This window comes from Rhodamnia argentea, chromosome 2 (assembly GCF_020921035.1).
Source record: "Rhodamnia argentea isolate NSW1041297 chromosome 2, ASM2092103v1, whole genome shotgun sequence".
NCBI lineage: Eukaryota > Viridiplantae > Streptophyta > Magnoliopsida > Myrtales > Myrtaceae > Rhodamnia > Rhodamnia argentea.
Window position 1 is genome coordinate 22,398,404 of NC_063151.1, and position 72,089 is coordinate 22,470,492.

At 39.6% G+C, this 72,089-nt stretch overlaps 2 protein-coding genes and 1 pseudogene across 3 annotated transcripts; all 3 read left to right on the forward strand.

Annotated features, from left to right (window-relative positions):
* Positions 1–11,749: 11,749 nt before the first annotated feature.
* On the forward strand, positions 11,750–13,859 carry LOC125313968 (annotated as a pseudogene).
* An 8,752-nt stretch (positions 13,860–22,611) lies between these two features.
* Positions 22,612–25,780, forward strand: LOC125313964 (wall-associated receptor kinase 2-like). Of its 2 annotated transcripts, XM_048275362.1 has the most exons (3): positions 22,612–23,531; positions 23,928–24,098; positions 24,336–25,780. In XM_048275362.1, the coding sequence occupies exons 1-3, from the start codon at positions 22,640–22,642 to the stop codon at positions 25,541–25,543; spliced, it is 2,271 nt and encodes a 756-aa protein (XP_048131319.1). In that variant the 5' UTR covers positions 22,612–22,639; the 3' UTR covers positions 25,544–25,780. The 2 variants fall into 2 exon arrangements, with proteins under 2 accessions (XP_048131319.1, XP_048131320.1); XM_048275363.1 differs by lacking the exon at positions 23,928–24,098.
* Positions 25,781–31,996: 6,216 nt separating this feature from the next.
* Positions 31,997–59,975, forward strand: LOC115731624 (putative wall-associated receptor kinase-like 16). The gene is given in 5 exon segments (XM_048275361.1): positions 31,997–32,885; positions 32,992–33,168; positions 34,383–35,158; positions 59,298–59,578; positions 59,580–59,975. Coding segments are annotated over 5 exon segments (2,289 nt in total). The 5' UTR covers positions 31,997–32,005; the 3' UTR covers positions 59,755–59,975.
* Positions 59,976–72,089: the final 12,114 nt, after the last annotated feature.

Genomic DNA, 72,089 nt, shown 5'->3' on the forward strand with positions numbered 1-72,089 from the left:
CGGCCCGTCTCCCTTCTGGATGGATCGCAATTATGAGAGGAACTCGCTTGCATGTCGGAAATGTTTCCGCATCCAAGCTAATTGATAGGGATGATAATGATAGTGTTCAGAGTCTACGTTTTCGGTGGTGCTGGTAGACACTTGGTTTAACGTTGTTTGAAAATGCTTCGCATTGTATCTTGGGAAGTCTGGATATGATCTGGCCAAAAAAGTCACGGTTCCTTAGAAAAAAAAAAATGCAAAAGTCTCATCTAATGCACCGGAACTCCTATTTATCCCTTTATTATCTTACCTACTATACAATTTATGAGCATTTTAAGGAATAGTTTTATAACAGCTAATACATTAAGCTATGTCTTGTTGTATTGGGCAGTCATAGTGGGTATACACATAATAGAATGGTGCAAATAAACTTAATCGCCGGGACTCATCCATGAAATGTGCGCTAACTCAACAAAAATTTGGATATGCTACACTTGCGAATCTAGATTATGGATATAATGCTAAGAAAGAAAAATCCGATAACGCATATGCACTAAACCACTTAATTTTGTTTGGGAGCACATGAGATTGTCATATAGTTAGGCCTATCCGTTGCACAGGTCCATATAATTTCACCATTTAATACTACATGCTTTTTAATGTCTTTAGCTCATCCAAGGAGAATCGACAAAGTAAATTGGACCATATATCTTTTGATCACGTGACAGCCATCTTACAAGTTTGGCGGTGCATATGTATATGCAAATCTTGACTCCATGAGACTTTATCGTCGGTAAATCAAAAACACTATCTTTGACTCTATAGATGGAATCCTCTTATATGAAATAAAGATGTGTACCCCAGAAACTTTAAAAACCTTTAAGCAAAGTACAATCGAATCCGAAAAATTATCCAAAAAATCAACCAAGTAGTTTTGTTGATCAAAACTTTAAACAACGTATTTTGTCCATTGAAAATGGCCGACATAATGGGAAGTAAATGACAATTCTTTTAAATAAATTTTAGGACTTGATTGCACCGCTTCAAATTTTTAATTAGTCTGTACTTATACGTGGTCCAGTTGCACTATATAAATTCTATACTAGTGATATAACAACATTTTGTAGCATTTCCATGTTTTCTTTTTCAGTTAAACAAATAAATCAAGACATTAATAGATGAAATACAAGACTAGTGTTGTACTGATTTGACTGCGAGATCAAGAAAAATTGATGTCAACTGTTGGACTAATCATGAGCTGTGTAAACTATAGTTTGGATTCTCAATGCGCAGCACACTGCTTATGGAAAGTTGGAAACTGATCTTACATCCATGTCGCAGAATTTAGAACTCCCCAGTTTACTTCAATTTCTTCGTGCACTTCTGTTTAACTATGATGAGTTACTCATGGATTTATTGCTAGGGTTACCCAACATCGATTATGAAAGGGGTTGGTGATCAATTTATAAGTATGAGAGAAAGGCATGTCCTTTGAACTAGCATAGTAAACATTTTTTGGAAGCATGCAGCACAAGCACGATACCTTCACCTGAGGAGATAATCAAGAGGAAGCTGTTCGCCAATGTGTCAATTATGATATATGAATTGCTCTATACCACATCAATTCTCCAATGTGGGATTTTTCTAGCACAACTTACACGTGCATCTGAACATTAGTAGCCTTAATTTTTTTAATCTTTTATTTTTGTTAAAGAGACTTAATTCCAAGAAGTTCCCAGAGAAGCCGTAGAAAGGATTTCTCGAACTTGGTACTTCTCTAGGTTCCAGCCTGTTCGACCTGGACTACAAAACTAGAAATGCGAAACAATGACATGGTTTCGCTGTGGAAAGGATGGCAAGAAATAATTGAGCATTACTCCATTGGTCATTTGCACATCAGAGTTCTCAAATATAAGAGGAACTCGTCTTTTTGTTTAATACTATTCAACGAGGGTACCTCGGAGATATTATAATGATGTACAATTGAACAAATATGCAATCACTAATTTAAACTAGGCAGGCAATGTAGTATCCCTTGGACACGAAATGGTGCTTCTTATAATTGCCATAGAAAACGTCTCGAGGTATCACGAATAATTTGATGGAATATCAGGATTCGGTGGAGTCCCTCATCCAAGGTGGCGAGGAATCATGCCCAAGCATGGTGTGATCCCATGCTAGTTTGTGTGAGAGAGAGGCCGGGCTTCAATGGGCTTTTCGACCTAACCTTCAGAATCGAAATGGGCCAAGGCTTTGCATGCATATTAGGGCTTAAAATTCTTGCATGAAATTTTGAGTCGGGTCTAATATCGATCAAGTTCACAAAATGCTGAGGTCCTATCTAAAAAAATCCCTAATTCCTAAATATGGAAGAATGCTTTTAAAGAATGAGAACGTAAGACTATTGAGTTCGGATGTTCTTGTTTAGTCATTACATTTTTTTGTTGGAAATTAGTCGTAACCTTTTCAAATTGTCATAATAAATAATACTGATTCACGAGTAAGTTGGCATTCTGATCATACAATTGTGGTTGGCAGAAAAACAATTTCAAACATTCCTGATGAACTGAGGTCTGTTTTTTTGTCTAAAAATGCGCGAAAATTTGAAAAATAATACATGAAAAGTTAAATCTTAATTTGAATTAATGGTCAACGTTAATTAGATATAAGGGTGTACATTAGCCCGAGTCTAATATGTCACTAGGAAGGACATTATCAAATTAAACATGGTCATTTTAAGTTTAATGTTTTTTGGTCGGAATTTTAAGTGTAATTGAGTGTCTCTTTAATTGTCAATTTAGAATTTTACGTTAATCTGAAATCTAAAGTGAATAAATGTAAACGTTTCCAATTGATTATGGCATTAGAAGAATAACATCAAACAACATATAATCTACGACACGAATGAAGTCTCTTTGGCAAATAGGAAAAACTTACCGGCAAAGCAATGAATCAAAAGGTGGAGGCCTGCCCAAAAAGCACGAAAGTGAATACTAAGAAAGGAAAAAGCAGAAAAAGGAGAAGGTAAAGCGCCCAGTCTTTAGTTTTGTTTTCCACGACATCCTTACAAAAAATGTGGTCAATTCCTCCCCTGTTGCAATCAGTTTCGCCACAGGACCGGTTGCTTTAGCTACTTGTCCACTAATTATTTCCAAGAAAGCAACCATGCATTATCACGAGAATCACATCCTTAAAGACGCAATCCTTTGAAAAAACATTAGATAGTGGGGTTTCCCACCCATCTCCCTCAAGATGCTTTATTGAGGAAAAAAAAAAAAGCTGAAAAAGTGAAACATCGATTATTCTTAAATGGCTTAGCACAAGGGGTATTTCACACAAAAACTTTGACCGGCTAGCGCTGACGTGATAATTTTAAATAATATCTTGATATTTGATCAAATTTTATATTTTATGTTTTATATTCTTTTTGTCTTTCCTTTTCTTAACATTAGAGATCTTAGTCTTTACTTTTGTTTTCCACAACATCCTTATTAACGTTATTATCACCAAAATTCCGTCATTAAAGATGCAATAATTTGAATAGACAATAGATAGTGGTGTCTCCCCTCTCCCTCTCAAGTCTATCTTTAATAAAGGTGCTTTCTAATAAAGCTAAAAGGACGAAAGCGTTGATTATTTACAAATGGCTTAGCATAAGGAGCATTACACGTAAGAGATTCTGTTTCGCCGTTGAAAAAATTATAGGTTGTGCGTCGGCAATTTTCATTTTTGCCGTTGAAATCAATTCTGTTTTGTTCTGTGCCTTTATTTTGTGGGGAGTTCGGCGTACTTGTGTAATAGTCTTGTTTCAGATGGGTCGTGTCACTTTGTTGGCAGTGCTGTTGGGGCTTGCTTCTGTTTGCTACTATATGTTAGTATTCGGGGCACAATCACAATGAAATTAAGCAAAAAGTGAAAAACAGAAATTGAAACACAGGATTTTATCCTAGTTCACCTCTTAAAGTAGGGCTTTGTCCAATAGAAAATTTCACTATAATTAGCATATCGCACCTCTCGTTACGTTACTCAATTACAAGCTAAAAAAACATTTATAGCGATAATAATTCATGAGTACAAGCCCAAACTACCAATGAAAAAAAAAGGATTTAAATAGTAAAAGCCCTCGACCACATGCGGGACCCATGTACTTTCCTGTCGAAGGGAAATATAAACCACACCCCAACACTATATACCGCTGACCCTTTCGTTTAAGTCGAACATTAGAGCTAAAGATTTGGTGATTTGGGGCTTTAGCCGCTCCAATGCCGTTTGTCTAAGAACAAACAACGTTGTAGCAGTAGTCCACGTTACACCATCCTTACACATAGGACAACGATGATGATTCGACAAATACATCAGATAAATTAGGGAAAACTTGATCGAGAGCGATTGATTACGTTTTCCATCAAAGAGTTAATTCTGTACAACATGTCTGATATTGATTGTGTAATTTTCCAGCAATACTATAACACCTGCACACTGAACTTTGATGAGAATAGACGATTCTCGTGCATGTCTCCATATTGGTCATGACAGAATCTTAACCTCGTACGTTTCATGATTTGTTGAGTAAATTGATAATTTGCTCCTGACAAATTTGATTGTCTTATTTTATCTACTCCCAAACTCTGTTTCCATATGTTAAATACGCCACGCTATTAAAATAGATGGATAAGTAGTATTTGGAAGATATTTGGGTTCACCGTGTATCATTTTAGTCTCAAGTGAAAATCACATGACAGAGTATGATCATTTGGGCTCTTGAGGATTGGGTTCATGCAATCAAAATACCATTTTCTTGCTTCAAAAAATTTGGCTCCGATAGCAACAAGGAAAATCCTTCACTCATGTGTGATGGATTTTCCTCGGACATGGTCATGGTCGAGGTCAAGCTGATCTTTTCTATTCGTATTATTTTTACAATCGTTTAAATTGAAATAGCTCATCTTTTTTGAGTACTCATATTTTTGAAGTTGTAATGTCATATCGGTCTAAAGTTTAGAGTAAGCTTGTGGCTGGCCCGACACCAATCAAGATAAAAGTTTTAAATTTGTTTACAAACATATCATTTGAACATTATCAACAATGGAGTAATACTACAACTATACGTATTTAATCATAAATTGATTTACAAAAGTAATGTGAAGAAGTTAGTCAATTATTCTTAATTAGTAGGATTCACTTAGGTGATGCGGCCATCTTACCGAGCTTAATTCATGAGTGGCATGTCTTCAAATTGGAAAGCTTACCTTAATTTAGTTTGTTTTTAAGTTTTGCTTTGTTTGCTGTAATCCCTTATACCTGTGGCTAAGACTTGAGATCATATTATGTACCCGATGTATAGTCTAACACCACAAATTGTGTGTGGTCTCATTATATTGTGGTCTTTCAAATTGAGTTAATATTATGTGTTGATGCCCCTCGTTTGGGCTCTTATTATACAAACTCTTAATTATTAGTAATGCAAGTTTGTTTTCGACAAAAAAAAAAAAAATCATACATTGATGGTTTAAATATGCATGAGGGCAGACAATTCTCTTTGCATTCTTATATTGAGGGAAATAATCAAATTGCAGCTTTTAGACATTCGGACAGATCGTGGACGGTCAAGTTAAGGATTCATCACATCTTGTTAACAAAAATGAAGATTAAATCACATTCGCTATGTTCTTAGCCATGTCCGAACTGCAATCAAAGAGTATGGTGGTGTCGCACATTGTTTTCTAAGCCATGTTTTTTCTCACATCGCTATCTGTTAACTAGTGTTTAATTAAATCACATATTTTACAAATGACAGGTACTATAAATATTTAACTTAATTGAATCTTCTAAGTCAATATAAAACAAGTGCCCTAGGCTGTCAGGTAGGTTGACTAGTCGAAAATTTGGATACCACACAATCTTGAAGAGGGGGAAAACACTATGCGGATATGTGGGTTTTAAAGAAGGTTATGTGTTGGTTGTTCGCTAATTAAGTTGGTGTTCTACAGATTTGCTCTAGGATTGGCATTGGTCAGCCCACTATAATTATTGTTGGGCGTACGCAGCAGAAATCCGATACCTTCACTCATGGAGATCGCCAAGAAGGAGCTTAAGTCTGTGCACTAATTTACTTAACTTTGTTTGGGAGCACACAAGATTTGTCATGTAGTAAGCCATATCAGTTACACCACATGTTTTGTGAAATTGATATAATTTCATAATTTAATGTAGTTAATGTCCATGTCGATTATTCCCTTCGACTAGTGATGGAGGAAAGTATTGTCCTTTGAAGATAAGTCAAAATTTGTGGCAACTAAACTAAGCACGTGTCTCTGACCAAAAAAAAAAAAAAAAGTAAGCAGGAGTCACGTACTTATCTAGTGGTGTCATTTAATTTTCCACATACGATGTTTTCCACATCGGGCAAACTCACGATACTTTTGCCATAAAGCAACAATAATTTGAATCAGCTGATGCTGGGGCTCCAAGTTGAGCTAATACACAACAGTGGGTATCACGTATAAGGCCAGAAAAGAATAAACGATTCTTTTTTGTGGTTCAGGAATAACATCAAACAGGTTGTATGCACAACTTGGATATTCTAGAATCCGAAAGAAGTGAAAGTGCTTCGCGGAATTGATTGAATCGAAAGGAGAAATATTATCGCTAAAAATGGATTCTTCACATCTAAGAAGATGGTTTTGCCTATGAGTTGACCATTCGAAGAGGATCCTCGTATCTGTCAAAAGAAGAAGAAGATGATGATCCTCGTACAATAGGTTAATATTACGAACTATATGATTCCATCAGAAGAAAATACAATCTTTCGAGTATAAACCCGTTCCACGTGGAAACACATTTCATGCATACAATCGCCAGCTCAAACCGGTCTGCTCCTGTTGATTTTCCTTCTTTCTCATTCTCCAGTTTTGGACTGTTTTGCTTGACTTCTCAAGTCCTGGCAATGAATTGAAAGCACCCTGCATTATTGATGCTCTCCTCTCTATTGACGAAGCAGTCATAGTTGGCGGGCAATGGCAAATCCTGATGCGACATATTGTGGTACATGAGAAATTGTCGTAGGAATCCAACTTCGCTGACTTAGCGTTTATGATCAGATCTCGGCCCATACCATAATTTCACTCTGAATTGGAAGGTGTAAATTTTGTTTCAGGATTATGTTTTCTATTTTGCAGATTTAGACTGCACATGGTAACCATTCTGATTTAGAAAACTGATTCTAATTAAAATGATTTTTTTTATTCTATTCCTGGATGAGTTTTAGAGAATCAGAATGTGTTTGATAAATGCATAAAATTTCTGTTTCAAAAAACTGCTTCTTTTTCTATTTTTGCATTTAAGTCAAATAACTATGTAGTTAATTTACAAAATTTCATCTTAAATTGAAGACTAATTTCTAATGCACACTAAAATAATTTAAAATACATTATTCTTTAGCATGTCATAAATGAAACACAAATGACTTCTGCTTATGTGTTTATTGTCCATAAGATCATTGGGCTTGAGTTATGTTTTCGTCGAATCAATCTTGTGATTATTTGAATTACAAGTATGAATATCATCCATATTTATTCCAACAAAGTTTTCATGTAGTTAATTGTCCATATTTGCAATCAAAATTCCCTTTAATTAGTGATGGAGGAAAATAAAGTCCCAAAGAAGATGCGTCATAATTTGCGGTAGCAATACGTAAGCCGGAGCCACATACTTATCTAATGGTAAGTATGTTAGATATAGTCAGAAATCTTAATTTTTGTGACGCAACTGGAAAGGTTTATATATTACCTCTTTGGAGCTACACGTTATGTTTTATCTCACGGTTATACTAGTTTGGAATTTTTTGCAATATTAACCTAAAAAATAATACAAAATTTTCGAGTATAAACTCGGTCCGTGAAACACGTTTCCTGCATGCAATCACTAGCCCAAACCAGTATGCTCCTGTTGATTTCTCATTCTCCAGTTTTGGACTGTTTTGCTTGACTTCGCAAGTCTTGGCAATGCATTGAAAGCACCCTGCATCATTGATACCCTTTATAGACAAAACAGTCAAAGTTTGCGGCAATGGCAAATCCTGATGAGATATATTGTCGGGGGAGTCCGACGACGTTGACTTAGCATTTACCTGGAGCTTCACGCGTCACCCTCAGAAATTTATGAAAAATCAATTTCGGACTCCTGAAGTCCTCTCCACTTTGCAATGATCAGAACTAGGGCCGTGTTCTGTGGCTTTACTCTGAACGGGAAGCTGTAATTTGGTTTGAAACTTCACATGTCACCCTCAGAAATTTCTGAAAAAATAAATTTCGGAATCCCAAAGTCCTTTCCACTTTGCGATGATCAGATCTCGGCCCATACCGTGGCTTTTACTCTGGACTGGAATCGAGGTTTCCTCGGGAGGGGAATGGTAAAACGGGGAATTTGCCGGGGCTGAAGTGATGGGGAGTTAGTTGAGGCGCTTAGGGCTAGATGTGGCCGGTTCCAATTCAGGAACCGGCGGTTCCGGTTCCTAAAAAAGGTGGAACCGCCGGTTCCGGGCCAGTTCCGGTTCGGAACCGCCAAATCCTAAGTCCAATAGCTCTTTTTCCCGAGCCTCCTCCTTTTTTTTAAATCGGGTCGGAATTGTGGGCCAGTTCCGGGCCCCGGTTCAATTTTGGCCATGTCTACTTGGGGCCATGTGACCTACTTACGTCGCTCAACGCATTGACGTGGTGGGTCCCACCACCTCCCCACCCCACCCCAAAAAAAAAAAAAAGAAAAAGAAAAGAAAAGGTAAGCGCTTCAATCGGCAACACAATACTACTACTCAATTTCCCATTAGATAATTTGAATGAAGAATGTGCATTTTCGCTCAAATCGACGTCTTGCAGAAGAATTATTAAGAAAGTCTTAAATTTATTGTAATTGTGTCGATTCAGTCAAAATTTTCTTTTTATCAATTCAGTCTATTAATTCAATTTTGATCAAAAATAGCTAATATGATGTGGTCGGTGTTGAAGTGGATAAATTGTAATGGTACTTTAATATTTTTCATTTTTTTTCAGTTGTTTTCTTTTCTTCCCTTTCTTCTTTGTCTAGCCGGTCGACGGGGCTAGAGGCGAGGGTCGGCCTCGACCTCTAGTGAAGCTCACACTAGCGAGGGCAAGCCTCATCAATGATTTAAGATCAAAATTGAACGGATAAACTGAATTAACATAAATGCAAAAAGGTTTATGACTGATTTGGCAACAACAACAAAAATTGAGAGTGAATTGACATAACTTCAATATATTCAGGACTTTATTGATAATTTTCTGGAAGTCTTCCATATGATGTCATAATTTATTTGCATACATAGCAATGCAACATGTATGCAACAAAACAAAGTTCTAAATCAACATATTTTGAAAGCCATACATTGCCCGTGCTGATAAGTAAAATTGCCAAAATCTAGTAAGAAGATTTGACATGAAAATTATCGAGAAGAGCATATTTTTTCTTTTCATGAAAGGAGAGGCCATGACATAGTCCCCTCTTATCGAGGAGAACTTGATTTTGATAGTAGGTTGAAATGTTTTGTGAAAATTCATGTCGACATCAATATTTAGGAAAATACAATAAATGTAGTCTTAGACCCATGCAGCATCTTACTAATTCAGTCAATAGTTGGAAGCTATGCGATTTATTGAGTTTAAAGCTGTTTTCAGCAAATAAGCCATTTTAAGGAATTTGGCGCGTCAACTTTAGTTTGAAAGGTTGGTGATTGTTATTAATTCTTGTCGGTCGACGATTGAGATTCGTTAAAAAAAGAAGGAATTGTCCTTTAACGACGGAGAGAAACGGCCTAATATTATGTTTTTGGAGTTGTCGTGTTATAGAGTTTACCAAGAAGTCTCTTTCTCCGTTAAAAAACGAAGGGTCATTAAGTCCTTCTTCTTTCCCTATCAACTTTTTAAGTTTTTGCCGCAAAAGTAACAGGACGTACCAATGCACGAACTACCATAAAATCGATTGGGACAGGAGAAGACCTAGACTTTTGCTTTCCTTGCCCTCTAGAATCGAACCCTAGGCATCCTTTCAGAGATTATTTGAAAAATGAGAGCAGCTCTTTTATTTTTATATTTTGACAAGAGCACTCCAGTATCTGGCTCACATTGGCTTTGTTCTTCTTTAAAATTCACCGCGAACTATTCTAAAAACTCAAATTATTAGATAAAAATGTGATTTGATATTTAATTACTCTGACACTCTCCTTCACGTTTAGTTTTATTTTTTTATCTCGTAATTGGCGTAAAAATATTTTCCTCTCGACTCAGGATCTCCTATTCTAATACCGTAAGAGATTTAGTGAGATCACTACGAACTATTCTAGAAGCTCAAGCCTTTAGATGAAGACGTAATTTTTACTGTGAGATTACTCTGAGAGAGTGAATTTGGAAAAATGTAACCTTGCACCGCACTTCACGGCACAAGACTTCGACGTTGCGAGTCGTCTCTTGCAAGTCTTCGGGACCAGCTGGTGTTAACTCCACAGCATGAACTAAGCCAATTACTATAGTTACTTGATCAGGAAAAAAAAAAAGGGAAAAAGAAAAAGACCGACCTTACTTCTCATTATATAAACCCCCGAACCCATCAAATTAAGGCTGCGCATGGAAACCATTTTGTTCCGGAAAACTGATTCTGATTAAAATAAATTTTTCTGATTTTATTCCTGGATGAGTTTTAGAGAATCAGAACGCGTTTGATAACTGCCCAAAATTTCTGTTCCTGGAATAGAAACGCATTTGATAACTTCACAAAATTTCTGTTTCAAAAAACTGTTTCTCTTCCTAATTTTTTTCATTTAAGTGAAATAACTATGTAATTATTTTGTAAAATTTCATTCTAAATTGAAAACTAATTTTCAATGCACACTAAAATAATTTAAAATACATTATTTTTTTAGCATGTTATAAATGAAATACAAATTTTAATACATTACGTTTGAAGTTCGATTGAAGCATGGGAAAGTTCCCATATTCGGAACTCATTTTTTCTTTAAATGTTGTGTTATCCAAAATACATACAAACATAGCAGCCGAATAATCAAATTATTCACTGACAAAAAAAAAATTATCCTCCTTGATACGAAGTACAAGTTCTTCACTATCATTTGGCAGCTTCTATCCTAAATCAAAGTAGGTGTTTAGCTTTAGCTCTACGTGCAAATGTTTACATTTTGTGACGCACGACTACGAGTATATATGTTATCATCCACATGTTGGATGCCATCATCTTCTGTGACATTTTTTGCGGAAGAGTGAAATTTAGGAAATTTAGGCCCAAATTTATGAAAATGAGGTCAAACTAGCCTAATATAAGCTTATTCTATTTTTAGGGATTTTCTAAATTTTTGGTGATTTTTTAAAAAATTTCCAATTTTTTTTTAAATTTTTTATTTTTTATTTTATTTTTATTAGGTTGAGAAAAAAGTAACGAGAGAACTGAAAGGGAAAAGTGAGAGATGTGAGACTTCATTTTATTTTGTGATTCTTAAAAGTGATTCTTTTTCCAAAACCAACTCTTTTTTTATTCTGGATTTTGCTTTAAAACTGATTCTGATTTTCTAAAACTGATTTTGGGAATAGAATCGGAATCAAATTTATTTGCTTTACCAAACGCAATTCTCATCCTTTTTTATTTCTAGAATCAGAATCAGAGAATGAGAATGGTTACCATGTAGGCCCTAATCCATCAAAAGAAAAAAAAAACACGTTATATTCAGAGAGTTGAAGGAAGAGCCATGGTCATCCACTGGCTTCTCTTGAAAGTTGTGGTGCTTGGGGCTGTATTGGGTCCATACCACAATCCCTTAGCAGCAGAAGCTGCTGCTGATGATCCAATCACGAAGACCGGGTGCCGCAGCACTTGCGGAAACCTCTCGATTCCATACCCCTTCGGATCGCGCGACAATGATCCCAGCTGCCGTAATGGCCCTTCCTCATTTGAGGTCGATTGCAATGACTCTACCGACCCTCCGACGCCTTATTGGTATAATAAAAGTAGTAACTTCCAAATACTCAACATCTCTCTCGAGGATCACGAGATGCAAGTAGCCGCGAACATTGGTCGAGACTGCTATAACTCTGCTGGGTACGATGCTAGCTCAAGCGCCGTTCCCGAGCTCACCCTTGATGATTTCCCCATATCCAGCACCAAGAACAAGTTCATTGCTGTCGGCTGCGATACTTTCGCGTACTTCTTGGACAGCAAAGCGAAATTCGTCTTTGGATGTAAGTCGGCATGCAATAACATTTCCGAAGTGACTAGTGGCTCATGCTTGAGTATCGGTTGCTGCGAGACGAGCGTACCTAGCAACTCATTCGGCTACAATATCTCCTTTGATAGCTATAATAACCATAAAGAAGTCCTGAGTTTCAACCCTTGCAGCTTTGCTTTCGTCGCAGCGAGCGATTTCTACAACTTCAGCACTGGTGATCTTTGGGGACTTCATTTCAACAACACGCCGCTAGTTCTTGACTGGGCAATAGGGAATATAACGTGTGACGTCGCCAAGAAGAGCCCGGGCTACATGTACACCGAAAACACCAATTGTACCGACGCTGAAAATGTAAAGGGGTACAAGTGCGCTTGTTTAGAAGGTTTCCACGGCAATCCGTATCTCGCGAATGGTTGTCAAGGTATTTTTCCATTGATATTTTTAACTTTGTCCTTACTATTGATATCATTTCAGTTCTTCTTAAGTCCATCACTTAGGATATGTATGTGTGTTCTGTTTTTTCTTGTAGATATTGACGAATGTGCTGTTCCAAATAAGAACCAGTGCGATGAAGTCAATGGACAGTGCACTAACGTTGTTGGGAATTATACTTGTTCATGCCGAAAGGGTTATGATGGTGATGGCAGGAAGAATGTTCATGCCGAAAGGGTTATGATGGTGATGGCAGGAAGAATGGGCGAGGATGCACCGCTATTGCTAATGATAATCCATCACATTTGGCGCAGATACTTGTCGGTATGTTCTTTCGGTTTACTTCGGTGTCTGCCTCAAGCATTACTATTTTGAAGTAGCTGATTTTGAGGATAATCTTGTGTCTCTACTCCAATAAAGAAAACTCAAAACTCGAGAGAAGGATTTTGAAAAGAAGAAGAAAAATACTGGAAAACAGAAACTAACCCGTAGAGAAAGAGACCTGGCTACAAGCTAGATTTATCAATGGTTTTAACAAAATAACAGGTTATGTCATGCAGGTGCTGGCGCAGGGACAATAGTGCTGCTACTATTCAACGCAGGCTTTCTGTATTTGGGAATCCAAAAGAGGAAACTCATCAGGCTCAAAGGACAGTACTTCAAGCAAAACGGTGGCTTGCTCTTGCAGCAACAATTGCACGAACGTGACAGGACCACCAACGCCATGAAAATCTTCACAGCCGAAGAGCTAGAGAAGGCCATGAACAATTACGATGAGAGCAGAATAGTCGGCCAAGGTGGATACGGTACCGTTTACAAAGGGTTGATGCCAAACTGCACGGTTGTCGTGATCAAGAAGTCCAAACTCGTGGACAAGACCCAAATCGAGCAGTTCGTCAATGAAGTCATAGTGCTTTCTTAGATTAATCACCGTAACGTGGTCAAGCTTTTGGGATGTTGTTTGGAGACCGAAGTGCCTTTGTTAGTGTACGAGTTCGTGAACAATGGAACTCTGTTCGACCACATCCATAACCCCGACAATTCCGCTAAGATGTCCTAGGATGCCCGATTGAGAATTGCTTCGAATACTGCCGGTGTCCTTTCATACTTGCACTCCGCAGCTTCTATTCCCATAATCCATCGCGACATCAAGTCGGCAAACATCCTACTGGATGACAATTACACCGCGAAAGTTTCCTAAGTAGAGTTCTTCGTTTGAACAAGGAAGCTTGTCTTCAAAATGATTACCAATCAATCAAGATGTCTCGCATAAAGATTTGCATTGCAAAACTATTTTTGAGATCAAGGATCAGTCATCTCTTTCTATAATGGGAAATCCAAACCAGATTACTAGCTGTTATGATGTATATACGATTAAAGATCAATCATCTCTTTCTATAAGTACGTAGCATCCCAAGAAACTAAGCTCACTTGGCTTAGGGAACTACATTCACGATGACCCATGTCAGTGAAAAGTATAACATAAAACTTTCCCTGACTATTTTTTTTTTTTTTCAAGTTTTAACTCAACACAAGATAAAATACCGATATTGTTTTGAAAATAATCTCAAATTTATCCTGTGTTTCCAAGTATAAACTCAACAAGAGAGACAATTTTCGCATACATGTCTTTTTATCTATTTTAGATAGTGGTTAAATGGCAATACTATGTCAAGCATCATATCAAAATAGATTAGTAGTTGAATGAACTATCACGTGGCGAGCACATGCACGAACACTCCATCAGCTCCGGCTTCTTACATAATACATCAGTAATTACATCTCTATCATGGTTCCCTAATTGTTGTAACGAAATTATTTTTGCGACGAGTATTTAATAATATATAATCGATGCCTATTAGGTTTTGTTCACACTCCCAATTGCAGGCTCCTCCTCGCGTCACCAACTCCAGCATCACCTTCGGTCGTCACTGCACTGCGAGCGAGTTTCTTTGTTAGCTGGTCCTAGGGAACAAGATTGACATAATGTTAAGACACTAGAATTTGATTTACCAAACAAATTTTCCAAGAAGTCGGGCTGAGTCTATGCTGCTCAAATTCGCGGTCGATGATTACAAGTTTTTCGATCGAACGGCTGCAACATGCCCGACCCCGCGGCTGATGATTACATCATCTATATGCATATACTTTTTACCAGATTTTTTCTTGACTTTTATTATACACGAAATTATCAAAATGTTCCCAAATATGCAAAATTAATATAGGTTTGAGAGTTTAAACATTATTTTAATTTTTATCAGATTAGTTAATAAGCCACCTTTTGTTTTATTTTAAGGAATCAAAACCCAAGCGCCCTAATTGAAAAGCTGGTAGATGCTTGTGATGGCGAGAGTCAAAGCCCTAACTAACTTAATAAGTTGGGACGCAAATGGTGTATGAAAAGGAATCTAAGAATATTATAAAGAGAAATTTCTAAGGTCATCAACTAATGAAATTTGTCAATAAGTTGGCTTTTTTCATGGGTCATTGCCGTTGAACGACCAAAGGTTATTGCTCAATATTATGTTTTGGAAATTCTCAAACATAGGAAGCATCTGGTCTAGTCTTTTCCCTATCAACTGTTACTTTTTGCGTTAAAATGAACGTTTCAAAAGAATTTTTTTTTCCACGTACAATATTAAAAATCGATGTGGAAAGGAAAAGACCGGACTTTTCTTTCCCCTGGAGGGAGAGACATTTTCTTATGCTCTACATTCTTAGATTGATCTTTCGGAGATCATTTGAAAAGTAAGAGCAGCGAGACTTAGTCACCTAAGAAATTGTCGTCGAATCATCTCATGCAAGTAGCTTAGTACCATAGAATGAAATTTTTAAGTGTCGACTGTCCACACGTTTAATTCCACAGGCCACCACCCGACATAAATTTCCCATTTGTGTCACTCTTCCAATGACTTCTGCTCGTGTTAATCATCCATAAGATCATAGGGTTGAGTTATGTTTTCCTCGAATCAATCTTATGATTATTTGAATTACAAATACGAATATAATTTATTTCAATTTAAGTTTTCATGTAGCCAATTGTCCATATTTGCAATCAGAATTCCCTTTAATTAGTGATGGAGAAAAACAAAGTCCCAATGAAGATACGTCATAATTTCTGGTAGCAATAAGTAAGCAGGAGTCATGCACTTATCTAATGGTAAGTATGTTTAGATATAGTAAAAAATCTTAATTTTTTATAGCACAACTGGAAAATTTTATATTATATTTTACCTCTTTGAAGATACACGTTATTCTTTTTCATAATATATACATATATACGTATATATTTTACCTCTTTGAAGCTACACGTTATATATACAACATAAAAACACAAAAAAAAAAGTATAATTTTTTGTGCGGAAGGATACCTCAAGTGTAAATATTTGTGTGCGGCACCCACTTTGGTTTCAATATTTTTGATAGGCTCACTTAAGTGCCAAATTGGAGAAAAAATGATCACTTAAGTGCCAATGACAAGAAATTCTGGCCAAACAGTCCACGTGGCAAATTTTATTAATCTTTTAATTTAACGTGGATTTTTCTTTTATAAAAAGCAGTCTCAGTGCATGTTGACATCTAATTTTGACGGTCTCGTATTTTATTTTCTTCGTTAAAATAAAATATGTCAAATTTGTTGAACATGTGTCCTTTCTTGCTTTATTGAACAATAGAAAAGAAAAAAAATTATTAACGAAAAATTGCAAAAAAAACCGGATTGAGCCGAGTCGACTCAAATCCGCGTGGACACGCCCACGTGACCCATCTTTTCCGGCAGCCTACGTCTACGCCGACAACTCATTCTGTTTTGCTCGACTTCTTAAGTCTTGGCAATGGATTGAAAGCACCCTGCGTCATTGATACCTCTCTATCGACGAAGCTGTCAAAGTTGGCGGCCAATGACAAATCCTGATGCGACATACTGTCGTGCGTCATTGATACCTCTCTATTTTGCAGATTTAGACACGCGGATTTCATTGTTCTTCTATACATTATTTGATTAGTTTTGTCCTTTTGAGATTTCAAATGGAAATCCGAACCGGCCTGAATCAACAATTTCTTATTGAGGTGGATTCATCAGTTCGGGTTATGTTAATCTGTCTATGGACAATCACGTTTGTTATATCCAATTGAAGTTCTGCCACATTACCCCTATGACAAATATTAATCTGTCTAAGTTTGCTATAATTGTTAGTACAAGGTAAGCTCTCCAATCAATAGCACAATACTAATATTAAACATCCCATCAGATAATTTGAATAAAGAACGCGCATTTTTACATAAATAGACGTCTTGCGGAAGAATTATCAAGAAAGTCTTAAGTTTTATTGCAATTATGCCAATTCATTCATAATCTTCTTTTTGTCAATTCAATCCATCTTGCCCACTTTGGCCAAAAATCGTTAATGTGGCACGATTGGTGCTAAACTGGATAAATTTTAATGATACTTTCATATTTTTCATATTTTTAATTGTTTTCTTTTCTTCCCTTTCTTCTTTCTCTAGGCAATTGCTGGGGCTAGAGGCAAGGGCTGGCCTCGGCCTCTAGCGAAGCTCGCCCCCGCCGACTACTAGCAAGGGCGAGCCTCGCCCACCCTAACGAGACGTAAACTTGCCGTCGTTGGGCGAGGCTCGACCTTGCTTAGCGACAATGAGGCCGAGTCTTGGCCAGCCAAGGCAAGGCTGGGCTCGCCGTCGCTAGGCAAGGTCGAGCCTTTCCCGGATTTGGGGAGACGAGGCCTTGTCGTTGCTGGGTGAGGCTCGTCCTTACTAGCCCTCGTCTCGGTCGATTGCTTGAGGTCCGGTGATTGGTTGGAGGAAGAAAAATGAAAGGAAAAAAAAGAAAGAGCAAGAAAAGATAAATAAAAAATTTGAAAATACAATTAAAAGTTATCCATGTCAAGACCGGCTATGACACGTCAATGATTTACGGTCAAAATTGATCGGATGGACTGAATTGGCATAAATGCAAAAGGTTGAGGATTGAATTGGCAACAACAAAAATTGACATAGTCTTCATTTATTAAGGAGAACTTGATTTTGATATTTGGTTGAAATGCTTTGTGAAAATTCATGTCAACATCAATATTTTAGGAAAAAAAAATATATACTCTTAGACCCATACAACTTACCAACATCTTACTAGTTCTGGGAGCTGTGCGATTCATTGAGCTCAAAGTTGTTTCCGGCAAGTAAGCCATTTTAAGGAATTTGGCGCCTCAACCCTAGTAGGAAAGGTTGATGGTTGTCATTAGTTCTCGTCAGTCGACGAATGAGTTTCGTTAAATTAAAAAAAAAAAGCAAACAAACGAAGGAGTTGTCGTATAACGACCGAGAGAAACGGTCTAATATTATGTTTTTGGAGTTGTCGTGTTATAGAGTCTCTTTCTTCGTTAAAAGGGAAAAACGAAGGGTCATTCAGATCTTCTCTTTTCCCTATCAACTTTTAAGTTTTGCCCCAAGAGTTAAGATTGTCGTGCACAGAAGTAACACCGCCACTGCAGTGGTTACAAAAAAAAACTCGTTACTTTGAGTTTGAGCTTGAGTTCGTGCATGGACGGTTCATCGTCTGCTTCATTTCTCTGCAACACTTTTTCAGCAGCCAAATCCTTCCAAATTTCACACACTTTCCCAGTTCATGAAAAGCTCCACAAAAGAGTATCGTGTCGATGCAAAAGAGAGCTTTGGCTTCCACTTCTTCAGGTCAAGCAAGTCTACTCAAGAGGCCACGCACCGCTCGAATGAAGTAAGTTCCACTGTGCCCTCTCCACGTTTCGATGCTAGCTCGATTGTTCGATGATCGTGTTAGTTTTAGCTTTACTTGAGCCATAGTCAATGAAGGGTTCTTGAGTTGGAGGCTCTTGGAAAGAGAAACATGGCGAAGCCTGCCTCGAAGCATGACATTGATTAGCTTTGGCCTCGTCACAGTTCCAAATCACTTTCATTATGGCTTTCGTTTGTGGGTCCGTGCTGCCGGCTCGAAAGGGGAATCTGTCATGTGATTTCGGCGTGGGCCAATCGCAGTACGAAGAACTACCATAAAATCGAATGGGACAGGAGAAGACCTAGACTTCTGTTTTCCTTGACCTCTAGAATCCTTTCAGAGATTATTTGAAAAGTAAGAGCAGCTCTTTTATTTATTTATTTACTTATTTTTTTGACAAGAGCACTCCAGTCTCTGGCTCGCAATGGCTTTGTTCTTCTTTAAAATTCACAGCGAACTGTTCTAAAAATTTAAGTTATTAGATAAAGATATGATTTAATATTTAATTATTCTAACATTCTCCTTCATACTTAGTTTGATCTTTTTACCTTGTACTAAGGATGGAAGTATTTTCCTCTACACTCAAGATCTCCCGCGCTTATACTATATGAGATTTAGTGAGATCATTGCCAACTGCTCTAGAAGTTCAAGTCTTTAGACGAAGGCATGGTTTTTACTGTTTAATTACTCTATCGGAGTGAATTACACGTTTGGAAAAATGCAACCTTGCACCGCACTTCATTGCACAAGACTTTTGACGTTGTGAGTCGTGTCTTGCAAGTCTCCGGGACCAGCCGGTGTTAACTCCACAGCTTGAACTAAGCCAATTACTACAGTTACTTGACCAGAAAACAAAAAAAGGAAAAAGAAAAAGCCCACCTTACTTCTCCTTATTTAAACCCCCCAACCCATAAAATTAATCCATCAAAAGAAAAAAAAAAAACATTATATTCAGAGAGTGGAAGGAAGAACCATGGTCATCCATAGGCTTCTCTTGAAAGTTGTGGTGCTTGGGGCTGTATTGGGTCCATACCACAATCCCTTAGTAGCAGAAGCTGATGATTCAGAGCGTGCATTTTCGCTCAAATAGATGTCTTGTAGAAGAATTACTAAGAAAGTCCTAAATCTATTGCAATTGTGCCAATTCAGTTATAATTTTCTTTTCATCTATTCAGTTCATTCAGCCAATTTTGACCGAAAATCGCTAATGTGGTGCGATCAATGCTGAAGTGGATAAATTTTAATGATACTTTAATATTTTTCAGTTGTTTTCTTTCCTTCCCGTTCTTCTTCCTCTAGCCGGTCGACGGGGCTAGAGGCGAGGGCCGGTCTCGACCTCTAGCGAAGCTCACCCCCGCCGACCACTAGCGAGGGCGAGCCTTATCTATGATTTACGGTGAAAATTGATCAGATGAACTGAATTGACATAAATGCAAAAGGTTTAGGACTGATTTGATAACAACAACAACAACAACAACAATAAAATTAAGAGTGAATTGACATAACTACAATAGATTTAGGACTTTATTGATAATTTTCTGGAAGTCTTCCATATGATATCGTAATTCATTTGCATACATAGCAATGCAACATATATGCAACAAAACAAAGTTCTAAATCAACATATTTTGAAAGCCATACATCGCCCGTGATCCCCGCGCCGATAAGTAAACTTGTCAAAGTCTACCAAGAAGATTTGACATGGAAATTAACGAGAAGAGCAGACTTTTTCTTTCCACGAAAGGAGAGGCCATGATATAGTCCCCTCTCATCGAGGAGAACATGATTTTGATATTAGGTTGAAATGTTTTGTGAAAATTCATGTCGACATCAATATTTAAAAAATTATAACAAATATAGTCTTAGACTCATGCAACATCTTACCAGTTCAGTCAAGAGTTGGGAGCTGTGCGATTCATTGAGCTTTAAGTTGTTTTTGGCAAGTAAGCCATTTTAAGGAATTTGGCGGCTCGACTCTAGTAGGAATGGTTGATGGTTGTCATTAGTTCTTGTCAGTCGACGAATGAGTTTCGTTAAAAGAAAGAAAAAAAAAAAACAAAGGGGATGTCGTTTAACGACCGAGAGAAACGGTCTCATATTATCTTTTTGGAGTTGTCGTGCTATAGAGTCTCTTTCTTCGTTAAAAGAGAAAAACGAAGGGTCATTCAGATCTTCTCCTTTCACTACCAACTTTTAAGTTTTGCCCCAAGAGTTAAGATTGCCCTGCACAGAAGTAACGCACCCACTGTAGTGGTTACAAAAAAAATGGGGAAAAGTACGCTTTTAGTGTCAAAAGTTATGTATGGAGATCACTTTGGTGCCAAAAATTTCAATTGGATCACTTTAGTGACAAGTTTTTTGAAAAACGATCACTTTGGTGCAAAAGTCCGATTTGCTCCGCCGGAATTTTGACGTGGCTTTTTTTTTATTAATATTTGCGGCTGATGTGGCTCGCCGGCGGTCCTCCGTGGAATTTTTTTTAAAATTTGAATTTTTTATTTAACATAATTTGAGAAATAAGTTGAATTTTTTTTAAAAGCTAGAAATTAAAAAAAATAATAAAGAAAGATTGCAAGGGACGAGCCGGGGATGGTGGGGCGGCGGCAGCAAGGGTTACAGCAACCCTTGCTGCCTGACATTTTCTTTTAGTTTTTTTTTTTCCTGATTTTTCAGCTTATTTTAATTTATTTTAAATAAAGTTTTCATTTTAAAAATTTTCTGTTAGTTTTTCTTTTTTAAAATTTTTCTTTTGTTATTTTTATTTTTTTTCTGAATTTTGTAACCAACGTGGACTTCAATTTTTTTTTAAAAGGCCAATTAAAATTCAAAAAGTAATTAAAATGCCACGTGGCAATTTTGGCCTGAATTCTTTGCCGGAGGCATCAAAGTGATCCCTTTTTCTCCGACTTGGCACTAAGGTGATCCGATTAAAATTTTTTGCACCAAAAAGATTTTCGTACATAACTTTTGGCACTAAAAGCGTACTTTTGCCCAAAAAACTCGTTACTTTGAGTTTGAGCCCGAGTTCGTGCATAGACTGTTCATCGTCTGCTTCATTTCTCTGCAACACTTTTTCAGCAGCCAAATCCTTCCAAATTTCACACACTTTCCCAGTTCATGAAAAGCTCCACAAAAGAGTATCATGTCGATGCAAAAGAGTGCTTTGGCTTCCACTTCTTGAGGTCAAAAGCAAGTCTACTCAAGAGGCCACGCACCGCTCGAATGAAGTAAGTTCCACTGTGCCCTCTCCACGTTTCGATGCTAGCTCGATTGTTCGATGATCGTGTTAGTTTTAGCTTTACTTGAGCCATAGTCAATGAAGGGTTCTTGAGTTGGAGGCTCTTGGAAAGAGAAACATGGCGAAGCCTGCCTCGAAGCATGACATTGATTAGCTTTGGCCTCGTCACAGTTCCAAATCACTTTCATTATGGCTTTCGTTTGTGGGTCCGTGCTGCCGGCTCGAAAGGGGAATCTGTCATGTGATTTCGGCGTGGGCCAATCGCAGTACGAAGAACTACCATAAAATCGAATGGGACAGGAGAAGACCTAGACTTCTGTTTTCCTTGACCTCTAGAATCCTTTCAGAGATTATTTGAAAAGTAAGAGCAGCTCTTTTATTTATTTATTTACTTATTTTTTTGACAAGAGCACTCCAGTCTCTGGCTCGCAATGGCTTTGTTCTTCTTTAAAATTCACAGCGAACTGTTCTAAAAATTTAAGTTATTAGATAAATATATGATTTAATATTTAATTATTCTAACATTCTCCTTCATACTTAGTTTGATCTTTTTATCTTGTACTAAGGATGGAAGTATTTTCCTCTACACTCAAGATCTCCCGCGCTTATACTATATGAGATTTAGTGAGATCATTGCCAACTGCTCTAGAAGTTCAAGTCTTTAGACGAAGGCATGGTTTTTACTGTTTAATTACTCTATCGGAGTGAATTACACGTTTGGAAAAATGCAACCTTGCACCGCACTTCATTGCACAAGACTTTTGACGTTGTGAGTCGTGTCTTGCAAGTCTCCGAGACCAGCCGGTGTTAACTCCACAGCTTGAACTAAGCCAATTACTACAGTTACTTGACCAGAAAACAAAAAAAGGAAAAAGAAAAAGCCCACCTTACTTCTCCTTATTTAAACCCCCCAACCCATAAAATTAATCCATCAAAAGAAAAAAAAAAACATTATATTCAGAGAGTGGAAGGAAGAACCATGGTCATCCATAGGCTTCTCTTGAAAGTTGTGGTGCTTGGGGCTGTATTGGGTCCATACCACAATCCCTTAGTAGCAGAAGCTGATCATCCAATCACGAAGCCCGGATGCCGCAGCACTTGCGGAAACCTCTCGATTCCATACCCCTTCGGATCGCGCGACAGTGATCCCAGCTGCCGTAATGGCCCTCCCTCATTTGCCGTCGAGTGTGACAACTCTACCGACCCTCCGACGCCTTATTTAGATAATAAAGGTAGTAAGTTGCAAATACTCAACATCTCTCTCGAGGATCACGAGATGCAAGTAGCCATGTTCATCGGCCGAGACTGCTATAACTCTGGCGGGTATGACGCAAGTTCAAGCAACTTTCCTGTGCTCACCCTTGCTCGATTCCCCATATCCAACACCAAGAACAAGTTCATCGCTGTCGGTTGTGATACAGTCGCGTCCTTCTTGGACCGCCAAGGGAATTTCGCCTTTGGATGTATGTCGAAATGCAATAGCATTTCCGAAGTGACCAATGGCTCGTGCTCGGGTATCGGTTGCTGCGAGACGAGCATACCTAGAGATTCATTCGACTACAATATCTCCATTGACAGCTATACAAACCATGCAAAAGTCCTGGGCTTCAACCCTTGCAGCTACGCTTTCGTAGCAGCAAATGGTTTCTACAACTTCAGTTCTGGTGATCTTTCGCGACTTAAAATTGACAAGGCGCCCCTGGTTCTTGACTGGGCAATAGGGGATAAAAAATGCGACGTCGCCAGGAACAGCACGGACTACATGTGCACCGAAAACACCACTTGTACCGACGCAGAAAATGGATCGGGGTACAAGTGCGCTTGTTCAGAAGGTTTCCGTGGCAATCCATACCTCGCGAATGGTTGTCAAGGTATTTTTCCATTGACTTTTTTTTACTTTTTCCTTACCATTGATATCATCCAGGAAGTTTAGGGCGCGCATGACAACACTTTTGATGTAGAATTTTTGCTCTAGAAGCGCTTTTGGGGTAGAAATTCATTTGATTACACAATTACATTTTTCTACTACGCAAAAGTAGTTTTGAAGCCATTTGAAGAAGTAAAAAAAAATTATTTCTCTTCAAAAGAAGGAAAATCAACAAGCAGAAGTAGAAAAATTTAACTCCCGATCAGAAATTGATTTCTAGAGGAGAAGTGTTACCATGCGCACCCTTAAATTTTACTTATTACTATCCTTTTCAATTCTTCTTTAAGTCCATCACTGTGGATATGTTTGTGTTTGTACGCGTGTTTTTTCCTTTTTTTAGATATTGACGAATGTGCTGATCCAAAAAACAACCAGTGCAATGGAACTTGCACTAACGTTGTTGGGAGTTATAATTGTTCATGCCCAAAGGGTTATCATGGTGATGGCAGGAAGGATGGAAAAGGATGCACTGCTAATCCTAATCCATCACATTTGGTGCAGATACTTGTTGGTAAGTTCTTTCAGTTTACTTCGGTCTCTGCCTCAAACAGTACTATGCTGAAGTAGCTGATTTTGACGATGATCTAATGTCTCTACTACAATAAAGAGAACTCAAAACTCAAAAGAAGGATTTTGAAAAGAAAGAAGAAAAATACTTGAAAACAGAAACTAAACCGTAGAGAAAGAGAGCTGGCTACAAGCTAGATTTATCAATGGTTTTAACAAAATAACTGGTTATGTCATGCAGGTGCTGGTGCGGGGACAATAGTGCTGCTATTCAGCGCAAGCTTTCTGTATCTGGGAATCCAAAAGAGGAAACTCATTAGGCTCAAAGAACAGTACTTCAAGCAAAACGGTGGCTTGCTCTTGCAGCAACAATTACACGAAGGCGACAGAACCACCAAGACCACGAAAATCTTTACAGCCGAAGAGCTAGAGAAGGCCACGAACGATTACGACGAGAGCAGAATAGTCGGCCGAGGTGGATACGGTACCGTTTACAAAGGGTTGTTACCAAACGGCACGGTTGTCGCGATCAAGAAGTCCAAACTCGTGGACAAGACCCGAATCGAGCAGTTCATCAATGAAGTCATAGTGCTTTCTCGGATTAATCACCGTAACGTGGTCAAGCTTTTAGGATGTTGTTTGGAGACCGAAGTGCCTTTGTTAGTGTACGAGTTCATAAGCAATGGAACTTTGTTCGACCACATCCACAACGGCAACAAGTCCTCCAAGATGTCCTGGGATATCCGATTGAGAATTGCTTCGGATATTGCTGGTGTCCTTTCGTACTTGCACTCCACAGCTTCGATTCCCATAATCCATCGTGACGTCAAGTCGGCAAACATACTCTTGGACGACAACTACACCGCAAAAGTTTCCGACTTTGGAGCTTCGAGATTAGTCCCACTTGATCAAGCCGAATTGTCCACTCTAGTTCAGGGGACATTGGGATACTTGGACCCCGAATACTTGCACACAAACCAATTGACCGAAAAGAGCGATGTTTACAGCTTCGGGGTTGTGCTAGTGGAGCTGATAACCGGGAAGAAGGTGCTTTCTTTCAACCGACCCGAGATAGAGCGGACCACGGCGATGCATTTTCTTTCGGCATTGAAAAACAATCAATTGTTCCAAATTGTTGACGAAGCAATTGCAAACGAGGGAAACAACGAGCGAGTGAGGGAAGTTGCCAATGTCGCGAAGAGATGCTTGACAGTAAAAGGCGAGGAGAGGCCAACCATGAAGGAAGTGGCAATTGAGTTGGAGGGACTAAAAGTGAAACCTAATCATCCATGGATGAGTAGCATCGATTTGCATGGAGAAGAGGGGCTTCATCTGCTGGGAGAGATGACCGACCCCACTGTGTACATGGATTGTACCGAGACCATTAACACTGGGCCCTCGGATAGTATGAAAAACCATGTCATGACACCAGTTAACGGTGGCAGATGAGAACAACCACGGGTTGTTTAAGCATCCTAGGCGTGTAAGAAAAACTCTTGATTGCCGTTATACAATAGATGCTACGAGGCCTCGTCTTGTAGGCATATTATGGGTGATGTACTAGGGGAGTTTCGTTTTAGCTGGCTGCTGTGGTTGAGTCTTTTATCGGTACTTTGGATCCTGAGTTCCTCTACATTGTAAATTGTAATGAAAGCCAGTGTTGTGATTCGTAAGTCGAAATAGTATGAATCTTTCCAATACCAGGGCAAGATCATCTAGCTGCAATCAAAGCATTGGATCTACTCGTGACCGAATGTAGAAAAGGTTTCCTCCTCTTTTTCTCCAAGTGGCACGCAATGTGCATATTTGTTTTTGCTCCGGGAGAGATTTTGTCCCACCTTAAAAGTTGCATGTGACCACTGTCACCTTGTCTTAAAGCTTAAGCAGTTGGATAAATGAGTAGTTTAATATTTATGTATTCTATCAAAGATGCAATTAATGATTGAAATATCTAATTCGTGGATGGATTTTAGTTCTGAAGGAATGATTAATGGTTGTAGAGAAAATTACATACTAGATTAGTCTCGGTTTGCTTGAAATCCTTTAGTGATGGGGACCGATTTTTTATTTTTTTTTTGTCACCTTAAAGTCAATCGAAGGGGACACATTGTTGAATTTTGTTGTTCAAACTTAAGTGACAAAACTCATATTTTTGTTGATACTGAATCGATCAAAGTGGACATAATTATAAATTTTATGGCGACGGATACGAAATTTCGTCACCTTATATTAGGCCTAAAGCAATATGGTTTGCCTTAGGTCGGACATTAGGCAAAAAATAATTATGATTTTGTCGCCTTAGGTTTAGACTTAAGCGACAACATTGAAACTTGAGTGGCACTGAGGAAGGAAAACTTCGAACTTATGGCGATAAAAATACAATTTCGTCGCTTCAAATAGACCTACGTTGAAAAAATCATTTGTTTTTGTCGAGTTTGGATATGACGTACGGCACAAATACTGATGATTTGACCGCCTTTTGTTAACCTTTAGGCGATAAACCTAACACTTGGACGCCTTTTGTCGACCCAAAGGCCACAAAAATCATTTCTTCCACCTCTGGGCAATGCTAAAGGTGACAAAAGTAAATTTCGTCATCATTGACTGCAGTTTAAGGTGACAACTTTACCTATGTTGTTGCCTTATGGTACACCTAAAGAGACATAATAATAATAATAATAATAATTATTATTATTATTATTATTATTATTATTATTATTATTTTGCACCTTAGGTTGGAGCAATAATGAAAGCTTTTTTGGAAACAGAACAGAAAACGATATCAAATCTCTTGTATAGGCGACATAAGTAGTCTTGAATCGTCGTTGCCATCACATGCGAACATTTGATGAATTGGGTGCATTTGATTCGGCTTTGAAGATGAGTTTTGAGCAAAAAGCAAATACTTTTAGCCTAAGTGGCTTTGGCAAAAGAAAAAAAAAATTGTAGATGGCTTTTGGCAGCATAATTTTTTTAATTCATTTTTTTGGAAAAAAATAAAATCAAAACCCTTTGGATGAGCAGACCCCGATGGCAAGGCCGCCGCAGCCAAAGGTATTGGCCTGGATGAGCAAGAGGCTTTCGGTGGAGGCCTCCGGTGACTCGGTGTCGATGGGGAGAAGCTTGCGAAGTAAGGCCGGGCAGGGGCAATCAAGGATGTGGGAGAGAGGGCGGTTGACTTTCGGCTTTGACGAACTCGGTGTCGCCGCCCGCTATCTTAGTTGATGTAGAGGTTGTCCATGATCCTCCCAGCGAGAGGGTAGAATTGAGCGAGCACTCTGGACAATGACGACTTGAGACGACTGAATCGGTGGGGAGACGAAGTGTTTGCGTTCAAGGTGTAGAAGAGGAGGACGGAGGTGTAGAGGATGGGAGTGAGCTGATCGAAGACGGAGAGCTTGAAATTCTTTAGATGGTCTGGTATCGGAGATGGAGGTATGATGGTTTCTGTGGCGACGACCTTGATCTTCAATTCGATCGTCAGAGAGTGAGATGACATTGGGCCATGGCATTCTCATGAAATCTCGTGACGCAAAAACACTCTGGTTGTGTTTGGTCATCCGTATAAAACTCGGGATAGGATATGTTTTATCATATCTCGTGTTTGGTAGGTGTTCCGGATAGTATAATGTCGGATATAGAGGGGATATAACCCGGATAAAAAAATCCAAGGGGAGGGGGTAGGATAAGGTCGGATAGGATTTCTCTTATCCGTCATATAAAAGCTAACTTTTAGAATGATGATAACTTTCTTGTCTCATTTATTTCTATTTTCATTTTATTTTATTTTATTTTTTTGCAAAGAGGTTTGAAAATCTAATAAAATGTGTATATTTTCAAGTTTTTTTGTGTATGAGAACGTTATTTTTATAGTAATAAGATCGGAATATTTTATGAGCATCACGTAGGGGCATATATGTCCTTTATATTGATATACAGTTTCTACTTTTTCTTTTTTAATTTTGTTTCTTTAAGTGTTTTAATTATTTATATTTATAATATTTAGTTTATAATTATTTTTTTAACATGTTTATATTTATTTTATTTATAATTTTTTTTGCGAAGCTTATCTTTATAACATAATTAGTAATAATTAATATAAAAAATTATTAAGATCTATAATTCATAAATAATGTTGTAATTATGTAATTAATTGAAAATATTCGTAAAATAAAATTGGTAAGATATATGAAATTAAGGAGGACAAGGATCTAGATGTCATTTCGTAAATATTTTTTTAAAATTAAATTGAAAAAAAACCCTTCTTTTGCCCTTTTCCCTACATTTCATAAATGACAAATTTTATCAGGTTAACGACATCGGATTAGGCTCAAATTTGGTCTGCTGAAGCGAAATGGCGTCCTAATCAATATTCACTGCCGTTGGCAGTGATGAACGATGGATTTTTACGATTTGGGATCATCCAGATGGTTTTCCTTTTTTTTTTTATATAGTATTTTCGGGATTTATTAATGGCAATTTTTGCGATTCGTGATTGTCTAGATGGATTTTCGATTGATTATGTTATAAAGATATTGAATTAAGAAGAGGGTTTCTTAATTTCATATATCTTACCAATTTTATTTTATGAATATTTTTAATTAATTACATAATTACAACATTAGTTATTAATTATAGATCTTAATAATTTTATTATTAATTATTACTAATTATGTTGTAAAGATAAGCTTTACAAGAAAAAAACTATAAATAAAATAAATATAAACATGTTAAAAAATACGAAATAAACTAAATATTATAAATATAAATAATTAAAACACTTAAAAAATGAAATTAAAAAAAAAAGCCCGGTCTTGCTCTGCGGCCCAACTGCCGAGCAACTATCTTGAGCCCAGCAGAAGAACTGCTCGGCAACACAATTGCCGAGCGAGACCCAAACTAGTAAATATTTTTTTCAAAAAATTAAATTGGAAAAAAAACCTGAAAATGGGGGTTCTATAAGGAAATGGATAAAAAGTGAGAAGTCATTAGAAATATTAATTATATTTTTCTTCCTTTTTAGTATTTCTCAAGCTCGGCACGTGTCCGGCCATGCGAGCCCGGCTAGAAATAGCGTTTATTTGCTGTTTAGGAGAAAGGAAAGGACTACTAGGCAAACTCAGGATTACTAAGCAAGACCAATTGTGCAGAATTGTGCAAATATATATGATTAATGTACATTGATCCAAGAAATTGGTTATCATATAACTATAGGGGCAAATATGAGATGATTCCATATAGAGAAAACTATAGTATTATATGGTCTCTGAAGGTATTAAAAATTTAAAAAGGAACAAAAAGAAGCACCTAAAATAATTAGCCCGTAATTAATCCCGCACAAGCGCTTTGAATTTAGGATGGTAACTACTCTCAGTTGCTAAGAACCGATGAAGAAACTCCGTGCCAAAGTCGGCATTCTCGCTCTCGATCGGCCACCGCGGCTAATCCTCCGCCCAAACGCTCTTGAACCTAGTGAAGTACATCGAGCACCGAGCCATCACGAAGAAGGCGACCAGAGCCGTATGCAAGAACAATCTGCCCGAGCCGACCCGGGTCTTCCCGACATCTATCATCGACCCGAACGCCACCGACTCCGACGGTGATGATGAAGCGGGCGAGCCCTTCTTCCTCTCTCGTAGGTGCGTCAAGCGCTACATGCACGAGATCAACGTTGAGCCGGCCTCGTGCGGTGTTTAGACCACCACGATCACTCGCAAGAGGCCGAGTCTCATGCTGCCCCACGCTCGGATTTGAGAGAGGGTCGCGGCTCTCTCCCGATTCTGGAAAGGGTCGCCGACCATTGCTGTCCGATGGGGCGGCCGTCGCAACCCTCCCAACTCTTAAGTTTTTTTTTCTTTTTTAAAAAATTTTAGCTTTTTTAATCTTTAATCTAATTTAACGAAAATTTCGATTAAATTGTCTTCGGAAAAAAAAGCCCTTGACCGGCCGGAACATTTAAACCGCTAGCAAATAGCATTGGACTGTGGTGCTCTCTTGAAGTCCTATAATGCAACTACACTCCAAGGACATTTTACGTGCGCTCTTTACATGATGTTAACGGGACTTTACTTCTTCTTTTATTTTATTTTTTGTCATTTATGGAGAAAGCATGAGAAAAAGTTTAAATGAAGAGCCAACTTTGAAGGGGAGTGTTAAAGTATCTAAATATTAAAATAGAAACGATTAAGTGATCGTAGATACTGTTATTATCGCGGTAGCCCAAATACTGTTGTGTTAGGAAAGCTCAAACCACGATTGGCAACTAAGGGATATCATGGTGATGGCACGAAAGGCGATGGAGATGAACAAGGATGCATTGCTAATCATCACATTTGATGAAGATTTTGGTTGGTAAGTTCCTTCATTTTACTTGGAGTTCTTAACTAAAAAAAAACGTAGTCAAGTGTATATTCTAGTCAATAAAAGAGGTTGCCTGATGCATTAAGAACATCACGTGATGCTACTCACAATTTTACTCTCTACGTTTTTATCTTTCTTACGATCATGAAGTATGCTCGTGGAAATTTTAGAACTTTTGATATTATAGCGTGGGGTGGGATAAAATGGTGTGGAGATCCGAATGCTGGCGAGGATAGTGATGGGATTATATATATATAAGGGTGCTCTACAGCGATAAGAAGCAAAAATCCAAAATTTCTTGAAGGTTGGGCTGGACCAAGTGGCCTGGCCTACCAGAAAAGTTATTGGCCCTGGGTCAGCCCATTAGGGACCATGGGCCTGACCCCACCAGGCCCATAAAGGGCATGGCCAGTTTTGAAACGGGCTCGTTCTTAGCGCGGGCCCAAGCGTTTACCCTGCTCTAGCAGAGAGAGAGAGAGAGAGAGAGAGAGAGAGGAGGAGGAGGACAGTTTTTACTTTTGACGGAATCTTTGAGAGAGAGAGAGGAGGAGGATAGTTTTTACTTTTGACGGAATCTTTGACGAAATTGACGCGGGCAAATTTACCCGCCTCGGTAGACGATTTCAGAAAACTCAAAAAATGAGAAAGGGTCAAACCCAAGTCGATTCACCTTTTCTTTCTTTTAAATTTGTGACAATTTGGTCCCTCAATCGTCGGAAATTGGTTAGCTTTACGCTAACTCACCAAAATCTAATCAAATAATTCTATACCGCTTTCACTTGCCCCGCCAATGGCATATAACAAAAACAAAAACAAAAGCAAATAAATAAATAAATCTCTGCATCGCAATCGAAATTCTCATATTTGCTATTCCATGTAGGTGATGTTAGCGAATTTAGATTTATAAACTGTATGAGCAACAAATTTTGATGAGTAAATCTTCTTGCATATTGGGCGAAAGGAGCAAAATGACATTCTAATGCTTTTGATGGCGTAAATTGGCATTTCCCTTCTCTTTTTAGGCCTAATTAAGTAGGGAGAAATTAAGCACACCCTTGTGTTTGCACAATGTCTTCTGTCTTTTCCTAATTTGCAAGTGCAATTCATCTAAATTTCTTTTGTCATTAGTGATGGCACGCCCAACCGATATCATATGGTGCTCTACCTATTACAATCTAATTATAAAGGAATTTCGATATCACATTAAACTTAATTAACTGGGAGTAAGCGAGTATTACAAGGCTAAATGAGAATTATTAACCATTTTTTTAAACTTGCGGCAACATTTTTGGGATAGAATTGGAACGACCAATTAATATTTGGAGGCAAAATTAGAAGAAGAGTTGGACAAATCTCAAACATGTGGGACAAAATGTAGTTGGCGGCGATCTTTTCAAACACCAAGTCAATGCTCACTCAAACAAGAATACGAGAAACTTCAAGGCTGTGTGCTTTGTCAACGAGCAAACGCAATCGCATTTCCTTCGCTATAAGAACGCACACGATTCATTTTCCACGACAAAACAAGTTCACAGAGAGAGAGAGAGAGACATGGTGGGTTCAACGTGGAATCCTTCGGAGATAATGAGGATCATGTTGGTGGTCGGACAGTTACTACTAATGTTGGCGTCGTCATCGTCATCTCAAACTGTATCTTCCAACTGTCAAGAAACTTGCGGCGGCGTCACCGTGCCTTACCCCTTCGGCATCAGAGAGGGCTGCTTCTTGAACGAGTACTTCTCCATCCGCTGCAATGTCACCCCGCCCGCCTCCGCCCCCAAGCCCTACTTATGGAACTCCAACATTGAAGCCCTCGACATATCGCTCGACGGCGAACTCCGCATCCACACTTACATTGGCAAGGACTGCTACACCGAGTCTGGGGTGCGGCTGCCGTGCTCGACCGCCTTCATAAGGCTCGCGGCGTTCGCTTTCTCCAGCACCAAGAACAAGTTCACGGCCATTGGGTGCGACACGTTCGGCATGATTGAGGGAGCCAACGGCCGGGGCTTCTTGGGCGGCTGCCTCTCGGTGTGCACCGGGATGGAGGACGTGAAAGACGGGGCGTGCAATGGGATCGGGTGTTGCCAGACCTCGATACCCGACATGCTCCTCAAATCCAACGCCAGCGTGGGCAGCTGGAACAACCACACCAACGTGTGGAGCTTCAGTCCCTGCAGTTACGCATTCATAGTCGAAGAGAAGTCGTTCACATTCAGTAGGGAGGATCTGAGTGGCATGAGGAACAGGACGCTGGTCCCCTCGGTGCTCGACTGGGCCGTTTGGAATGAGAGTTGCGCCGAGGCAGCGAAGGATCCAGCGACCTTCGCCTGTAAGGAGCACAGCGAGTGCTTCGACTTCCCTGACGTGCCCGGCTACCGATGCAATTGCTCTTCTGGGTATGAGGGGAACCCATACCTTGGTTGTGTAGGTTGGTACAAATTCGAGTGCTCGATGATGATAATTTGATGCTCTTGTTTCATTTTTTTTTTTTCCTTTTTAGAGTTAGCATTTTAATGTGTATTTGATTTGTGTAGATATTGATGAATGTGTGGATCCAGAGAAAAACCCGTGTAAGGGAATTTGCCATAACGTTGAGGGGAGTTATACATGCTCATGCCCAAAGGGTTATCATGGTGATGGCAAGAAGGGTGAAGATGCACAAGGATGCATCGCTGATAGTAAATCATCACATTTGCTGGTGATTTTGGTGGGTAAGTTCTTCCATCTCTTCAGCTGATTTTTGTGATTGTTGTCGATTTTTCCTGTATATTTCCCTTCCTTGGAGTAGGTTACAACAAAACCATCTCTATCCCTTCTGACAAAAATTTCCATGCATGGAGATTAAGCGTGAAATTGGGTTACTAATTCCAGGTAGCTCTATTAAGATTCAAAAGATAGCTCTCGCTCATGACACTTTTGCCGTGGAAGACTCGATGATGCGGGGTCAATGTGAAAACATTTTTGTGATCGCGACCCTAGGACTTTATTATATAGTTAGGTGATGTTCCATGCTTGCTATTTGGAAATCTATTTCAGCACGGACACGCCAGGATGCATCGTTGAATTTGTCAAGATAGACTATAAGAAAATACAGATGTAGAAAAATTGGAGTTTCCATGGACGGTTTGGAACATGTCAATGATTTGGTCAGTCTCATTTGTTTATAAGTTGATTCAAGAAAAGAAAAACGTACCACCATCCGCTATCATTGAGGTCGCTGTAGGAAATATTTGTTTTCTGAGTCCTGAAGTCAAGCTTGCTGCTTTGTCTTTTAAAATAGAAGTTGTTGCCAAATGTTCTTCGAAGATGACATTTCTTGCCGTTTTCTGCGTCATTGGGAGCGATATCTATTGTTGGAGATGGTGAATTTAGCGCTTCTATTTAATTGTTAGACTCAATCATGCAACAGATAAATTGACATGTCCATTAGTTCAGAACAAGACCCACAAAAACAGCATTCAGCAAGGCAAGAGAATGAGGGTGAATGGAAAACCGCATCGACACTTGTTCTAATTGCCATTACAGCTTTCGGTTTACGCATTAGTGTAGATCAATCCAGATTTCATAGATGGTATTCTATCGAAATGTTGAGGTGAAGATTAACGATTTCTGTTAGAGGATAGCTTGTCTTTAAGAGAGAAAAGGGTTTCGATAGTTTAAATTTCCGAACATTGTTATAGGCAGTCACTCCGGTACAAATCTGCTTGACTGGAATTAATTAAGCTTTCCTTATTAAGCATATCGGCTTAATGATATTAACAAAACTATAATTTGATGATTAGTTACCCAAATTTATTGCGCTAAGTTAGGCTCAAATTGTCCCTAAATTGCCTAGTTTCTTGACAAATAAGACTATGGTATAGAATTTGCAAAAAGTACATTGATCACAATTATTCTAACAAAACAAACTTTGTGTTTCACGCAGGTGTTGGTGTGGGCATAGTAGTGCTGTTATTCAGTGCAGGCTTTGTGTACTTGGGACTCAAGAAAAGGAAACTCATCGGGCTCAAAGAACAATACTTCAAGCAAAATGGGGGCTTGCTTTTGCAGCGACAATTACATGAACGTGACCCTAGCACAAATGCCACGAAGGTCTTCAGCGTTGAAGACCTAGAGAAGGCCACCGAGCATTTTGACCGGAGTAGAATAGTTGGCCGAGGAGGATTCGGCACCGTTTACAAAGGGATCTTGCCAAATAACATGGTAGTTGCGATTAAGAAGTCCAAGCTTGTGGATGAGAGCCAAACCGAGCGGTTCGTTAATGAGATCATAGGGCTTTCCCAGATTAATCATCGAAATGTGGTCAAGCTATTGGGGTGTTGTTTGGAAACAGAAGTGCCTCTGTTGGTGTACAAGTTCGTAAACAATGGGACTCTCTTCGATCACATCCACAGCCCAAGCAAGTCCTCCGAGTTGTCCTGGGAGATCCGGTTGAGAATCGCCACGGAAAGTGCGGGAGTCCTATCGTACTTGCACTCCACAGCTTCCATCCCCATAATCCATCGAGACGTCAAGTCAACCAACATCCTCTTGGATGCTAATTACACTGCCAAAGTCACCGACTTCGGAGCTTCACGATTAGTCCCGCTCGATCAAGACGAATTGTCTACTATGGTTCGGGGAACATTTGGATACTTAGACCCCGAATACCTGCACAATAGCCAGTTGACGGAAAAAAGTGATGTTTATAGCTTCGGGGTTGTGCTAGTTGTTGACGCCTAAATTTTGATTAATCTATTTTTTGCATAAAAATTATAAAAAAATCATCTCACATATTTATTTTTAGCGTACATTGCATTGGCATATAATCGGGCAAGCAGAACACTTAATTTAGCATGCGTCTAGACTAGGCACGGGATGGAAAAATACACCGAGAAGATTTGAAACTTCAAGGACTGTATTGCAAATACTTAAAATTTCGGGGACTGTATTGCAAATACTTGGAACTTGAGGGACTGTATTGCAAATACCAAAAGAAGATGAAGAAGGGAAGATGATGAAGGGAAGATAATGAAAAGAAGATGAAGAAGGGAGGATGATGAAGGGAAGATAATGAAGGGAAGATGAAAATGGAAGGTGAAGAAATGAAGATGAAGAAGGGAAGATGAAAATGGAAGGTGAAGAAATGAAGATGAAGAAGAGAAGATGAAGATGGAAGGTGAAGAAATGAAGGTGAAGAATGAAGGATGAAGAACTTTGCCTATAAAAGAGAGAGCTCTTGAGAAGAGTTTTAGAAGGGGGAAGTGGAAGAGAATTGAGAGAGAGAGTAGAAGAGAATTGAGAGAGTTTTTTAGGGAGGTGGAAGAGTTTTGAGAGAGTTTTTTGAGTGGAATTTTTAGAGAGGAAAAAGAGAGTTCTTGAGAAAAATTAGAAGAGAAAATTCGAGAGTGAAGAAAAGAGTTTTAGTCGAGCATCATCTTCGACGAGTCCCGACACATATTTCGCCTCTCGTCACCCAACAACGCCATTGCTTGCCATTTTCGACGACAGCCGCGTTCTTCCAGCTCCGAGATCTTGAAGGGAACTATAACGTGTATGTGAGTAAGATTTTGTGTAATAGAAGGTAATCCTTTCCATCTCGATCTGCAAAAATGTAATCGTTTGGTTTGAACATTTGTTTGTTTATTTTAGACATGCTACGTGTTCCAAATTTTAGCATTATTACATGTTAATTTATTTTTATAAATACTCGTGACTGGCTGCGTTTTCTTTCTTTCTAAATCACCCATGGTGTATATCGTACAAAGTTCAATGTTTTACATCCCCATAAAAAAGAAGAAAAAACCAAAAAAATTGCATCTTTGAATTTCAAGTAAAATCCATCAAAATTGCCAAATCAAATATTTTTTTTTTATGAAAATGGTACCGAAAGGGCGTTAGAGTAATCTAGCGTAACCAAATCCCCGAATTCAAAATCTGCGGTTCGCGGAAATAAGATAGTTTTCTCCCGCTATTTTATTTAGGTTTCTAATCAACCTACCGAAAATGATTAGTGGCGACTCCAAATTCAAAACACGTTGCATGTTAATTATTTGAACCTTAAGTTGCGATTTGGTATGGACTTGGGAGAGTCCGAGTTAGGTTAGTTAATTAATTAACCCGATAATCCATTAGCCCGAAAATAAACCGGTTTATTTAGAAGGTCGCGACTGACTTAGCGACTCATTTGGGGACTCAAAGAGGACTTAGGCCGGATAATTTCATGAAAAAGAAATCACTTGATTTGGTAAACTTTGGTTGAATTCTCATTCTTAGGTGTTAAATGTTTTTGCAGATTGGGAGTTATAAGGGGAGGAGTGATCGGCTAACCCTTTGTTTTGCGGGGCTTGGTGAATTGGAATTGTGATTTAACTTTTGAATCATGGAAGCGGTGTTTGCCTTTAATTGTTGTGCATGATTTATCGTATTTGCACTACACTGCACACAACCCGTGACCGGACCTGGGTCACACTAATAGTTTTAAGATGGTATTTAGATGGTGCTTTAACCTTGGCGGTAAGGTTTCGCTAAAGGTTATCCCATCTGGATCCCGAAAATTTTTCAAAAAATGGCTCAAGGGTCGTTCTCATACACGTGAGGCTACGATGCATGAGAATTGCCCTTGTCGACCGAACCAAGCCGAAGTGATTGGACCTGACTAGTCATGACTATTGTACGCGAGGTTGCGACTAGTCATGATGATTGCGCGCGAGGCTGCGACATGTCATTTCGTTCATCATTTCACTTTGCAAAAGCCTTTTGGATAGATAGAATAAGATTTAAATTCACAATTCATGCGCATGTCTTTGTGATTGGCATTTTCTTCGTATGAGAGGTAATTTCTTGTCTCTTGTACCCTGTTATCTCATTTTTATTTTGGGCCGGTCCATGGTTTAGGTTGATTGTTTAGAAGTTTCATTGTCTTATTTTCAATTTCGCACTTTGCTTCCGTAGCTTTTACAATTTCATCGGTTGTTCTCAATTTTGATTTGGCTTATTCCTGTTGTGCGATTTTTACTAAATTCTACGATCGAGCTTTGAGTAAGTGCCAAACACGAAAGTTGTAGACCTATGTTTCAACTAATATCTTGCAAAATTTCAGAATTAAATTCATAATTTAAGATGGCCCTTCGTTTTTTCAACAACATGCGGTTATAACAGTTTTCTGAACGTGATTTTTTTGGAAAGACACATTAAACTGATTTGATCCGTGCATTTCTAGTCTGATTGGCCAACATAAAAGTTGTTCATCACCTTCTCAACTATAAGCTCGTAAAATTTGGACATGTTTTGATCAACGTGCGAATTAATACGAATTTTTTCGTAAAAGCGGACAAACTGAAAATTACATGTTTCAATCCTTTGGTCATAATCACTTTGTTCATTTGAGTCTAGAGGGATGCCATGGGCCGGCTCGCTGTTCTTGCTCCCTGTACTAATTTTGGGTTTGTTACTGTGTACAGGTAATTTATCATGGATCCTCCACATATTACTCGATCGATCGCAAAGAGGATGGCCGACATTAACGCTGCCGTTAGTACTGCCCTAGACGAGAAACTTGGCTCCTTGACTGAGCGCTTTGAAAGGATGATGTCCCGAAAGATGGAAGAAATTATGGCCGCCTTCACCGCCAAACTTCAATCATCCGCCGCCATCCCGCCGCTTCCTGCTCTAGTTCCTCCTACGGACAACTTCGGTAAAGCCACGGAAATCCGACAATGCCGGTAGAGGATGTGATCATCACGGGCGTGAGCTCGAGCACGCCGCCCGTAGTCCCAATCCCTCAAGCCAGCCCCGTGGCCCCCGGATTGAATGGTGATACGGCCAAGCTATTGGCCCAAATGGAACAGAGGATCCGAGAGGTCGAGGGGACTCACAACATACCCCGGGTCGACCTGTCTGTCTTTTCAAAGATCATTGTGCCGGAAAAGTTCAAGATGCCCGACTTCGAGAAGTATGATGGAACTTCCAACCCGGTTCAGCATGTCCGGAGTTGTCACAAATGTCAGATTCATGGTGACAAGATTAATGTCTCTCCGAACGAGTTGCATCAGTTATCCGAACCATGGCCGTTTTCTATGTGGGACATTGATGTTATCAGCCCTATCAATCCTAAAGCATCCAATGGGCATCGATTCATCTTGGTAGCAATTGACTATTTCTCTAAATGAATCGAAGCCGCATCTTATTTAGCGGTCACAGCACGAAATATCGTGAAATTTATCCGTCGAGATATCATCGCTCGATATGGTTCACCTGAAGCCATAATCACTGACAATGGCTCAAACTTGAACAACAAGCTAATGGACGAATTGTTCAAAGAATTCAAGATCAAGCATCCGAACTCTTCCCCATATCGTCCTCGGATGAATGGAGCAGTAGAAGCCGCCAATAAGAACATCAAGAAAATCTTAGCGAAGACGGCTGAAAATTATCGCGATTGGCATGAGAGGTTGCCATTTGCACTTATGGCGTATCGGACCTCGATCCGGACATCTACGGGGCAACCCCGTATTCTCTTGTATATGGAATGGAGGCTGTTCTACCGGTTGAAGTGGAAATTCCTTCCTTACGTATCTTGTCTCAAGCTAAGGCGACGGAAACCGAATGAATCCAGCAGAGGGCAAGCCAATTGAATCGATCGACGAAAAGAGACTTAAGGCTGTATGTCATGGCCGGTGTTATCAGCGAGAGAGTTGCTAAATCATTCAACAAAAAAGTTCGGCCTCGATATTTTCGGATCAATGACCTGGTCTTGAGAAAATTATTGCCAATAGTCCCACTCCCGGAAGGGAAATTCGCTCCAAACTATGGTGGTCCATATATAGTAAAGAAGGTGCTCCCTGGTGGTGCTTTGATTATGGCCGAGATGGACGGTCATGTCTTTACCAACTCGATTAGTTCGACTCACGTAAAGAAATATTATACTTGATTCACTCGATGTTTTCATAATCGAGTTATAATATTAATACTGATTCACGAGTTGTTCACATTTGGGCATTCGTTTGTTTCCTCGCTACTAATCTTTCTTTGAGAGATTGTTTCAAATGGGGGGAGTCTCTCTGGCCCAATTGAAACGACCATCGGTAGCGTGAGATTTACATATTCACAGAGTAAAAGGCTTATCTTGCAAAAAAAGATATGACGACCAAGATGAAATGAGTAAAATGAAGAGCCCCTTCAATCATCAACATATGGAAGATCGAATAATGCGAAAGCGAAATGCAAATGAGTAAAAACTTGCATTTATTTCATCCATCGGAGAGCCTTACAAACAGATCATCGGGGTGGGAACGTAAAGCCAAACCGAGCCCTAATGAGCATCACAAAGGAGTTTAACCGACTCTCCATACAGTTGATGCTCCGCCTACACCGATCGCTTCGAGAATCGAGATCCGCCAGCTTAAAGAGGAGGAGCTCACATTTCTCTTTAAGCTTGGCCACCCTGTCCTCGTGATACTCGGCAGCAGATTCCAAGTCATGGATCAGCATTCTCCCGCGGGCTATATCCAGGGTCGGATCGTCCAGCCTTTCTTCCAGCCATGAGCATTGAAATTTCAAAACAATATCGAGCGGATCGCGCTCGAAGATGGTCCGGGACATGGCCAAGCGTTCCACCAAGTTCCCCCTCTCACGAATCAGCGGTGAGACTTGATCATTACCGTAGTCAAGGGCCTTCTTATAATTGTCGGCTACAAGATCGGCCAACATCAAGTTATCCGACCGATCCCGATAGCGTGCCCTCACAAGATAGGCCAAAGTAACATCTTGATAAGCATGATTGTAAGCCTCCGGGAAGTTAGTGAAGAGGGTAGGGAAGATCCTATATTCCTCTTCTAACTTGGTACCTTGAATAGAAACGGTGTCCATATCCGTAAACATGAGACGGATTTCGGTTTCGACCTCCGGGATGGTTGGCTATATAAGAGTAGCCCTGGCCTAAGAGATTATAAAGTTTCTCCCATTTGGCCAAAACTTCAGCCGAGAAGATGCGTGCGGGGAGGGAGGCCATTGTTGCTTGAAGTTGCTTTGAAAAAGAGTGGATGCGAAAGAGTGCCTAGAAGGTTGGAGATGAGGATATGGAAGCGATAATCGTCTCGGCGTTAAATCCTAATTTAAAGGGCAGAAAAAGTCATAGCAATAATTATTGTGGGGGCCGAGTTAATTATCTGGGTAAAACTACGGACGTTTCGTCCGTGAATCACCGGATCTACCATCTCGAGGCTCACGAAATTCGAAAAGTTGCGAAATGACTTAAAGGTTCTGCCATATTAAAAGAGGGACAAGCATACTGCAGAAAAGATTTGAGGGTCCCACCATGTTAGAAGGAAATGAAGAAGACAGAGCGGGAAACACGAAATCTTGGGAGAAGCACTGGCTTAGTGGTTTTCATCCACGTTAAAAGGGAGGCTCCGGAACATGCATGTTTACTCGGAAGAATTTGGAGAGAGTAAGCATACAGCGGAGAGTAGAGTGAACAAAAGGCAGTAAGAAGTATTTCAATCCAACATGTTTGGAGGCTACCAAAGACTTACTCGGAGGCAACCAACCTAGACATCCCCGAGAATGAACTCGCTGAATTTCGAGGCGGATCCACATGAGAAGCCGTAAAACCCAACTCCCTTGGCGGTGAAGTTCAAGATCTCGATAACAACAACAACAATAGCGACGAAAAGCAGCCGTAGTCAACCCGTAAAAGAAAACATCAAATCAAAGAGCTCGAAGCTGCCTTTAAGGAGTGCCCTTACGTGAACGGGAAACGAAAAAATGAGTTGAGCCGGAAGCTAGGAATGGAGCCCTTGAAGGTCGGGTTTTGGTTTCAAAACAAGCGGGCTCGAGTGAAGGTTCGAAGTGAAAGTCATGAACTTGCGTCTCTAAAGGAAGAAAATGAAGAGCTTCGAGCGAGAGATCAAGAGGTATAGGGATGCTCTTAACATCGCTATTTGCCATGTCTGCAAAGCAACCCCATCACCTTTGGTGGCATGTTCCTTGATGAGCCACATCCGAGCATTGAAAATGCTCATTTATCGATTCATCCTCCCGAGCAAGTTCTCGCACAATCGGATTTCGTTGGGGATACATCCCGGAATGTCGGCCTTGCGGGAGGCGTAACCGATGCCCTTCGAGGGAAGTAACATGCATCACTACAATTGGAGTTTCCACGATGTCACGATCGGCCAATTCAACACCGATGAAACTCCGAATCTGTAGCCTACATGAAGCTTGAGTTTTTATTATGGGCTTTCAAAATATCACTCTTTTGAGCATTACTAGCTAGCCCTTATGAATTCTCAAGAGAAGTAGAGACATGCGTGAATGAATGTCTTGTTTGTTACAAAGTCCCCATGTGAGACATTCTTCCTTTTACGCCTAGAGTTAATCAAGGGGCAAAGAACAAGTACTATCCGCAAATATCATCATGCTTAAATGCGTGAATTCTTTGTCGATTTGGTGAACGCCGAAAGAAAAAGCATTAAAAGCCTTCACATAGGTAGATGCAAAAAGATTTGAGGAGGGAAATAACTGCCTCGTTCGTAGGAGAAAGCGGAAAGATTTGAAGAGGGAAATAACTGCCTCGCTCGTAGGAGGGAGCGAAAAGATTTGAGGAGGGAAGTAAGCGCCTCGTTTGTAGAGAAAGTGAAAAGATTTGAGGGCTCCTCCATATCAGAAAAGGAAGAAGATGATAGATGGAGTGAGAGATGAGAGTTATTACGAAACGGATCCAAGGCACTAAGGCTGAAAAGGAGAGAAAAAGCTGTCCTCTTTCGTAGAGAAAGCGAAAACCCGTCTGCAAGACTAATAAAAAAAAGAGAGAGGAAGTTTATAAAGAACTTGAAGTCTCCATACACCTAGCGACCTTGAGAATCCGTCACGAAAGGCCATCATCGCTTTTGTGATTTTCGGGCAATTTGTTTTTGCAAGTCCAAGAACATCTAAAGCTCATTCTCTAGTCGAAACAGCCATTTTCGGTCTACATATGGAAGGTTTTAAAAGAAAAACACGTTCATTCCAAGCGGAAGTATGGGAACCTTCCTATCCCGAGGATCTGCGAGTCATGGCCATTGATGGCAACCCCGTTTCCCTCTCAATCCTCGTTGCTATCTTGAGAAGTTGCATGTACGGGGTTTTTGCTTATGCGAAGGCAACGGATGCCTTAGAAGTGCTTGAGGCGGTACAAAGAAGAGTTTGACATCGTCGTCACAGCCGTGGTAGGGATCAATATGGACGGTTTCAGTCTCTTAAAGATCATTGATTATGAGTTAGACATACGGATCATCGTAGTATCGGCAAGTAATGATCAGCAGTTCATAACGAGGGCCACATTGCATGGTGCTCGAGACGTCCTACAGAAGCCGGTCTGCGTTCGAATGCTCCAAAACATTTGGCAGCATGCTGTAAGGAAGCAATTACTCGAACAAAAAAACTACGACCAAGCTGATGACGACGATTTTGTCCAAAAGAAAAGGCCCCTTTGGTCCGCCAAGCTTCATTCTATATTCATTGAGGCGGTTCGACGGCTAGGAATCAATTCAGGCCACGACCAATGGCTGTACACGGAATAATGAATATAGACGGACTCACCATGCAAAGTGTCACGAATCACCTTCAAAGGGTTAGAGATAAGGCGAGGAAGCACGATGCGAGGTTGGGACCAACACGACAGGACCAAAGTTGATTGGAAGATCAATACCGGGAAAATCTACCGAGCAAAAGGTACTCGGCCACTTCCCAATCAAGAATACATGTCATACCAACCTTCCGCTGGTGGTTCTAGCAGCGGACCAGTTGATCATCCCTACAAGTTTCCGAGCAACGGCGGAAGTTCAAGCTCAAGGGGTCGGATCGCTCACGGTGAAAACAAAGTGGGAAATCCGTCGCTAGTGTTAGCAAGTAACACTACCCAATTCGAGTATCAATCAGAAGATTACTTTGATGATGAGCTCACCACCTTGATCGGCCGGTTCGGAGCTGAAGGACCTCCCGAGTTGTGATCCGAAGCAAGTGATTATGGATTATTGAACAACGATCGTTTGTGTATGATCAAGACAAAATCGGTCGATCATTGGAATGGCCAGCAAAAGAGGTGGAACCAATCTTGCATGAATACTCCTTTAATTCCATGTATAGTTCCCCTGCGTGGGATATTTTTTACTTTCTAGTTGTCTAGAATTTGCCTAGAGTTAAAGGGCGAATTTTCTCCTTCCTTATCAAATGCGTGAGTTCCTTGTTAAGTTAGGCCTGTAGCAAATCAATTTGTGGATGACGCCCCTGAACGCCCGTAAAGAGAGATTCCGAATAGCCTTACTTGGGAGAATACGAGTAAAAGGCCAAGCGGGCTCAAAGATGGGTAACTTCGTATCGTCCCAATTGGCTCTCAGTCATTTCAAACTCTAAATTAAGCTTATTTGATTCTCGACAGGGGATTGCCATCCGCTTTGAAAACAATATAGCAAAAAGCGAACCACTCGTGGACGCCAACAACACCACGGCCTAGTGGTTGGGGGAATGACAGTGGTCCGAGGCGTCCCAGGTTCGATCCCGGGATTTGACATCAATGTACAAAGATTAATAAAAACCTTTTTGCTTCGCAATTCAATGCCGATTGAAGCTCAGCCAAGATGGTTACAAAACCTGGAGAGATAACATCCCGCACATACGGTCCGATCCAGATGAATTGATCTTTTCAATTCAAAGTTTGCAAGGAATACGTACAAGGGTAAAGCAGTATCGTTTCAACTCGTTTAGAACATGAGAACGTACATTGATGCTTTCCCTTTTGATTTTTACAGGGGTCATTGCCTTTCCGGATAGGGAAGTATCCATTCTCCCTGAAAAAATTAATGAAATAAGAAATTCCTGGAGCCTTTGACAATCTCATGTCTCGAACCGGATAATGAAGTTTTGCAACTCATTTGCATGAGCGGGGGCAACTCCCAATCCACGCCCCTAAGAAGTTTCTTATGTGCTTGCGAATTCTGTCCACCAAGATAAAAAGTTGCTGCATTTTATATGCTCAAAAACACTCATTCATTGCATAGTTTGCGCATGACTGTTCCTCATGTTTAATTTACCAACTACGAATAAGGAACATGAACTACATAAGATACATCGAATGTATGGAATGGGGCGGGCGAGAATGATGAAAGGCAATCATTTCCCAAACACGTCCCATTTTTTCAGGAGAGTTGAACGGTAGCTAAGTTCCGCATTTCACAAGGTAAAAGGTTTTCTCGCAAAAGGTACGATAGCCGAAATGACAGAGGCATTCAGTTCTCTATCCCAAACACTACGGGTGATCCATTGATTACCCTTTTTGAGCGGTGGTTTCATTTCTTTACCCCTGCCAAGAACCACCCCACATCGGGGTCCAGACGAGTTAATTCCAGCAGCAACACGAGGTAAATGGTTAGAAATTTTCTTGCTCGGACTAACATTAATCTTCGGGTGTTTCTTTGCATTTATACTCGAATTTTAATTCAAGTGCCTTAGGATGATGAAGAGCATTCACTTCTCTATCTATACACTTCATTCTTTGCATAGCCCACTTGAGCCTGCAAATTCATTTCTTAAACCCCTGTTGGTGATCATTTGCTCATTCCAAAGACGAAGATAGCATTTTCCCAAGGATTAGAATTGGAGATGGTCGGGTCAACAGAGAATTCCTGAATGGACTCATTTCTTGTATGCTAGATTTTTTATGTTTACATAATTTTTCTTTGTAAATGTTTATATTTGTTGTAATTCCTGGTTAAAAATCATTGGATTGTAAAAAAAAAAAAAAAAAAAAAAAAAAAGGAGAGGCAAACTCAACTTAAAGGAGAAGGGCCCGCTCTCGAAAAAAAAAAAGCAAAATAAAGAGATGTCGAAGAGCTCTCAAAGAAAAAGGAAAAGAAATCTCTTCTCGAAAAAAAGAAGAAAAAAAGAAAAATGAGAGTCGGGAGTAAGAAAAGCAAAGGCCGATCTCATATGAAAATTTCGAGCATAGGAAAAGCAAAGTGCCTACCAAAAGTAAGGCCAATGCACATTCATTTGTAAAGTACTTCTGAATTTTGAATGTACATTTTTGCATGTTAAGTTGTAAATTCCATGTACATGTTTGCATTGTGTCTCTTGCAAATCCTTGACAGACACTTGTTGTGAAGAAGACTCCCCAAGAAATCGGTTTGTAAAGTGCAATTTTCAATAGAAAATTACCATCCCTCATTCAATGATGGAATTCTTTCGAAGACATTTCAGGAAGACCATGATCGGTGACTAGTCGGCGACGATCACCAACGTCAAGCCCCTTCTCATTTAATTTATGAGCCAAAACGAGCCTTTTCGTTCCTCGGTCCCCAATCCTAGCCTACGTTATAACCATCCAAAGTCTCTTTCGATTAGGGCACTTGAGTTAACGTAGAGTTAAATGATTTTAAGCATCACTCGAAGAAGTTCGAGCAAGATTATTTCTCTCTCATTTTTGCGGGATTCTTGACTTGTAAATCCGGAGCAAATGATGAAGAAATTCATTTCAGCAGACCTTGACTCAACTAGAGTCCCCTTTGTAAACCTTTGACCTAGCCCTCATTACGGTCCTAATCAAGACCTCCGGATCGGCTCGGTCGTATCAATTGCGAGATTACTTGGATCCTTATCGAATGCGATGATGGAAAGATTGAGTGATTTCTCTTGAATCCTGCAGACAGGATAAATAGCTTTTCTCGAGAGTGAGAGAAAGCCCTTTCGGTTGAAGTCCCCCATTCAGCTCACATTCAAGGTATTCGTAATGTGAGAACCTCCCTGGACAAAATTGGTAATGCAAACTTGACGAATGGTTATGCATGAACCATAGTATGAGTGATTGCATTATACTCATTGTTGAATATGTTTGTGTGTGTTACCTCCGACATTCTATGATAGGTAATACATTCCCGATGTTCGAGTTCCCTCCCAAGGTCTCGAAATTCATTCAAGGATTATTGAATGAGCAAGTTTTGCTGGCAAATGCCTACCGAGTACGATACGAGCAATCTATTTCGTTCCTTGATTAATCGTTTGGAGAACCCGGGTAAGTTTTCCGAACCCCTTTTCAAATTAACAACTCTTCTGATGATAGTTGTTATGATTCAATTCAGGCAATATGCCCCTTTTGTACTTATCGATTCCATTCGATGGTGCTCCTATCAAATATTGTTCAATTCGGGCAATATGCCTATTTTCTCGGGACGTGAAGACATATGCACTGGCGATCTTGACATCTTATCAAATCATAACGACGTAGCTCTTATGATTTCAATCTCGAGACGTGAAGACATATGCATTGGCGATCTTGACATCTTATCAAATCATAACGACGTAGCTCTTATGGTTTCAATCTCGGGACGTGAAGACATATGCACTGGCGATCTTGACATCTTATCAAATCATAACGACGTAGCTCTTATGGTTTTAATCTCGGGACGTGAAGACATATGCACTGGCGATCTTGACATCTCTTCAAATCATAACGACGTAGCTCTTATGATTTCAGTATCGGATCACGAAGACGTATGCACCGGTGATCTTGACCTTTAGTCGGCTCATAATGACATAGCTCTTATGATTTTCGGCTCCTTTATCAAATCATGAAGACATAAGCACCCATATTTTTGATCCAAACCAAATCATAACGACGTAGCTCTTATGATTTTGGTTCCCCTTTATCGAATCGTGAAGACATATGCCTTTGGCGATTTCGACATTTAATCAACTCACAACGACGTAGCTCTTGTGAACTTGATCCCACTTCTTTCGACTCACAACGACGTAGCTCTTGTGATCTCAAACGACACACATATCTTGCGTTGTCTTGCATTAGGGAGAAGTCTCTGATAACGGATAGGCCAAATACCTTAAAATCCTTGCATCTGCAAAAAGAAACTTGGAAATTAAGAGAACCATTAGCTTACGAGAAATTTGGTAAAACAGGTATTCTTGTATGCGATCCATGTGCATGTTTCTCTAACATGGAAAAGAGGAATTATGACACATGTTATTTACAGTCTTGCATATCATGCATCACTTCATTACATTAAAAAAAATGGGATTAAAACTCCCGCCAAAAAAGTTCATCCATAATTTGCACTATCAAAATTTAGGATTCAATTTTGTCTTTGAGCGGAACCTCTACGAGCCTCCACTCAAAGAGGGGCAGTTGTTGACGCCTAAATTTTGATTAATCTATTTTTTGCATAAAAATTATAAAAAAATCATCTCACATATTTATTTTTAGCGTACATTGCATTGGCATATGTTGACGCCTAAATTTTGATTAATCTATTTTTTGCATAAAAATTATAAAAAATCATCTCACATATTTATTTTTAGCGTACATTGCATTGGCATATAATCGGGCAAGCAGAACACTTAATTTAGCATGCGTCTAGACTAGGCACGGGATGGAAAAATACACCGAGAAGATTTGAAACTTCAAGGACTGTATTGCAAATACTTAAAATTTCAGGGACTGTATTGCAAATACCAAAAGAAGATGAAGAAGGGAAGATGATGAAGGGAAGATAATGAAAAGAAGATGAAGAAGGGAAGATGATGAAGGGAAGATAATGAAGGGAAGATGAAAATGGAAGGTGAAGAAATGAAGATGAAGAAGGGAAGATGAAAATGGAAGGTGAAGAAATGAAGATGAAGAAGAGAAGATGAAAATGGAAGGTGAAGAAATGAAGGTGAAGAATGAAGGATGAAGAACTTTGCCTATAAAAGAGAGAGCTCTTGAGAAGAGTTTTAGAAGGGGGAAGTGGAAGAGAATTGAGAGAGAGAGTAGAAGAGAATTGAGAGAGTTTTTTTTAGGAAGAGTGGAAGAGAATTGAGAGAGTTTTGAGAGAGTTTTTGAGAGGAATTTTTAGAGAGGAAAAAGAGAGTTCTTGAGAAAAATCAGAAGAGAAAATTCGAGAGTGAAGAAAAGTGTTTTAGTCGAGCATCATCTTCGACGAGTCCCGACACATATTTCGCCCCTCGCAACCCAACAACGCCATTGCTTGCCATTTTCGACGACAGCCGCGTTCTTCCAGCTCCGAGATCTTGAAGGGAACTATAATGTGTATGTGAGTAAGATTTTGTGTAATAGAAGGTAATCCTTTCCATCTCGATCTACAAAAATGTAATCGTTTGGTTTGAACATTTGTTTGTTTATTTTAGACATGCCACGTGTTCCAAATTTTAGCATTATTACATGTTAATTTATTTCTGTAAATACTCGTGACTGGCTGCGTTTTCTTTCTTTCTAAATCACCCATGGTGTATATCGTACAAAGTTCAATGTTTTACATCCCCATAAAAAAGAAGAAAAAACCAAAAAAATTGCATCTTTGAATTTCAAGCAAAATCCATCAAAATTGCCAAATCAAATATTTTTCATGAAAATGGTACCGAAAGGGCGTTAGAGAAATCTGACGTAACCAAATCCCCGAATTCAAAATCTCTGGTTCGCGGAAATAAGATAGTTTTCTCCCGCTATTTTATTTAGGTTTCTAATCAACCTACCGAAAATGATTAGTGGCGACTCCAAATTGAAATCACATTGCATGTTAATTATTTGAACCTTAAGTTGCGATTTGGTATGGACTTGGGAGAGTCCGAGTTAGGTTAGTTAAATAATTAACCTGATAATCCATTAGCCCGAAAATAAACTCGTTTATTTTTTAGGTCGCGACAGACTTAGCGACTCACTTGGGGACTTTAAGAGGACTTAGGCCGGATAATTTCATGAAAAAGGAATCACTTGATTTGGCAAACTTTGGTTGAATTCTCATTCTTAGGTGTTAAATGCTTTTGCAGATTGGGAGTTATAAGGGGAGGAGTGATTGGCTAACCCTTTGTTTTGCAGGCTTGGTGAATTGGAATTGTGATTTAACTTTTGAATCATTGAAGCGGTGTTTGCTTTTAATTGTTGTGCATGATTTATCGTCTTTGCACTACACTGCACACAACCCGTGACCGGACTCGAGTCACACTAATAGTTTTAAGATGGTATTTAGATGGTCCTTTAACCTTGGCGGTAAGGCTTCGCTAAAGGTTATCCCATCCGGATCCCGAAAATTTTTTCAAAAAATGGCTCAAGGGTCGTTCTCATACACGTGAGGCTACGATGCATGAGAATTGCCCTTGTCGACCGAACCAAGCCGAAGTGATTGGACCTGACTAGTCATGACTATTGTACGCGAGGTTGCGACTAGTCATGATGATTGCGCGCGAGGCTGCGACATGTCGTTTCGTTCATCATTTCACTTTGCAAAAGCCTTTTGGATAGATAGAATAAGATTTAAACTCACAATTCATGCGCATGTCTTTGTGATTGACATTTTCTTCCTATGAACGGTAATTTCTTGTCTCTTTTACCCTATTATCTCATTTTTATTTTGAGCTGGTCCATGGTTTAGGAGTATCGTTGTCTTATTTCCAATTTCGCACTTTGCTTCCGTAGCTTTTACAATTTCATCGGTTGTCCTCATTTCTGATTTGGCTTGTTCTTGTTGTGCGATTTTTACTAAATTCTACGATCGAGCTTTGAGTAAGTGCCAAACACGAAAGTTGTAGACCTATGTTTCAACTAATATCCTACAAAATTTCAGAATTAAATTCATAATTTAAGATGGCCTTTCGTTTTTTCAACTACCTGCGGTTATAACAGTTTTCTGAATGTGATTTTTTGGAAAAACACATTAAACTGATTTGACCCGTGCATTTCTAGTCCGATTGGCCAACATAAAAGTTGTTCATCATCTTCTCAACTACAAGCTCGTAAAATTTGGACATGTTTTGATCAACGTGCGAATTAATATGAATTTTTTCGTAAAAGCGGATAAACTGAAAATTACATGTTTCAATCCTTTGGTCATAATCACTTTGTTCGTTTGAGTCTAGAGGGATGCCATGGGCCGGCTCGCTATTCTTGCTCCTGTACTCATTTTGGGTTTGTTCTGTGTACAGGTAATTTATCACGGATCCTCCACATATCACCCGATCGGTAGCAAAAAGGATGGCCGACATCAACGCCACCGTTAGTGCTGCCCTGGATGAGAAACTTGGCTCCTTGACCGAGCGCTTTGAAGGGATGATGTCCCGAAAGATGGAGGAAATGATGGCCGCCTTTGCCGCCAAACTTCAATCATCCACCTCCAGCCCGCCGCTAACCATTCCTGCTCTAATTCCTCCTACGGACAACGTCGGTAAAGCCCTAGAAGCTACTCCATATCCGACAATGCCGCTAGAGGATGTGATCATCACGGGCGTGAACTCGAGCACGCCGCCCGTAGTCCCAATCCCTCAAGCCAACCCCGTGGCCCCCGGGTTGAATGGTGATACGGTCAAACTGTTGGCCCAAATGGAACAGAGGATCCGAGAGGTTGAGGGGACTCACAACATACCCCAGTTGACCTGTCTGTCTTTTCAAAGGTCACGGTGCCGGAGAAGTTCAAGATGCCCGACTTTGAGAAGTATGATGGAACTTCCAACCCGAGTTCAGCACGTCCGGATGTACCAGGCAAGAATGAATAAGCATGCGACCAACGGTCCCTTAATGGTTCGAGACCTTCCAGGCTAGTTTAAAAGAAGCTGCCATGAGATGGTATACGGACTACGAGATCTACCGGATGGATGATTGGGAGAAGGCAGCTAATGCTTTCATCAAACATTTCAGCTTTAACTTGGACGTGCTCACCACCGAGAGAGGACCTTGAGCAGCTTGAGATGAAAAAGGAAGAAACAATCAAGCAATATGCCACCGGGTGGAGGAACGTGGCATCTCGGCTGAAACCAGTCCCTCCCGAAAGGGAACTCATGAAATTGTTTGTTTCCACCCTGCCGCCGATTATGAGAACTCGAATTTTGGGATCTGCTGCCACGTCATTCAGCCATCTCATCGCAATGGCTGAAGAAATCGAGAACGGCATGAAGAAAGGTTGGTACGGTGATGTCGCCATGACGACTAAGAGGTTTGTGGTAAGGAAAGACAAGGAGTCGGCCCCACGAGTCAACATGACCTACAGCCAAAACCCACGACCCGGACGCCGGTCGTACAGATTCCTAATCAGCAGCAGGCTAATTTCGGCATGCAACGACAAAGAGGGAATCAACGGTCTCCTCGGCGGTTTACCCCTCTACCGGGAACCCCGTCGCAGGTACTTGCGGTTCTGCGTAAGAGAGGTTTGCGACTTCCGAGCCTCTACGACCCGATGTCTGAGCTTGCCGAGATATGATCCATCGAAGAAATGTGATTACCACTGCGGGGAGCTTGGACATGACAACGATGGCTGTTTTGTCTTGAAGCATCGGATTCAAGATCTCCTGGATTCTAAAGCATTCTCATTCCAAGGCAACAAACAGCCAAATGTCCGGAATAATCCTTTGCCGGATCATTCCGGTAAAGTTAATGCTGTATTCGGGCTGGGAATCAGACAGGTTGGTGCTAGTAAGGATGAAGGAGTCTTCGATATCGCCGGTTGTTTTGATGATGTAACCATTGCTGCTATATCTGAAGACGGAGCGCATAAGGAGGAACCTTACCTGGCGCCTAAACCTTCCAAATCATTCATTAATGCCATATGTGATGATCCACTGGAGGGTTTAGATTCGGAGTAACATCTTTATGTTTATGCAATCCCCTACGTGGGACATTTTCTGTTTCCTTTAGGTTTTGGATCGCATTTGGATTTCTATTCTGTCTTGCACTCTTGGATTTTCTTTCCTAGAAGATGTAATTTCATATCAATAAAATTGCACCATTTTTCGAATCTTGTTGAAGTATCCCAAACCAACCCGATGACGATAACCAACGACCAACAAGTTTGTCATCATGGTAAGAACCGAGGGTTGGGCTTCTTCAAGAATTCATGTCCCACGGTTTTGAAAAAAAAAAAAAAAAAAAAAAAAAAAAGTTCTTCAAAAAAAATCATATCGCAATTAAGCCCTGTTTGTCCTTTTGATTTTGTTACTTTATGTTTCAAGGGGAGGGAACTTAGTGGATTCAGAAGTATACGACCTAGATGAGTCCAGTCCAGATTATGAGGAAATTCGTCGGGATTTCGAACGACATGAGGAGATCAAGCCCTTGACCGGTGAACAAACTGTCTCGGTCAACCTAGGCGATGCGGAAAACCCTAAAGATGTTAAGATCGGAGCAAACCTTTCCAAAGAGATGACCGAGCGCTTGACTAAGCTCCTGAAGGATTACCAGGACATTTTCGCTTTGGTCCTATGCGGATATGCCCGGTCTTGACCGTTCCATTGTCGAACATTGTTTGTCGACGGATCTTTCGGCTAAGCCGGTGGTGCAAAAAGTCAAGGAGGGCCGCACAGAATTGGTCTAGAAGATCAAAGAGGAAGTCATGAAACCGCTTGACGTCGGATTCCTTGAGACCACGAGAATATTCGATTGGTTGACAATATAGTCCCAGTCATGAAGAAGGATGGGCGTATTCGATGCTGCAGAGTTTGAATTGTTCTCATTCATGGACGGTTTCTCCGGGTACAATCAGATCCCGATGAATGTCAATGACAAGTTGAAAATCACCAACACCACAGCCTAGTGGTTGGGGGAATGCGATGGTCCGAGGCGTCCCAAGTTCGATCCCGGGATTTGACATCAATGTACAAAGATTAATAAAAACTTTTTGCTTCGCGGTTTAATGCCGATTGAAGCTCAGCCCGGATGGTTACAAAACCGGAGAGATAACATCCCGGACATACAATCCGATTCGGATGAGTTGATCTTTTCAATTCAAAGTTCACAAGAAAATTCGTACAAGGGTAAAGCGGTACCGTTTCAACTCGTTTAGAACATGAGAACGTACATTGATGCTTTCCCTTTTGATTTTTACGAGGGTCACTTTGCCTTTCCGGATAGGGAAGTATCCATTCTCCCCTGAAAAATTAATGAAATAAGAAATTCCTGGAGCCTTTGACAATCTCATATCTCAAACTAGATAATGAAGTTTTGCAACTCATTTGCATGAGCGGGGGCAACTCACAATTCACGCCCTTAAGAATTTTCTTACGTGCTTGCACCAAGATAGAAAGTTGCTACATTTTATATGCTCGAAAACACTCATACATTGCATAGTTTGTGCATGACTGTTCCTCATATTTAATTTACCAACTCTGAATAAGGAACATGAACTACATAAGATACATCAAATGTATGGAATGGGGCATGACAGAATGATGAAAGGCAATCATTTCCCAAACACGTCCAATTTTTTCAGGCGAGATGAACGGTGGCAAAATTCCGCATTCCCCGAGGTAAAGAGTTTTCTCGCGAAAGGTACGATAACTGAAGTGACGGAGGCATTCATTTCTCTATCCTAAACACTACAGGTTATCCATTGATTGACCATTTTAAGCGGTGGTTTCATTTCTTTACCCCTGTCAAGAACCACCCCATATCGGGGTCCAAACGAGTTAATTCCAGCAGCAACACGAGGTAAATGGTTAGAAATTTTCTTGCTCGGACTAACATTAATCTGCGGGTGTTTCTTTGCATTTATACTCGAATTTTAATTCAAGTGCCTTAGGATGATGAAGAGCATTCACTTCTCTATCCTATACACTTCATTCTTTGCATAGCCCACTTGAGCCTGCAAATTCATTTCTTAAACCCTTGTTGGTGATCATTTGCTCATTCCAAAGGCGAAGATAGCATTTTCCCAAGGATTAGAATTGGAGATGGTCGAGTCAACAGAGAATTCCCGAATGATCATTATGCTTGTTGTAATTCCTGGTTCAAAGTCATGGGATTGTAAAAAAAAGGAGAGGCAAACTCAGCTTAAAGGAGAAGGGCCCGCTCTAAAAAAAACAAAAAAACAAAAAAACAAAAAAAAAGCAAAATAAAGAGATGTCGAAGGGCTCTCAAAGAAAAAGGAAAAGAAATCTTTTCTCGAAAAAAAGAAGAAAAAAGAAAAATGAGAGTCGGGAGTAAGAAAAGCAAAGGCCGATCTCATATGAAAATTTCAAGCATAGGAAAAGCAAAGTGCCTACCAAAAGTAAGGCCAATGCACATTCATTTGTAAAGTACTTCTGAATTTTGAATGTACATTTTTGCATGTTAAGTTGTAAATTCCATGTACATGTTTGCATTGTGTCTCTTGCAAATCCTTGACAGACACTTGTTATGAAGAAGACTCCCCAAGAAATCGGTTTGTAAAGTGCAATTTTCAGTAGAAAACTACCATCCCTCATTCAATGATGGTATTCTTTCTGAAGACATTTCCGGAAGACCAAGATCGGTGACTAGTCGGCGATGATCACCAACGTCAAGCCCCTTCTCATTTAATTTCTGAGCCAAAACGAGCCTTTTCGTTCCTCGGTCCCCAATCCTAGCCTACGTTATAACCCTCCAAAGTCTCTTCTGATTAGGGCACTTGAGTTAACGTAGAGTTAAATGATTTTAAGCATCACTCGAAGAAGTTCGAGCAAGATTATTTCTCTCTCATTTTTGCGGGATTCTTGACTTGTAAATCCGGAGCAAATGATGAAGAAATTCATTTCAAGCGACCTTGACTCAACCTGGAGTCCCCTTTGTAAACCTTTGACCTAGCTCTCATTACGGTCCTAATCAAGACCTCCGGATCGACTCGGTCGTATCAATTGCGAGATTACTTGGATCCTTATCGAATGCGATGATGGAAAGATTGAGTGATTTCTCTTGAATCCTGCAGACGGGATAAATAGCTTTTCTCGAGAGTGAGAGAAAGCCCTTTCGGATTGAAGTCCCCCATTCAGCTCACATTCGAGGTATTCGTAATGTGAGAACCTCCCTGGACAAAATTGGTAATGCAAACTTGACAGAATGGTTATGCATGAACCATAATATGAGTGATTGCATTATACTCATTGTTGAATATGTTTGTGTGTGTTACCTCGACATTCTATGATAGGTAATACATTCCCGATGTTCGAGTTCCCTCCCAAGGTCTCGAAATTCATCCAAGGATTATTGAATGAGCAAGTTTTCTTTGGCAAATGCCTACCAGTACGATACGACAATCTGTTTCGTTCCTTGATTAATCGTTTGGAGAACCCGGGTAAGTTTTCGAACCCCTTTTCAAATTAACAACTCCTCGATGATAGTTGTTATGATTCAATTCGAGGCAATATGCCCCTTTTGTACTTATCGATTCCATTCGATGGTGCTCCTATCAAATATTGTTCAATTCGGGCAATATGCCTCTTACGTCAAGTCGTGTAGACATATGCTTGGCGATCTTGACATCTTATCAAATCACAACGACGTAGCTCTTATGGTTTCAATCTCGGGACGTGAAGACATATGCCTGGCGATCTTGACATCTTATCAAATCATAACGACGTAGCTCTTATGGTTTCAATCTCGGGACGTGAAGACATATGCACTTGGCGATCTTGACATCTCTTCAAATCATAACGACGTAGCTCTTATGATTTCGGTATCGAATCACGAAGACGTATGCACCGGTGATCTTGACCTTTAGTCGGCTCATAATGACATAGCTCTTATGATTTTCGGCTCCTTTATCAAATCATGAAGACATAAGCACCCATATTTTTTATCCAAACCAAATCATAACGACGTAGCTCTTATGATTTTGGTTCCCCTTTATCGAATCGTGAAGACATATGCCTTGGCGATTTCGACATTTAATCAACTCACAACGACGTAGCTCTTGTGAACTTGATCCCACTTCTTTCGACTCACAACGACGTAGCTCTTGTGATCTCAAACGACACACATATCTTGCGCTGTCTTGCATTAGGGAGAAGTCTCGATAACGAGATAGGCCAAATACCTTAAAATCCTTGCATCCGCAAAAAGAAGCTTGGAAATTAAGAGAACCATTAGCTTACGAGAAATTTGGTAAAACAGGTATTCTTGTATGCGATCCATGTGCAGAGTTTCTCTAACATGAAAAAGGGAAATTATGACACGTGTTATTTACTGGTCTTGCATATCATGCATCACTTCATTACATAAAAAATGGGATTAAAACTCCCGCCAAAAAGTTCATCCATAATTTGCACTTGTCAAAATTTAGGATTCAATTTTGTCTTTGAGCGGAACCTCTACGAGCCTCCACTCAAAGAGGGGCAGGCATTGACGCCTAAATTTTGATTAATCTATTTTTTGCATAAAAATTATAAAAAATCATCTCACATATTTATTTTTAGCGTACATTGCATTGGCATATAATCGGGCAAGCAGAACACTTAATTTAGCATGCGTCTAGACTAGGCACGGGATGGAAAAATACACCGAGAAGATTTGAAACTTCAAGGACTGTATTGCAAATACTTAAAATTTCAGGGACTGTATTGCAAATACCAAAAGAAGATGAAGAAGGGAAGATGATGAAGGGAAGATAATGAAAAGAAGATGAAGAAGGGAAGATGATGAAGGGAAGATAATGAAGGGAAGATGAAAATGGAAGGTGAAGAAATGAAGATGAAGAAGGGAAGATGAAAATGGAAGGTGAAGAAATGAAGATGAAGAAGAGAAGATGAAAATGGAAGGTGAAGAAATGAAGGTGAAGAATGAAGGATGAAGAACTTTGCCTATAAAAGAGAGAGCTCTTGAGAAGAGTTTTAGAAGGGGGAAGTGGAAGAGAATTGAGAGAGAGAGTAGAAGAGAATTGAGAGAGTTTTTTTTAGGAAGAGTGGAAGAGAATTGAGAGAGTTTTGAGAGAGTTTTTGAGAGGAATTTTTAGAGAGGAAAAAGAGAGTTCTTGAGAAAAATCAGAAGAGAAAATTCGAGAGTGAAGAAAAGTGTTTTAGTCGAGCATCATCTTCGACGAGTCCCGACACATATTTCGCCCCTCGCAACCCAACAACGCCATTGCTTGCCATTTTCGACGACAGCCGCGTTCTTCCAACTCCGAGATCTTGAAGGGAACTATAATGTGTATGTGAGTAAGATTTTGTGTAATAGAAGGTAATCCTTTCCATCTCGATCTACAAAAATGTAATCGTTTGGTTTGAACATTTGTTTGTTTATTTTAGACATGCCACGTGTTCCAAATTTTAGCATTATTACATGTTAATTTATTTCTGTAAATACTCGTGATCGGCTGCGTTTTCTTTCTTTCTAAATCACCCATGGTGTATATCGTACAAAGTTCAATGTTTTACATCCCCATAAAAAAGAAGAAAAAACCAAAAAAATTGCATCTTTGAATTTCAAGCAAAATCCATCAAAATTGCCAAATCAAATATTTTTCATGAAAATGGTACCGAAAGGGCGTTAGAGAAATCTGACGTAACCAAATCCCCGAATTCAAAATCTCTGGTTCGCGGAAATAAGATAGTTTTCTCCCGCTATTTTATTTAGGTTTCTAATCAACCTACCGAAAATGATTAGTGGCGACTCCAAATTGAAATCACATTGCATGTTAATTATTTGAACCTTAAGTTGCGATTTGGTATGGACTTGGGAGAGTCCGAGTTAGGTTAGTTAAATAATTAACCTGATAATCCATTAGCCCGAAAATAAACTCGTTTATTTTTTAGGTCGCGACAACATATAATCGGGCAAGCAGAACACTTAATTTAGCATGCGTCTAGACTAGGCACGGGATGGAAAAATACACCGAGAAGATTTGAAACTTCAAGGACTGTATTGCAAATACTTAAAATTTCAGGGACCGTATTGCAAATACTTGGAACTTCGGGGACTGTATTGCAAATACCAAAAGAAGATGAAGAAGGGAAGATGATGAAGGGAAGATAATGAAAAGAAGATGAAGAAGGGAGGATGATGAAGGGAAGATAATGAAGGGAAGATGAAAATGGAAGGTGAAGAAATGAAGATGAAGAAGGGAAGATGAAAATGGAAGGTGAAGAAATGAAGATGAAGAAGAGAAGATGAAGATGGAAGGTGAAGAAATGAAGGTGAAGAATGAAGGATGAAGAACTTTGCCTATAAAAGAGAGAGCTCTTGAGAAGAGTTTTAGAAGGGGGAAGTGGAAGAGAATTGAGAGAGAGAGTAGAAGAGAATTGAGAGAGTTTTTTAGGGAGGTGGAAGAGTTTTGAGAGAGTTTTTTGAGTGGAATTTTTAGAGAGGAAAAAGAGAGTTCTTGAGAAAAATTAGAAGAGAAAATTCGAGAGTGAAGAAAAGAGTTTTAGTCGAGCATCATCTTCGACGAGTCCCGACACATATTTCGCCTCTCGTCACCCAACAACGCCATTGCTTGCCATTTTCGACGACAGCCGCGTTCTTCCAGCTCCGAGATCTTGAAGGGAACTATAACGTGTATGTGAGTAAGATTTTGTGTAATAGAAGGTAATCCTTTCCATCTCGATCTGCAAAAATGTAATCGTTTGGTTTGAACATTTGTTTGTTTATTTTAGACATGCTACGTGTTCCAAATTTTAGCATTATTACATGTTAATTTATTTTTATAAATACTCGTGACTGGCTGCGTTTTCTTTCTTTCTAAATCACCCATGGTGTATATCGTACAAAGTTCAATGTTTTACATCCCCATAAAAAAGAAGAAAAAACCAAAAAAATTGCATCTTTGAATTTCAAGTAAAATCCATCAAAATTGCCAAATCAAATATTTTTTTTTTATGAAAATGGTACCGAAAGGGCGTTAGAGTAATCTAGCGTAACCAAATCCCCGAATTCAAAATCTCTGGTTCGCGGAAATAAGATAGTTTTCTCCCGCTATTTTATTTAGGTTTCTAATCAACCTACCGAAAATGATTAGTGGCGACTCCAAATTCAAAACACGTTGCATGTTAATTATTTGAACCTTAAGTTGCGATTTGGTATGGACTTGGGAGAGTCCGAGTTAGGTTAGTTAATTAATTAACCTGATAATCCATTAGCCCGAAAATAAACCAGTTTATTTAGAAGGTCGCGACACTAGTCGAGCTGTTGACAGGGAAGAAGGCGTTCTCCTTCGATCGACCTGAAGAAGAGAGGTGCTTGGCCATGTACTTTCTTTTGGCGTTGAAAGAAGACCGACCGTTTCAGATTGTTGTGGAGCTCATTGCAAACGAGGACAATGAGCAAGTGAGGAAAGTTGCAAATCTTGCAAATAGGTGCCCGAGATTAAAAGGCGAGGAGAGGCCGACCATGAAGGAAGTGGCAATTGAATTGGATGCAATTAGAGCAATGGCTAACGATCCATGGGTTTATCAAGTAGAATCCAGAAGAGACGGTTCATTTGCTCAAAGAGATGACCGACTCCATTGTTTATGCAAATAGTGCAGGGACAATGAACACAGGGTATACTGATAGTATGAAAAACCATGTCATACCCCCAGTTAGTAGTGGCAGATGCGAAGATTGTACAAAATTATTCCTTTGACATTCACATTATTCATTTTTTTGTAAATCAGTAGCATTGTAAGCCAATAGTAAAAGGTACTTATCTTTCTGGTGTTCCATGGAACTCTCTCTTTCCCTTTCTGCTGAATAAACAGAACATAGGGAGGGTATAATACACACGGGCTTTAGTTGGGTTTCCCTTATGTTTAATGTACTAAGTCAGGAGTTGGTTCGTGTTTTCAGATACTGACAGACACTAATGTGACGGTCAGCGTCCTTAAGCGATGACTTTTCGTAGGTAGTACATGTATGACTGTCGTATTAGGCTAGTGATCGATTAATCCATTGTCAGAATGATGATCACCCTGCTGCAAGTTTGTCCCATTAAAAGGATTTTGCATGGATTGGTGGCCTAATCGGTGGGACTTATCCAACTTAGGTGCTGCGATCTGTGACATGCAAAGAGCAAATAGTTCGCAAGCTGAATGAAACATTGTAGGGAAGCAAAAAGGTCCCATGAACCTGGTAAAGCAGGATTTTCATGATTCTGTCAAGTGCAAGTTCAAGAAAAGCGAGGCCAAACTTCATTTGAAAGCACAACTTGAGTTTTGACGGTGTATCTGCATGTTAGTACTTTGGTAGTTGTGGCCGGAAGTGATTCAGAAATGGTTGTTGCAGCAAGAACCATGAAGAGCTTCAAATTGATTGCCCTCGAGTTTATGAGCTACTTTATGGGCTTAGGAATTTCTCGATCCAATGAAGGAATCTAGTTCTCTCAAGAAATGTTGTTATGTTAAGCTTTGCAAGGGAAGGGACATCAAGATGGATCAAGCAAAAGCCAGGTGTTGATTATTTTAAAGTATTAGCACCGGTGGCCAGAATGGATACCATTCGGATGATCCTAGAAACTGCAACTCAAAACCGTTGGAAGGTCTATCAAATGGATGTAAAGTCAGCATTTCTAAATGGCATCCTCGAAGAGGAAGTCTACATGGATCAATCATGGGGTTATGAGAAAGGGCATGAAAATCAAGTTTACAAGCTGAAAAAGGCATTGTATTGGCTAAAACAGACACCTCGTGCTTGGTACACGTCGATCGACACGTCACTGTTAGAGCTTAATTTCAAAAGTATCCGTATGAGCATACATTGTATATCAAGTCAAATACTAATGGTGACATCATAATTGTATGCCTTTATGTTGATGACTTGATATTTATAGGGAGCTATGAAAAAATGTTTATCGAATTCAGGATAGTTCGAGATGACAGATTTAAGATTGATGTCCTATTTTCTTAGCCTTGAAGTGAAGCAGTCACACCATAGCATATTTATTTCATAGTAGAAACATGCGAATGATATTTTGAAGCAACTAAAAATGGAATCGCTCAAACCAATTCAGACTCCCGTAATAAAACGGTTGGAGCTGAAGAAAGAAGGAACCGATGAACTAATAAATCCCACTTATTTCAAAAGCATTGTTGGTAGTTTGAGAAACCATACCAATCACATTTGCAGGCAGCAAAAAGAATTTTATCGTATGTCAATAAAACTCGTGACTATGGAATTTTATATTCTTGTACTAACAACTTCAGTCTAGTGGGATACACAGATAGTTATTGGGCGGGTGATACCGAGACTCGGAAAAGTACTTCACGATATGTCTTCTTTCTTGTATCGGGAGTAATTTCTTAGTCCTCGAAACAACAGCAACTTGTTGCATTCTCGACAATTGAAGCAGAATACATGGTGTTAGCTACGGTGGCATGTCGAGCGATATGGCTTTGCGGGATGCCGAATAAATTAATACATAAACAAACATGTCCTACTAAAATGAGGTGTCACAATAAGTTGGGTATTGCATTAGCCAAGAATCCAATTTTTCATGGCAAAAACAAACACATCGATATCAAATATCATTATATTTGTGAGCGAGTGAAAGATGGTGAAATTAAGCTTGATTTCTGCAGATCAAAAGATCAATTTGCAGGTATTTTGACGATACTATTGAAGGCGGATTCGTTGAAAAAATTAAAGAAGATACTTGGTGTTGTGATTATTAAATCAATTTTAAGGGAGTCTGTTAATTAAATTATTAATAAAATTGATTGTCAATTTGACAGTACTCCGTCGAAAAAAAAAAAAAAAAGGAAGTAAAGAGGGACCTCATTAAATGCTCGCATGCGTATGAACAGTAATGAAGAAAAGAAGACCGCGTTTGTTCTTGTAATGCATTTATTGGAGAATGAAGACAAGAAGCTCTCCAAAAGTCAATGAATTTTTTCATGAAAAGATACGCATGTTCTCCGATGGCTTGGATAATGTTTTTAACTTTTATTGCGTGAAGGCTACGGATGGTTCAAGAGCATTTATTGTGTCGATTTTTTGTTGCTTCATGTTTGTAAGAAAATATGGGCGATGGCTCATCTTCAATGTCATGTCTGTCTTGGCAGAAAAGTCATAGTAGAATAGTACAGCTTTAGCAATAAATGGAGCACTCGTTCAGCATTACAATCAAGCCATCAGAAAGCATTCTAAGAATATTTTCTCCCTCCGATCTGTATTTGTATCCTTGTTCTGAAATTCCAAAGCCATCGTTACTGTTTTGGTTCCAAGAAACAAGTCTTCCAGTATGCTGTGGGATTCTCGATTGAGAATCGCTTCAGATACTGCCCGTGTCCTTTCATACTTGCACTCCACAGCTTCCTTTCTCATAATTCATCGTGATGTCAAGTCGACAAACATCTTACTATATGAGAATTACACCGCTAAGGTTTCTGACTTTGGAGCATCAAGATTAGTCCCACTCGATCAAACTCAATACACCACTCTTGCACAGGGGACATTGGGATACTTTTGGACCCTGAATACATGCACGCAACCCAACTAGCAAGGAAAAAAGGGATGTTCACAGCTTTGGGATCGTGCTGGTCGAGCTGATAACCAGGAAGAAGGCACTTTCTTTTGACCGACCTGAAGAAGAGAGGAGCCTGGCAATGCATCTTCTTGCGGCATTGGAAAAAAAAAATCGACTTTTGGAAATTGTTGATGAACTAATTGCAATTGAAGGAAACAACAAGCGAGGGAACTTGCCAATGTTGCAAAGAGACACTTGACTATAAAAGGCGAGGAGAGGCCGACCACGAAGGAAGTCACAATTGAATTGGAGGAAATCAAAGCGAAATCTAACCATCCATGGATGAGTAGTGTTGATTTGATTCGAGAAGAGGCGATTCATTTGCTGGGAGAGACACCCGATGCCACCATGTACATGGACTGTACTTGGGACCATGAACACCGGGCCCTAATAGCACGAAAAACCATGTCATGCCACCAGTTGGTGGTGGTAGATGTGAACAATAATGGGTTGTTTCTTCTTCATCAAGAGATTCTCAGGCGTGTAAGTAAACTCTTGATTACCAGCTTAGCATAGATGCTTGTGGCCTCCTGCTATAGGCATGTTATTGGCTATGGCATACTAATTTAGTTCCATTTTAGCTGCAATTTCAATTACCTCGTGGAATTGTCGCGACGTACCCCTAACGAGACTTTTAATGAGCTGAATTAAGCTCAACTTAACCCAATTAAAGCCAACCCTCTTGTAAAATTCGGCCAGCGTTGGTCTCCACGCCCTGGCCAAATTTTGCCCTTTCTCATGGGCTCGGACCATTTAATTAAGTTCAGATTCACTCACCGCTGATCCGATTGAAATGTAATGAACAATCTATATGCCAAATGCTCAAGTTAATTAATATTTTCATTTAGAGACCGACGCCGGCCCCAAATTTTTATACAATAAATTCCTAAATGATTAGGCGAAATTTAGGTGTGAATGGAAATCACACTGATATGAGGAATTTTTGCACTCTAGTCCAAAAGCCAAACTGCAATAAACTGTCCTTTCCTTTCCATTTTACAATTCTTAACATTTAGAATCTGACCAGAGATTAAATAGGAACACCGTCGGCGTACAATAATTATCATTAGTCTCTGTCAGTCTTTATCAACCAAGTCATGCGACCAGTCTTCTGAGAACTAGAGTTATCTCAGGGCAAAAAAGGAGTAGCAATTGAGAGATAACATGTAACGCATTACCAGACTAGTGTTAATTAGAGATGCAATCTAAAGATGGAATATATAATTCATGGATAGATTGTAGCTCTAGAAGAGACATGATCGACCGTCAGAATAAGGATTCTGAAAAAAATGGGAGAACATACCTGGATAAATTTATATCATATGCAAATTAGTCATGGCACTAATTTATATTTTATGGAAATAAATAAAAAACTTTGTCACCTTATATTAGGCCTAAAGCGATAATGTAATGGTTTTGTTGCTTTAGGTCAGACATAGAGCGAAAAAAAAAATGAAAAATTTTAAATAAAGGTATTAAATGCCCTTATTTTCTTAAATGAGGGCATGAATTGGACTTTACTTTAAATAAATGCCCGAAGTGTCTTCATCATTTCAAAGAAAAACTTGACCGAAGGGTAATTTTTTCCTTCTTTTTGAATTTTTTTCTTTTTTTCTATTTTTCTTTTTCCTCTCCCCTCCTCCATCCATCGTCGTCCTCATGTAAGGGCTGCCCTTGCCCAACGCTGGCAAGGGCCGCCCTAGTTGGCGCGGGCGAGGGTCTCCCTCACATGGGCTGGGTGGGCGAGGTCACCAGATCTGACGAGGGCCCCGATGCCAACGACCTTTGCCAATGGCCCGACAATGGCAAGGGGGGAGGAAGAGGGAAAAAGAAAAAAAAAAGAAAAACAAATTAAAAAAGTAAATGATGAGAATACCATTGATCAAACTCTTTTTTGAAATAATGAAGGTATTCCAGACCCTTATTTGAAATAAAATCCACTTCAAGTCTTTATTTGAAAATTTTCCAAAAAATTATGATCTCCTCGCCTTAGTTTTAGGCTTAAGCGACGATATTGAAACTTTGGTGGCACTGAGGAGGGAAAACTTCGAAAATTTTTTTTTTCGCTATCTGCAAATATATCTATGCTGAAAAACCATTTGTTTTTGTCAAAGTTTGGATATGACCTAAGGCTTAAAACTGAGGATTTGATTGCCTTTGATCAACCTTAAGGCAATAAACCTAAGACTTAGACGCCTTTCGTCGACCCAAAGGCGACAAAAACCATTTCTTCGTCACCTTTGGGAATGCTTAAGGTGACAAAAGTAAAATTTGTCATCGTTGACTGCAGTTTAAGGTAACAAATCTTCCTATTCTGTTGCCTTAGGGAACACCTAAAGAGAAGAAATTGTGTTTTTTTTTTCTTTTCACAACTTCGGTTGGACCTACAATGAAATTTATTATTATTATTATTTTTTTTTTTGGAACAGAACAGAAAATGGTATGAAACTTTCTATGCATAGGTGACGTATGGGGTACTGAGTTGTGGTTGCCATCACATGCGAACACTTGATGATAACATATAAGTTGCAAATAGAAAATTGAATATTTATTTCTACTTTGTCAACTAGTACGACATGTATGCTGGAAATGAATTTAAAGATCAACCAAAAAAAAAAAAAGTTACGTATTCTATCAGAAAAGTTGTAAAGATAAAATAATTGCCTAGATGTTTCACCAAGTAGCTGAGATAATTAGACGTTACTATTAGATTAGCATCTGATGAACCTATCTACAATTTATAATGAGAACTAAGAGTTTATTATGGTTATCGTCCCAGGGTCACTTCGACAAAAAATATTAGATGGATGATCAAGTGTTTGGACATCATTGACTGGAAAATAAGGTAATTTCGATCGACTATCTCAAGTCATTCAACAATACCGGTCAACATTCAAGGTGCCAAATAGAGTGTGCCAACACACTGAAGATATTTAAATCGTCTATTGTATTCCGATGATTATCTTCATAGTTTTGGATTTTTTTGAGAAAAGGACACTATGAGTGCCATAACTTACTTTTTGTATGACACTTATTTAAGTGTCCTAAGCACCGTAAGTGCTATCAAAATATGTCAATGTCAGAACCGGCCTTTTTGTGGCCCGGCCGGCATCCACGTCAGCAATTTTCGATTAAAATTAGTTGGGTAGACTGAATTGACACAAATACAAAAGATTTATTTACAATAAGTTTATGACTTTTATGGTAATTTTCCGTTATTGGAACTTCTCAACAATAACCACACTCCATGTCAATTATTATCCGTTTTTGTCTCATAGATATGTTAAAGTATGGAACCGCCAATATTTCTCTATTGGGACATGAGTGTCTACATGACATATTAGATATAGTAAGATAAGCAAAAGATGATATATGTCTATGCAATACAGTCGATTGGCGATCTTCGTAGCTTAAATATAACCAGTCCGCTCTAGTTCTCAACTGGGTGATAGGGAATCAAACATGATAGGATAACAGGGAAAATTATCAAAACAGTCCTAAACTTATTGCAATCGTCTCAATTTAGTCCTAAATTTTTTGCATTTGAGCCAATTCAATCCATTTAGCAGGCTGGTGCTAACGTGGCAAAAAATTAACAATATTTTGATATTTTAAAAAGAATAAAAAATAAAAAAATAATTAAAAAAACTAAAATGGAACTTTTCATATCCTTCTTACTAAGTTTTCTATGCAGAAGATAAATGAGATCATCCGATGCATTAAGCTCATCACGTGTTACTAATTACATCACCACTAAGCTCTCTTAATTTTTTCTTTGGGTATGTCCTACTCTAACTCTCCTATCTCTCTTTCAAACTTTTAATTTGCCTATTTGCAAAGCGTGGGAATCAAACCCCAACCTGAATCTAGACGTCCCCCCTCGCCCAATTCCCTTGACATCTGGTTGGTTGTTGCACAAAGACGTACAGCCGAAAGGAAACTTCCATGGAGGTCTTGGCAAATAGCCGATTTGTCGCAACCGACTGCAGTGTTCTTGGCGCTGGACATGGAAAATTCAGCTAGCTTGAGCCGCGGAAAATTGCTCGAAGATTCAACGTAGTGGGAAGAGCTATAGCAAACTCGATCGCTTGAAACGATAACGAGACGCGTACCCCGCGGCTTTTGATAGAGTTATCGAATATTTCCATGTTAGTACTTCAGTTCCCCATGTAAGGTACGGGAGGGTTGGTAGAGTTATCACAATCGACTCTAAATGAGGGACGATTGATGCCATAGTGGGTAGACTTGTCAAACGGATGTGTAGGAGCAGGTTCGGGTCGGGTCATAAACGGTCCGACCCAAATTGACCCATCGACCCATTTATGCGCAGTACAAATTTCTTAATCTATACCCAACCGACCTATATTATTAACACACTTATAAATTTAATCCAATTTAAGAAAACTTATTTCTTATAAATTTATAAGAAAAATTATATTATTAAATCATTGTGGAAAATTTTTATATTTTCATGTTTTTATATTTATATAATTTAAAGAAATCTGATTTTTTTCGTTTTTATTTCTTTTAAAAAATCTGATTTTTTTTTCTTTTGTTTTTTTTTTTATTTTCTTCTAAGACCGGCGACCGCAGGCTAGAAAAACGTTAATTTCTGTATTGTGATATACCAATGAAGCTAGTGACCGGGGCCTTATGGAGTCGGACCAGAAGCCAGGCACTCAAACCAACAAGCCATGGTGTATCTCGACCTCTCGTAAGCCGCCTACGAGTACGTCGCGAAATCCTCTACCCCGGAATGGCTCGCGATGCCTGCAAGAACAAGCAGAACAGTTGATGAACTTGCAGAAATTTATCTGTTCTTTTCCTTTTTCAAATGCGAAACGAAATATTTTAATTGGTATTCGTGGTAATAACTATCAGCCAAAGGGCTAAAGGCATGTACATTAAAAACTGCATCTTGTGATATGAGTTCGTGTACGAGATTAATGTTTTTGTTTGACGAGGTTACTATTTTTCTTAGATATTCTGGGTTAACTATGTGCACGCTATTCCCCTTTTTCTTTTTCCTGCATCAGTACTGGAAAATTCTGGAAGAAAATTCACGAAGTTGCTAATTTATACTATAGGGATTAACTGGAATTCAGATCACCTTGAGAGAATCTTTCAGAAAATAGTCAAATGTTTCGCGGCATTGCCGTGGTGTGATATTTATAGCGGAAATAAGCGAAGAAGTGAGAACGAGCTTGTGGGGATCGCGTGTCAACTCATGACAGATTTAATAGTGGAGAACACTATTGCTCAATCCGAAGGGGTATGGAATCGAGAGATTTCCATTAGCATCCGGGCTTCGCTATGTGATTCTGTTACGGTCCCAGGCACCACAACTATCAAGAGAAACTCATGGATGACCATGGTTCTTCCTTCAACTCTCTTCATATGTTTTGATTGGTTCAGGGTATATAAAGAGATGTGAGATGGCTTCGGGTTGCATAAGGCGAAGTTGTGGAGTCAACATTAAATGGTCCACTCAAAGCCGCCTGCAGGAGACGATTCAAAGATAAATCCTCGTGTGATGAAGTCTTTCATGAAAGTTAGTAATGGGTGCAGAGACTGCTTACTAATTCCCCTTCATCAAGACGGAGCCCCTAAGTTTATTTATAGCACTTGTTGGGTTGAGAGTTTTTGCATTTTATTGTTCCTTTCTGATAACTTTCCCCAGCAAAAAGTTTAAATGGAGAGCCAACCCATGAAGACGAGTGTTTAAAGTATTTAAATACTAAGAAAACCGCGATTTCACAAATCATTCCCGTCCGATAAAAGGAGCGATAACAAATTCATGTATCGTGTGAAGGCCGGTTTGGATGTGATATATGCTAATGGGGAGATAAAAATGATTTATTTGCACGAATGCCCCTTAAGTTTGGGCAAAATCGAGAATAGCACAAGAGATGACATTGGGCTATGCCATTCTCTGTGCACGATTTATACACGTTGTTGACGGGGCTTTACTCGTTTATCGTTTATTATGGAAGCATGAGAAAATGGGTGGTTGCACAAGGACATGAATAAAGAGTGAGAAGTTATTGGAAATAATAATTATATTTTTCTGCCTTTTTAGTTTTTCTCGAGCTCGGCACATGTCCGGCCCCGCGACCCCGGCTAGAAAGAGCTTTTTTTTTTTTTTTTTTTGCTGTTTAGGACAAAGGAAAGGACTTCTAGGCAAACTCAGGATTGCTAAGCAAGACCAAGTGTGCAGAATTGTGCAAGTATATGTGATTAATGTACATCGATCCAAGAAATTAGTTCCCACAGAACTATGGGGATAGATATGAGATGATTCCGTATAGAGAAAACTATAATCTTATATGGTCTCCGAAAGTATTAAAAAAAGGAAAAACGAAAATAAAAGAAGCACCTAAAACTGACGAGGAAACTCCGCACCAAAGTCGGCGTCTTCGCTCTCCATCAGCCGCCGTGGCTGATCCTCCACTCAACCGTAGTCCACCTTGTCAGCCAACAACACATCGCCCCATGTCCCGGATGGTCCGAACCTGAGCCCGCCTTCCATATTGGGCAGCTCGATGATCTCACTCAACTCCTCGCGCTCCGCGACCTCAGAGCACGATGGTGGCGGCGGCAATGATCCATAGCGGCTGCCCCCGCTGTGGCGGCCTGGATGTCACAGGGCGGGAGCGACGCAGGCCGGGGCAGGAGCTCGACGAGGCAGGGGAAGTTCAGCACGGCCGACCTGCCCTTGAATCTTGATGCTCAGCGCGGCCACGTCGTGGGCCGCGGGCCGCCATCTCCTTCTTTAGCCTCCTCAAATCATTTTCCCAGGAAAATCCAGAGAACCTGTCTCGAGTAAAATCTTCTCACAATCTCTCTTTTGTGCTCTTAGATTCCCTGTATACATAGAGGCTCTCTCTCTCTCTCTCTCTCTCTCTCTCTCTCAGTTCCTACATCACTCCCACTCATTCCAATCAGTCTAACATTCATTAGCCTTCCTGCTTCTTCTTCTTCTTCTTCTTCTTCTTCTTTTGCCTTTTCTTTTGTTGCGTATTTGTGGGTACTTTTCCAATCCATATGTGCGAGTTTCGAGAATCTTTGAGTGAGTGACAGCCAAAAAAACAAAAAAGATGGAGCACCGAACTGTCCCGAAGAAGCTTACCAGAGCCGTACGCAAGAACAAAACCTAGAAACAGAAACAAAAAATACAAAAAGGCAGTCCACGTGCACGTTGACACCTAATTTTGACGGTACCGTATTGAGCTGGGTCGACTCGAATCCCCGTGGGCAAGCCCACGCTACCCAGCTGGGCCATTTTCTTTTCATGAGCAGGCCCACATTCTCATTTTTGCCTTTCTTACCCCCACGAATGGCCCATTTAGGCCCATTTCTCTTTTCCGTCAGCCTACGTCCACACCCACAACTCTTTCTTTCCCCCCATCTCACACGGTCGCTCCTTCATCCACATCACTCATCTTCTCTTCCCCTCAATTTTAATGGCTGCTCACCCACCACGTCCGCAGACCTCTCTTATGCACTCATGTCCACACAAATGTTGACATTTCAATGATTTGAAAAAAATATCGATAATAAAGTGAGTGATGTATACAAATGTTGACACTGTCCTTTTGCCTAATTTTTCGGAATATAAGCCCGGTCCACCTTGAAACACGTTTCATGCATACAATCACTAGCTCAAACCGGTCTATTCCTGTTGATTTTCCTTCTTCCTCATTCTCTAGTTTTGAACTGTTTTACTTGACTTCTCGGGTCTTGGCAATGGATTGAAAGCACCCTGCATTATTGATACTCTATCGACGAAGCAGTCAAAGTAGGAATTCGACCCTGTTGACTTAGCATTTCCCTGAAACTTCACAGGTAACCCTCATAAATTTCTGAAAAAATCAATTTCGGACTCCCTAAGTCCTTTTCACTTTGCAATGATCAGATCTCGGGCCATACCGTGGCTTTACTCGAACCTGGAAGATGTAATTTGGTTTGGGGATTATGTTTTCTACCTTGCGGATTTAGACACCGTGGATTTCGTTCTTCTTCTATACATCGGTTGGTTAGTTTTTGTTCTTTTCGGATTTCAAACCGAAACCCACCCGAATTGACCTGAATCAACGATTTCTTGCCGAGGTGGTATCGGTTCGGGTCGGGTTAACTTGTCGATGGACAATCACATTTGTTATATCTAATTGAAGTGTTCTGTCACACTACACCTATGACAATGTATTAATATTTCTATGTGTGCTATAATTGTTAGTACAAGGTAAGCTCTCCAATCGGCAACACAATCCTACCATCCAATTTGCCATCGGATAATTTGAATGAAGAAGGCATGTTATTGCTTAAATAGACGTCTTGTGGGAGCATTACCTAAAAAGTTCTAAATCAATTGTAATTATGCTAATTCAGTCCTAATTTTCTTTTTTGCTAATTCAATGCTAAAATTTTTGCATTTGTTCTAATTCAATCCATCCGGCCAATTTTGACTGAAAGTCGATAACGTGGATAATTTCAAGGATACTTTAATATTTTTCATGTATTTATTTATTTTTTTTCTATTTATTTTCTTCCTTTTCTTTTTCCTCTAGCCTGTTGCCGGGGCTAGCACCGGCCTCGCTTGCCCATGGCAAGGTTGGACCTTGCCCAGGGATGGCGAGGTCGAGCCTCGCCCACCCAAGGCAAGGCCGGCCTCACTGTTGCTAGGCGAGGCGCAAGCTCGCCATCCTTGGTGAGGCTCTCCCTCGCCTCTAGTCGATCATTGAGATCCGGCAACCGGCTAGAGGAAAAAGAAAGGGAAAAAAAAAAGGAAAAGATAAATCAAAATAAAAAATTCAAAATAATATTAAAATACAATTAAAAATTATCCACGTCGGTGCCGCCTATGTCACATGAGTCATTTCTGGTCAAAATTTGATTGGATGGACTAAATTGGTATAAATGCAAAATGTTTAGAATTGAATCACAATCATAATAGATTTAGGACTTTATTGATAATTTTCCCGAAAACTTGCATATGATGTCTAAGTCACTTGTATATATAGCAATGCACATATTTACAACAAAACAAAGTTCTAAATCAACATACTTTGAGAGCCATGCGTCGCCCGTGATTGCCCGCGCCACTAAGTAAAATTGCCAAAATCTACTAAGAAGAGTTGACATGGAAATTAACCAGAGGAGCAGACTTTTTCTTTCCATGAAAGGAGAGGCCTTGACATAGTCCCCGTTTATTAAGGGGAACTTAATTTTGATATTATGTTGCAACTTACCAAAATCTTATTAGTTCAGTCAATAGTCGGGAGCTGTACGATTCATTGAGTTTAAAGCTGTTTTCGGCAAGTAAGCCATTCTAAGGAATTTGGCGCCTCAACTCTAGTAGGAAATGAAAAATTTAAATGAAAGTCTCTTGGGAGATCTAAGTAAGATTCTGCACAATGTTTTGAATAATTTTGGGAAAAAAAATCCACTAAAAACCCTAA

What these genes read in the sequence shown, in the direction of transcription:
- LOC125313964 (XM_048275362.1), top strand. Translation starts at nt 22,640, where the DNA reads ATGGTCATCCATAGGCTTCTCTTGAAAGTTGTGGTGCTTGGGGCTGTA. An exon ending in CCTCGCGAATGGTTGTCAAG is followed by an intron (nt 23,532 to 23,927) that starts GTATTTTTCCAT and finishes TCCTTTTTTTAG; the next exon opens with ATATTGACGAATGTGCTGAT. An exon ending in TTTGGTGCAGATACTTGTTG is followed by an intron (nt 24,099 to 24,335) that starts GTAAGTTCTTTC and finishes TATGTCATGCAG; the next exon opens with GTGCTGGTGCGGGGACAATA.